A 72,089-nucleotide genomic window follows, 5' to 3' on the forward strand; every position below is an offset into this window, starting at 1 on the left:
TGTGTCGGCCATTTCGCAAGATTCGCACATGCATTATCAACACATGCGTGTCTCCCAGAGCCAGGGAACAGTTGCAGTTGGGACCGTGCTGGGAACCAGCAGGAAGCAATTATAATGTGTTTCAAGTATATTTTAAATGTAATTTTAAAGTCATCATCAGACCCAGCAAGTTCCATGCCAGACCCGTTAGCATCTCCCACCCCACCAGGAATACTTCACTCCAACAGGATTTAGAGTAGCCCCCCATTCCCACCCCATGTTTGGGAGCTAGCGGGAGACCCTGTTGGAGTGAAAGGTGGGCAATCAGGGCCCCCCCAGAGGGTTGAGCAGTGGGGGAGTGTGGTGCCACCTGGGCATGGGCACCCTACCAGTGTCAGATTGTGCCCTCGGCACTGCCCAAGGGGCAAGATGCCAAGCTGAGGGGTGACCTTGGCAATGCCCATTGGGCATCGAGCAGTGTCAATGACATGGAGCCTATTGTGGGCAGGGCCTAGGGGCAATTGGTGAGGTGCGGGTCCCTGCTGCCACACTGTATGGGGATCAGGTGGGGCTGGAGGGAGGCCAGCGATTGGAGCAGGCGGTGGGGGGGGGGGGGGGGGGGGGGGCGTAGGGAGCTGCTCTGCTGGGGAGGCCTGTCTTCCATTAAGGGGTCTGCCTCTGTGTGAGGGGAGTTGGTCTGCTGGGGAGGCTAGTGGTGGTGGTGGGGGTGGGGGATGGTTCCTGCTGTGGTGGGAGGGGTTGGGGGGTCGCCATTGTGTGGAGGACTGGGCTGGACATCAGGGCGCTCCGGGACAGTGTTGCAATCGGGGCTGGCCCAGGAGTTGTCGTGGAGGCTGTGATCAGGCCAAGGAAGTGGACAGGAGTGACAGCACCGCAGTTGGCCCAGTGATCGAGCTGGCCAGCAAACGGTGAGATTGATAGATTGCCATCAGTGCGCACGTGCAGAGTTCCAGAGCTGTCAGACTTCAGCGCAAATAGGCCTCGCGCCCCATATTTTTAATGTGATTCATGATTGTGACCTCTGCATTACACTGAGTGGAGACATTCAGGTCTGAAGATGCACTGAAAAAACTGTTGCGATCGAGAACATTTATCTGCCAATTCAGCACTTTTGGGAGAAGCGCCACCAGTGGCTTTGAGGCACACTGGAGCATTAATTCTGAAGGTTTTTATAGGGGAAACGCTCAATGTTCCTTCATCTTCTGCCATGGATTCTGATAATAAATAGCATTCACTTGGGAAATGCTCAATGCAATAAGCACAGCGCTGTGTCTTTATGTTGAATATTGATCCACATAGCACCAAGGCACTCTGCAATCTATCAATTTATCACCAGTTAGATAATATGCTTCTTTTTTCCTTCCTGCCAACATTTACTAATTGGGATTTTCCCATATTATTTCCATTTTCCATGTCTGTACCCAGTCACCTCAACTGCTTGTATTTGTTGGAAGCTCTGTGTGTGTGCTTCCCAGCTTCCCTTCTGACTTATCGTTGTCTCGTAAGCAGGTTTGAGGGGAAATGCCACACTAGAAGTGTCGCTCACATTTGCTGAGAAACAAATTCAGCTATTTCCAATGGCTTTCCGCTAATGTTAACATTTTGTTTAATTAGTTGCAGCTCTTCTGTCCATCTAACCTTCAGTTCTCCGTGTAAGCCTAGCTCCACCTGATTCCCCTGTCACGCAACCCGATCAGATCCTACTCTGCAAAACCCTGGGGAAAACAGCAGCACTGCATCAGTTCAGAGTGAAACCAATATTAAAGCAATTAGGAACAATTATGCTACTGTAGGAACAATAGAAGATGCCCATTACAGACCCAATGGCACCAGATAGAACAGACTGCTAAACAATCCTGCACAAGACATGTGACTCAAATACATTTCTGAAAGGCACAGTGTCATTACACCAAAGCCAGCTCCAAAGATGAATGGAAGGTCGGTGCTAGATAAATTTAATTCAACCTGCCCCCTTCCCTTTCCTACTGGTCAGGACTTCATGGGGACTCATCTAATCTTTGTCTCTAGATCTGCTTCTTAAGCAAAAAAGGTAAGAAAGGTTTTATTACTTAGTTACCATACAAAGCATTCTTTCTGGTTATATCACAGCTTGGTATGGCTCCTGCTCTGCCCAAGACCACAAGAAACTACAAAAGGTCATGACTGTAGCCCAGTCCATCACGCAAGCTAGTCTCCCATCCACTGACTCTGTCCACACTTTCCACTGCCTCGGCAAAGCAGCCAGCAGAATTAAGGACCCCATGCATCCTAGATATTCTGTCTTCCACCTTCTTCTGTCAGGAAAAAGATACAACAGTCATGTATCAACCGACTCAAGAACAGCTTCTTCCCTGCTGCCATCAGACTTTTGAATGGACCTGCCTTGCATTAAGTTGATCTTTCTCAGCATCCTAGCTATGACTGTAACACTGCATTCCGCTCTCTCTCTCTCATTTTCTTCTCTATGAATGATATGCTTTGTCAGTATAGTGTGCAAGAAACAATACTTTTCACTGTATGTTAATACATGTGACAATAATAAATCAAATCAAATCAAATTCTGCTTATTGACACTTTTTAATGGTCATTTTTATTAACTATTCATTTTTTAAAATGATTAGAAGTGATTAATTTATCGTTTTGACTTGGGCTTTGATGCTCAGCAAGTTGCTTTTTTTTTCTTTATTCCATTGCCGTTTTTTTGGGAGTCATGTTTAATGTTGTGACAAACCAGGTCTCAGGCAGTTGTTGCTGGGAGGCAATGAGAGGCTCACGAAATAATTGATTTTTGGAGAGCTGACAAAGAAGGTTACTCTTGCTCCAATGGAGAAAGGGAAGCATTGGAAATCCCCTGCCTACCTATGCAGAGAAAAACAGGGGTCAGTTGTGCAGATCATGCACCTGTTTCTCTCTCCACACATGCTGAACCTTTCTAGTACTTTCTGTTTTAAGATTTCCAGCATCGGCGACACTTCGGTCTCCTATTACATGCTCGCTGTTGGGCATTTGTAAGTATCAATTTAAAATGATGAAATATTTATCATTCGATGCAAAGTGTAAGTTTCCAGTTAACAAAGCCCACTAATGTGGATAGAAACAGCAGTTGATTGCAACTGAATAGGTTGGTTCGTGCTAATTAAGTGGAAAGTTTTGCCATTTTTGTTGGTGCCTAGATATTGTGAAGCTCTGGGTTCAAAGAAGCAGGGCTAGTTCAATAATATGAATGACCAGATTGTGCACAATTGTCTGACAAAGCTGTGTTTGTAAAGTGTGTACACAGTAAGAAGTCTCACAACACCAGGTTAAAGTCCAACAGGTTTATTTAACAGCAAAAGCCAATGGCTTTCGGAGCGTTTGCTGCTCCTTTGTCAAGTGAGTGGGAGTTCTGTTCACAAACAGGGCATATAAAGACACAAACTCAGTTCACAAGATAATGGTTGGAATGCGAGTCTTTACAGGTAATCAAGTCTTAAAGGTACAGACAATGTGAGCAGAGAGAGGATTAAGCACAGATTGAAGAGATGTGTATTGTCTCCAGGCAGGACAGTTAGCAAGATTTTGCAAGCCCAGGCAAGCCATGGGAGTTACAGATAGTGTGACATGAACCCAAGATCCCAGTTGAGGCCATTCTCATGTGTGCGGAACTTGGCTCTCAGTCTCCGTTCAGCGACTCTGTGCTGTCGTGTGTCGTGAAGGCCACCTTGGAGAACGCTTACCCGAAGATCAGAGGCCGACTGCTCATGACAGCTGAAGTGTTCCCCAACAGGAAGAGGACACTCTTGCCTGGTGATTGCCGAGCGGTGTTCATTCATCCGCTGTCGTAGGATCGGCATGGTATCAGAGTGCAAGGTGTATCAGACTGCAATCTGAGCTTTGGGTGGTTTATATAAATGGAGGCACAAAATACAAAAGCCATAAATTTGACTTCACTCTGATAGCGGTTCCAAATTCTGGGCATTTGAATGCTGTGAGGGGAAGGATTAAAGGAGGAGGGAAGAAAGCAAGGGCGGGGTGGTAACTAGAAAAACATTAGAGCCTCGGATTTCTCTTTGTGCCTCTAGGCATGTTTTCCTAGTGTGTTGTTGGCATCTTAGTGTACAGAAAATCCACCTAAGTGATTGTGCAATATTCATATGTAAATGAAAGACTTCAACTCAGCATCAATGCTTATAATGCTCTTGATAAATTGGATTTGATGTTTTCTGATCATTTATCCCTCTTAACAGTGGGACTCTCTGTGCCTGAGAAGGTAAGAGCTGAAACTTTGTTAGGGAAGGCAGTGATGTAGTGGTATTAGCACTGGGCTAGTATTCCCAAGACATAGGGATCCAGTTTTGAATGTTGCCGGGGCAGATGGTGAAATGTGAATTCAATAAAAATCTGGAATTTAAAAAGAAGTCAAATGCATGCAGAGATTGTCATAAAAGCCCATCTGGTTCACTCATGCCCAATTGGGAATTAAATCTGCCAACCTTACCTGTTTGGTCTACCTCTGAATCCAGACATACAGCAACATGTTAACTCTTAAAAAATGCCCTTTGAAATGGCCTAGCAGGTCATTCAGTTCAAGGGTAATTAGAGATGGGTCAGTTAGCTCCATTTCCTCGATGGCTTGTTCATGATGTGGAGGGACACCAACAACGTGGGTTTAATTCCCACACTGGCTGAGTTTTTTTAAGTTTATTTTTAAGTGTCACAAGCAGGGTTACGTTAACTACTGTGGAAATCTGCTGGGTGCCACACTCCGGCATCTTTTCAGGTACACTGAGCGAGAATTTAGCATGGCCAATGCATCAAACTAGCATATCTTTCAGACTGTGCGAGGAAGCTGAAACAGCCGGAGTAAACCCATGCAGACACAGGGAGAAGTTCAGACTCCGCGCAGTGACAAAGCTGAGAATTGAACCTGGGCACCTGGTGCTGTGAGGCAGCAGTGCTAACCATTGTGGCACTATGCCACCCCTGAGGTTACTCATGAAAGCCTCTCATTCGCAACCATACCCTTCACCTCCTCAGGCTAAAATTATCACCGGTCAACTCTCCGCCTCAAAGGGTAGAGCAGCCTATGATCATCTGAGTCTGCGGTGGCACTACTTTTGATTAGGGATGGATAATTAATGCTGGCCCAGCCTGTGATGCCCACATCCCCTGAATGAATTTTTTTAAAAAATCATTCACAAACCCAGGTTGCTAGTTGTGACGCATTCCACAAAGCTTGACCGAGAGCATTGGCCTCAGTATAATGATTTACTAAAGGAAGATCTAGCTTGGGCAGCACAGTGGTTAGCACATTGCTGTCTCACAGAGCCAGGGACCCAGTTCAATTCTGGTCTTGGGTGACTGTGTGGAGTCTGCATGTTGTTCCTGTGTCTGCGTGGGTTTCCTCTGGGTAGTCTGGCTTCCTCCCACAAAGATGTGCAGGTTAGGTTGATTGGCTATGCTAAAATTGGCCCTTAGTGTTGCAAGATGTGTAGGTTAGGTATATTAGCAGATTAAATATGTGGGGTTACAGGGATAGGAGCTGGGTGGGATTGTTGTCGGTGCAGGCTTGATGAGCGGAATGGCCTCCTTTTGCCTTGTAGGGATTCTATAATTCTGTTTGCATGAGGGAATCATTTGTACCAGCCTTCATTTTCAATACAGCCCCTGCTATTCCTGTCCTTGTTTGAGTAGGAAATTATGCATGAATGCTGAATGCCGACAAAGAAAGCAGCCTCGATTTTGTCGATGCATATGACAGTGAAACTGTCAAATGTTTACAGTTCTTAATGCCACTGAAACTGTTACCAAGTTTGGGTTTTGGACGGAAGTACAGAAGTAGTTGTACATATATTCAGACTCATTGAAAGGTTGCTCAGTAAAAGTTACCAAAATCTCCTCTGCAAAATCTCAAACTGACAAGAACTTCCATTCAAAAACTTTAAGCATAGCTGCAAAATCTCCGTTCGAAGCTAACTGGACTTTTCAGTTGCATTTTAATCTTGCAATTATGGGTTGCAAGTTTTTTAAATTTAAAGTTTCTATGTTAAAACCTCGATTTTGCTACCAGGAAAATTAAAATACTAGTGCAAAACTTTCTGGTTTTGCAATGTGGATATGTGTTAATCTGATTGGTTGCCCACCTGCTTAATGCATGCCAATATCACTGCAGAGCAAATCACCTGGTTGGACTATTGCCAAGTTAACGTCACAGCCTGAGAAAGCAAGAGCCAGCATTGTACAGTCTTGCCACAGCTCGAACAGCATCAGAGTGGGAGAAGGGAGATAGGGGGAGAAGATTAACTATGAGACGGGGATAATAAAAGTCAGCAGTCAAGACGGAGAACAGAGTGGAGGGAGATGAATGGAACGAATCAGCATAAAGTGATTGAGGTAAGCAACGGTCAAAGTGAAGTCAGCAAGTGCAAAAGTTTAGAACATGGGGAAAGAGAAAATAACTCCTGCAATTCGTTGGTGTTTCAGAAGGTAAAAATGAATAATAATACTTCGATCTCCAAAGTTAACGTTCTTAAGTTTGATTCATCTATATTTGGCTTTTCTTGAATTGAAGTATTATCCTTCACTATACCCAGCATCAAGTCTTGTTTTTTCATTCCACTTCACAACAATGATCTCCACCTTTACTCAGTGCATTTCTCCTTCCTGACTCATATGTGCTATGCCCTTTTACCTCCATAATTTCAGGTGACAAACCTTTGAAATGTTTCACCAGAGTTCAGAATATGTTAGCAAGGTACAACCTCTTGGCAGACATCATACTCAGGTGCTGTGAGTGACAATCTAGGGGACAGAATTCTCCCCTAAAAATTCTAAATCCGCTGGAAAACTGGAGTAATTCATAATGTTTTTCTTTCAGTGAGAGTTCAGACTTGAATCTCCGTGCCTACAGGGGCCACTGGTATGAATATCATTAACTTTCACAGGGTGGAGCCTATTCCCACTTATGAGGCTGAAGTCAGCAAGCTTCTGCACATGTGCAGTGGCCCCAGACTGTCTGCCCTGCTTCTTCTGGCCAGCCCAAGACCCCTCCAGTGCTGCCCCTCCCAAACCTCCCCTTCCTCCCCACCCATGCATCCCCCCACAGCCCGATCACACTCACCCCCCCGACCATACTTGAGTCACTCCCCTCCTGTACTGTGCCCAGATCTCCACCCAACCCCCACCGCCAGCAGCCACCACCCCCCCAAAACCCTCAGCAGACCAGCCACACCCCTCCCGGCAGATCTCCCACTCCCTCCTGGCATACCCCGCACCCCCCTCACTCCCTCAGCAAACCCCCAGCAGCCCTCCCTGATTGCTGACCTTCCTCCTGCACCCATCAATCCCAATGCAAACTGGCAGTGGGCTCCCCCCACCGATATCCCTCTAGGCCCTGACCCCCATATGCCTGCCCTGGTGGGCAGTGCCAAAGTATCCCCTGTGCATGGGCACTTTGCCCCCGGGATTGCCCATGTACCCATGCCCGGGGGCACATCCACCACTGCCTGACTCTGGGAGCCCCGATTGTTTTCCTTTCACTCCAGCAGGGTCAGGCCGCTTGTTCCCCAGAAATGGGGAATTACTATAAACCCCACTGGAGGGGTGGTGGGTGGGGTTAGCGGGCCCAGAGAATTCAGTTTTGGGCCCATGAATAGCATTTAAATGATAAGTAAAATATTTAAATGCTAACCCCGCCTCCCCTTCGATTTCTGGCACAGAGCTGACCATGACGGAAATCCAGCGGCGGGAGACAGTAATGGGATGCCAATGCTCGCGGCAATCCCACGAATCACCCTCTGTGTGGTTCTCCCGGCTCACTGCGCTAATGTTTTAGTGCAGTGGGATTGGAGAATCGCCCCCAGAGTTTCTGCATTTCTCATAAATTTATTTTTTCCTTAAATTAGTTGTTAAGAAAAGTTTGTTCAGAATTTTTCCTCAGCCAAATAGTAAATCTAAATATTTCTGCATTTATAAAAATTATGACATTAGACATTGTTTCCCAGGAAGGAGCTCCCTGAAAATGAAGACATCCCAAAATATCCATTGGCCCAACTCTAAAACAATGGGACAAATTTAACACTCTTGCTGGATTATTGGGAACAGTTAGAATTGGTTAGGATTGTTGGAATGGGTTTGGGCATGATGTGTGTCTGAGTCCCTGAATTGATTGTAATTTTAAATTACACATGACTCAGTTCTGGGATCAGTGATTAGTCATTGTTACATGCATTGGGACATAGTGAAAACTATTGTTTCTTGTGCGCGATACCAACAAAGCATACCGTTCATAGAGTACATGGGGAAGAGAGGGGAGGGTGCAGAATGTCGTGCTACCATCAAAGCCAGGGTGTAGAGAAAGATCAACTGAATATAAGGTAGGTCCATTCAAAGGTCTGATGGCAACAGGGGAGAAGCTGTTCTTGAGTTGGTTGGTACGTGATCTCACACTTTTATATCTTTTTCCCCATGGAAGAAGGTGAAAGAGAGAATATTTGGGCTATACGAGGTTCTTGATTATACTGGCTGCTTTTCCAAGGCAGCGGAAAGTGTGGACAGAGTCAATGGATGGGATTCTGGTTTGTGTGATAGACTGGACTACTTTCACAACACTTAGTAGTTTTTTGCAATCTTGGTCAGGAGCCATACCAAGTCGTGATACATCCAGAAAGGATGCTTTCTATGGTGCAGCTGCAAAATCCAATGAGGGATATAGTTGACATGCTGAATTTCTTTAGCCTCTTGAGAAAGTAGAAGCATTGGTGGGCTTTCCTAACTGTAACATGGTGTGGAAAGACCAGGGTAGATTGCTGGCGATCTGAACACCTAGAAACGTGAAGCTCTCAACCACTCCACTTCATCCCCATTAATATAGACAAGGGCATGTTCTCCACTACGCTTCCTGAAGTCGATGACTGCCTCCTTCATTGTACTGACATTGAAGAAGAGATTATTGTCATCACACCATTTCACCAGATCCTCTATCTCTTTCTTGTACTCTGCCTCATCATTGTTTGTGATCACACGCACTATGGTGATGTCATCAGCAAACTGTGGGAGGAAACCAGAACGCATGAAGGAAACCCATGCAGACACGAGGAGAGTGTACAAATGCCAAACAGGCAGTCACCCAAGACTGGGATTGAACCCAGGTTCCTGGTATTGTGAAGCAGCAATGCTAACTACTGTGCCATTGTGCCATCCTAACCTGCTGCCACACTTAACAACATAAGAACATAAGAAATAGGAGGAGGAGTAGGCCATCTAGCCCTTCCAGCCTGCCCCACCATTCAATAAGATTATGGCTGATCTGAAGTGGCTCAGTTCCACTTTCCCGCTTTCTCCCCATAACCCTTAATCCCCTTGCCTACAAAAAACCTATCTGCCCGCGTCTTAAATATATTTAGCGAGGTAGCCTCCACCACTTCAACGGGCAGAGAATTCCAGAGATTCACCACCCTTTGAGTGAAGAAGTTCCTCCTCAACTCTGTTCTAAACTGCCCCCCCCTTATTTTGAGGCTGTGCCCTCTAGTCCTGCTGTCCTTTCTGGGTGGGAAGAACCTCTCCACCTCTACCCTATCCATCCCTTTCATCAACTTCTACGTCTCAATGAGATCCCCCCTCATCCTTCTAAACTCTAACGAGTACAAGCCCAGACAATTCAGCCTCTCTTCATAGCTCAACCCCCTCAACTCCGGTGTCAGCCTAGTGAACCTCCTCTGCACTCCCTCCAAGGCCAAAATATCCTTGCGCAAGTGCGGCGACCAAAACTGCACACAGTACTCCAGCTGCAGCCTCACCAGTGCCCTGTACAGTTGCAGCAAGACCTCCCTACTTTTATATTCAATCCCCCTCGCTATGAAGGCCAGCATCCCATTTGCCTTCCTGACCACCTGCTGCACCTGTAGGCTGGGTTTTTGCGACTCATGCACAAGGACCCCAAAGTCCCTCTGTACCGTAGCATGCTGCAGCTTTTCACCCTGTAAGTAGTAGTCCTTCCTACTATTATTCCTACCAAAGTGGATAACCTCACACTTGCCAACATTGTATTCCGTCTGCCAGGTCCTCACCCACTCGCTCAGCCTATCTAGATCCCTTTGCAGACTTTCTACACCCTCCGCACAATTTGCTGTTCCACTTATCTTTGTGTCATCAGCAAATTTCGACACCTTACGCTCGGCTCCCTCCTCCAGATCATCTATATAAATGGTAAATAGCTGAGGCCCCAGCACCGATCCCTGGGGCACTCCAGTAGTCACCAACCGCCAATCCAAATAGCACCCATTGACACCCACTCTCTGCCTCCTATTTGACAGCCAATCCCCTATCCACGCTAACACCCTACCCCCAACTCCATGCCCCCTAACCTTCTATAACAACCTTTTGTGCGGCACCTTATCAAACGCCTTCTGAAAATCGAGAAACACCACATCCACCGGTTCCCCTCCATCCACCGCACTAGACACATCCTCATAGAATTCCAATAAATTCGTCAGACACAACTTCCCCTTAACGAACCCGTGCTGCGTCTGCTCTATCAAACAATTCTCCTCGAGATGCCTCGCTATTTCCTCTTTGATGACGGATTCAAGCATTTTATCTACAACAGACATTAAACTAACCAGCCTATAATTCCCTGCCTTTTGCCTGCTACCCTTTTTAAACAGCGGCGTAATATTAGCCGTTTTCCAATCTTCCGGCACTTCCCCAGAATCCAGTGAGATTTGGAAAATAATCACTAAGGCATCCACTATCACCTCTGCCATTTCCTTCAGAACCCTGGGATGCATTCCATCACATTCCATTCACATTTCAAGATGATATTGTCCAAGGTCTGCAGCTGATCCAGGGGGTGTATAAAGCCTCTTGCATTAATAGATGTCAGCTGTTCTACTTCCACTGGGGTCACAACAGGTCAGGTAAGGCCACCTGAAAGACTGGCACTCATCACAAGGGTGATGGATCTCTTTTTTTGTGTTATTTTTCTATGTTGTCGCGTTAAGCTTTTCGTTATTGTTTCATTGAGTGACGTAGGCTAAAAGGACATGGTCATAGGGAGTCTGACACGAACATACAACGTATTGTAATGAAATGGTGAATCCATACTGGGAGTGAGAATGTACCTTTTAGCAAAGCAAGGTGCTCCCACTGGTGCTGTATAGCAATGTACACGGTGCAAGTGGTCTCCCACACCTTTTTTCTTACTCCCAAAATAGCCTGAAAAATCCAAGGAGGTGGTGATTGAACAAGCTTATACAGGATGTAACATGCTCTCAAGCAGAGGGCCCGTATCAGGATCTGTGTTGGGGGAGCAAGATGGCTTCCTCTGTGGTTTTGCATGTGGCTTCATGTTTTTTTTGATATGTGGGCATCTCTGGCTAGGCCAGTATTTGTTGTCCGTCCCAAATTGCCCTACAGAATGTGGTGGTGAGCTGCCTTCTTGGACCACGAAGGTCCATATGGTGTAAGTGCATCCACAGTGCTGTTAGAAAGGGAAAGTTCCAGGATTTTGACTTGAAGGAATGGTGATATAATTCCAAGTCAGGATGGCGTATGGCTTGGGGAGGAACTTGGAGAGATGATGGTGTTCCCATGCATTTCATGCCCTTGTCCTTCGAGGTGGTAGAAGTTGTTGGTTTGGAAGATGCTGCCTAAGGAGCCTTTGTGAGCTTCTGCATCTTGTCCTGTACACCAGTGGTGAAGGGAGTGGGAAAGATGATGAATTGGGTGACCATTAGTGGGTTGTTTGGTCCAGGATGTTGTTGAGCTTCTTGAGTATTGCTGGAGCTACACTTATCTAGGCAAGTAGAGGCTATTCCATTGCATTCCTGTCTTGTGCCTTGTAGATGGTGGACAGGCTTCCAGGAGTCAGGAGATGATTTGCTTTCACCAGAATTCCCAGTCTCTGACCTGTTCTTGTAGCCATGGTATTTATGTGGCTAGTCTAATTCAATTTCTGGTCAATGGTAATGCTCAGAATGTTGATAGTGGGAAATTCAGTGATGATAATGCCATTGGATGTCAAAGGGAGATGATTGGGTTCTCTCTTGTTGGAGATGGTCATCGCCTGGCACTTGACTAGTGTGAATGTTACCCACCATTTAACCCAAGACTATCCAGGTCTTGTTCCATACGGACATGGACTGTTTCAATGTCTGAGGAGTTGTGAATGGTGCTGAACATTGTGCAGTTAACATTCAACATTCAGTTAACATTCCAGCTTCTGACCTGATGATGGAATGGGAGGTCTTTGAAACAACCGAAGATGGTTGGGCATAGGACTAAGGAGCCCCTATAGCAATGTCCTGGAACTGAGATTGTTGACCCCAACAATTACAAATCTTCCTTTGTGCCAAGTAGGACTGCAATCAGTGGAATGTTTTCCTCCTACTTCCCATTGACTTCAATTTTGCCAGGAGTCCTTGATGCCTCACTCAGTCAATTGCTGCCTTGATATCAAAGGCTCTCATTCCCACTTCACTTCTTGAGTTCAACTCTTTTTTTCCGTGTTTTTTCTATGGACCAAGCCTGTAATGAGGTAAGGGGCTGAGTGGACTTGGCGGAACTTGAACTAAGCATCAGTGAGCTGGTTATTACTTGATAACACAGTCACTTCAGTCCATGTGTGTTCAAAAGCCCTGCCTGCTGCCAATCAATGCTCAGTGGAGTGTAAAATGGCAGCTGGCCTGTCAGAATAGGTGAGGATCCGAATCTCAAACCACTGAGCACTTATCATTTTAAAATTCAGGTCCATGTCTATGGCTATACCTGGCTGCTGTTTGTCTAAACTGTGGGGCAACTCTCCTAATGTTAGCACAAGACCCCAGATGTTAGTAAGGAGGGGTTGCAGGATCAACAGAGTTGGTTTACTGTTGTTGTCTCCAATATCTAAGTCAATGTTTAATGATCTGTATGCTTTCATTCCTCTTTTGTAGACTTTGTAGCTGTTTGACACTCATTGAATGATTTGCTTGGCCATTTCCGAGGACACTTATGAGTCAACACATTGCTGTGAACCTTGATTTGCGTGCCAGGTCAGGTAAAGATTCTCTAAAGAACACCAGTGAATCAGATAGGTTTTTACGCCAATCGATAATGGTTTCATGATCACTATTAATAAGGTAGCAGCTAACGGAATTCAAACTTGTATTCCTGGAGTATTAGCCTGGCTCTCTGGATTAATAACCTGGAGACATTAAAGCTGTACAACCGTCTCTCCCTATGGTTCTTACTGAAGACCCTTTGTCCTTACAATCGGATGGGCACAAAAGAGTCATGAACATTGGTGGTGAGGATACATCTGTTCGTGAGCAGCCACCTGTTGCTGTGACTGGGATCCCGAAGGTGCTGGCTATTGCAGACTGTTGTAAGATAAAAGCATTGTGAGTGCTGTCAGCATAGCGGGCATTATCTAAGATGCATTTCTTGGTTTGGTCACTCATCAACTGCACATCAACAGAATGGGTAGCTCTTGCCATGGCAATATCAGTCCTGTTAACATGACAAGACCTTCAAAGGCACATGTGTGCACCATTAGGAAACCCAGTATAAGAACATAGAACATTGAACAGTACTGCACAGGAACTGGCCCTTCGGTCCACGATGTTGCGCCGAATGTGGTGCTAAATTAAACTAATCTCTTCTGTCTGCCTTTAGTCCATATCCCTCCATTCCTTGCATTTTCATGTGCTTATCTAAAAGCCCCTTAAACAGCCCTATCTCATTTTTCTGCACCACCAACCCTGGCAACGCATTTCAGACACCTACCACTCTTTGTAAAAAAACCTGTCCCTCACATCTCATTTGAGGTGGCATGGTGGTTAGCACTGCTGCCTCACAGTGCCAGCGACTTGGGTTCGATTCCTGGCTTGGGCTACTGTGCAGTCTGCACATTTTCCCTGTGTTTGCATGGCTTTTCCTCTGAGTGCTCCGATTTCCTCCCACAGTCTGAAAGACGTGCTGGGGTAGGTGGATTGGCCATGCTAATTTCTCCGTCAGTGTGCCCGAACAGGTGCCAAAGTGTGGCGACCTGGGGGACTTTCACAGTAACTTCCTTTGAGTGTTAACATAAGCCAGTTAGGACACTAATAAATAAACTATGAGGAGAGGCTGAACAGACTGGGCTTGTACTCGTTAAGAGTTTAGAAGGATGAGGGGAGATCTCATTGAGATATATAAGATGATGAAAGGGATGGATAGGGTAGAGGTGGAGAGATTCTTCCCACTCAGAAAGGACAGCAGGACTAGAGGGCACTGCCTCAAGATAAGGGGGGGGGAGCAGTTTAGAACAGAGTTGAGGAGGAACTTCTTCACTCAAAGGGTGGTGAATCTCTGGAATTCTCTGCCCGTTGAAGTGGTGGAGGCTACCTCGCTAAATATATTTAAGACGCGGATAGATAGGTTTTTGGTAGGCAAGGGGATTAAGGGTTATGGGGAGAAAGCGGGAAAGTGGAACTGAGCCACTTCAGTTCAGCCATGATCTTATTGAATGGCGGGGCAGGCTTGAAGGGCTAGATGGCCTACTCCTGCTCCTATTTCTTATGTTCTTATGTTCTTAAACTTTAAACTTGAACTCATCTTAAGTGCCGTAATATTAGACATTACAATTTTGGTGTGCCCTTGCATCCTGGTCTTCCTCCCTCAGGGAAAGAAGGTAAAGGCCCCTCTCCTACTTTAGAATGCCTCTGTTCCCAAACCTATCAGATCTGAAACTGCAAAGCTGTGTGATTCTGTTCATGTCTCATACTGAACACAATGACGAAATAGCTCTTGTAGGCAATGCCAATCGTGATGTTAAATATATATAAATATATAAATATTTTGCCTATCCTATTATTTTATTATTTTACTGTTTGTACTAAGCTGTTTCTGCCCTCAGTTTCGTCAAGAATGGGTCCGATGCATTTCTCAAGACTAGCTTTGCAAAAAGTAAATAATGCAGCAGCTAATTTTGAGGATTTATTCCATCCTTGTTTTTATAGCAATGAGCAATTTCTGGGCTTTCAGGAGCCTGAGCGGAATTGAGGAAATCAACCACAACGTGAAGGATCTGCGAGGATGATTCATTTCAACAAAGCTTTTGTTTGGCCCTGCAAGAGAAGGCTGCTGTTCTTTTTAATATTGTTTTCTGCAGTAACATTAATTGTGGTACAGTACGAAGATATCACACTAGACGGTTTTATTTATTTGTTTAAAAATGTACCCGCGGAATTGCAATGTGAAGCCCTCAAAGATCTTGAAAGGGGGAACACTTCCATAAAAGGGTTTTGCACATTTAAATCTGATGGGCGACTTGGCAACCAGATGGGGGAGTACGCAACATTGTACGCATTGGCAAAATTGAATGGGTACCAAGCGTATATCTTGCCTGCCATGGCCAATTATCTTTCTCCAATCTTCAATATTACCCTTCCAGTCCTCCATAGGAGTATGAAATATAAAGTATGTTGGAAAGAATATCATCTCAATGACTGGATGGAGGATCAGTACCGCAATATTCCGGAGCACTGTGTTATGTTGACAGGATACCCGTGTTCCTGGACCTTTTACCATCACATCCGAGAAGAAATTCTCCGCGAGTTCACCTTTCATGACTTCATCAAAGACCAGGCCAATGCATTCCTTAGACGCATTGGAGGGGAGCGAAAGAATGTGACATATGTCGGTGTGCATGTTCGAAGGGGAGATTACGTACATGTCATGCCAGATATGTGGAAAGGAGTCATAGCTGATAAAAAATATTTAGACACAGCAATGGCTTACTTCCGAAATAAATATAAAAATGTTGTCTTTGCAGTGACGAGTAACGGGATGGATTGGTGTAAGGAGAACATTGATAATTCCAAAGGAGATGTTTTCTTTTCAGATGATCCAAAGCTATCCAGTCCGGCCAATGACATTGCTATCCTTGCTCATTGTAACCACACTATAATGACAGTAGGGACATTTGGTTTTTGGGCTGGTTACCTGGCAGGTGGGGAGACAATTTACCTCGCAAACTACACTTTGCCAGAATCACCATTTCTAAAGTTATTTAAGTACAAAGCGGCTTTCTTACCTGAGTGGATTGGAATTCCTGCTGACCTCTCACCTCTTCTGAATTAAAGAGCCTCCAATTAGCCCAATACATGCCAGAAAATTTTCAAAGCTCCTGTATTCTACATTGTTTGTGTTTAAAACTCTTTTAAATCTCAGACGCATGCATCGAGCTTCTGGAGGGTAACTTTGGTTAAGCTCAGGAACCAATGTCCAGAGTACCCACTGGAAGTTATATTATATATTACAGCACTTGTTTTGTCAGTCATCGCGCATGTGTCATCAAAAACATTTGTATGTAAGGACGTTCTCTTCAAGGAAGGGGATGCAGATTTAACTTAATTGTCCATTTCATTTCATTTTTGCTATGTGCAAGAATATGAAGTTGTCAACTCTAAATACTCACCATCATTCACAACAATATGTTCAGCGGGATTTTACAGCCTCACTCGATCCGAAGCCAGAAAATCCCACCAAGGTTCCCAGTGTCCATCCCTCTCTCACTCTGATTCCCGTGGCAGGTAAGACAGTGGAATTCTGGCAATTATTTCTGGAAAACGGGTGGGAATCTCTGCCCTTCAAAAAAGCAAGAATGCTTTGGATCATACTTTATATTAATATGGAAGTAAAATTCTGCAGGTGCTCGAAATCTGAAATAAAAATGGACAAAGGGATGAGTTTTCCCACTTCGCCTGCAGTGGGATTTGTAGCAGGCAAGGGGCGGACCATGTAAAGGCCCATTGACCTCGGGTGGGATTTTCCGGTTTTAGGGTGAGCGCCACCAGAAAATCCCACCCGATGTTGCTAAACAGGTTTTTTTTCCGGTATTTTCTCTTTTTGTACTATTTAATACACTTTCATCTCATGTCCTGGATTACCCAACCCCCTACAGCTTGGTAATTATTCACTACTCAGAAAAGTATATCACCTGCGTCACTTGGGTGGAGGATGAGCAGAGCAGTTTTTTTGCCTAATTGGAATGGTGGTCTTCATGGGGGTAAGGGGATAGATCTTGGGTGTGATTGTTGTTGGCGCAGGCTCAATGGGTCAAATGGCTTCCTTCTGCACTGTAGGGATTCTATGATTCTATGAACATTGACCTTAATATCGAAAAAACTTTTTTAAATCTCAGAAACACTAATCAAGCTTCTAGAGGGTAAGCTTGATCAAGCTCAGAAACCAATGTCCAGAGTATCCACTGGGAATAATATTATATATTACAGCACTTGTTTTGTTAGTCGCTGCGCATGTGTCGTCAAAAACATCTGTAAAGGATGTACTCTTCAAGGAAGAAGATGTGAAATTATGCAAAGGTCACACAATGCCCTAGTTAGACCACACTTGGAACACTGGTTTTCTTCTGGGTATCGCACTTTATGAAGGACCTTGGAGGGAGTACAGAGTAGATTTCTAGAATGCTACTTGGGACTCTCAAGGGTTAAATTACAAGGAGAGACTGAACAAATGAAGATTGTATACCCTAGAATTTGAAAGATGCAGGGGTGATTTAATTGATTTTTTTGTCGAGATATTATGGGGAGATGACATGATAAAGAGAGAACCTAGTTCTGCTTTTTGCAGGACCATGAGGGGACATAACCTAAATTTTAGAACCAGACCTTTTTGGAGTGAAGTTAGGAAACACATCTCCATGTAAGGGGTGCAAGAGATTTGGAACTCTCTTCTGTAAATGGCAGTTGGCCCAACATTGGCTTTTAATCTGTTTCCTGTTATCAAAGCTGTTGAAGGATACGAGGCAAAGTCAATTACTTGGAATTGGTACATAGATCATTGAAGAGTGGAGCAAGTGAGTGGGGTTGATTTGATTACTCCTGTTTCTGCGGCTAGAATTTCAGGTAGTGAGGACTTCACCAAAGAGTCAGTGGTAAATGCATCTTCCCCTCCCCCGATATTGGAGTCAGCTGGGGAACCAATGTTGGAAGGAGGCCGTTGAGGCTGGAAGGTCTTCCCTTCCAGCTTGACACCTGAGCAGGGTGATTTTCCAGGTTCCCCTTCGCTCTTGAACTCTTACTGCCAGCCTCAAAATTGAAAGTTGAGCAGATAATGGCCCTTACGTAGTTTTTTTAAGTGCTCACTTAAGTCCTCAACTTAACATCACTTCGTCCCCAGTTTACAGCAGCAGAGTAGATGTCTCTGAGTTAACAGGCATGTATATAGGATTATTATCAAATAGAGAATCCGTGTTAATATTATACCAACCCCTGTCATGTGATTGGCACAGTTACTTTGTACTGAGGAACATAATGGAGCAATTTTGCTTTGACAAACCTGCTGACTTGTGATTATAAAATTCCGCTCTTTGTTCTGATTATCAAACAAAATACAGACTAATGTTAGGCTGTTTCTATGACGGGGAGGTGATTTTTGCTCCAAAAATGGGTCAAATGACTGTCTGCAAAATCAACAATATTTTCAAAGATCAAGGTGGGCCTGGGTGAGATGCTTCTTCAGAGAGCCAGTGACGACTCAATGAGCCAAACAGCCTCCTACTGCACTGTAAATTTCTGGCAGGATAAGAAAGGGCTTGCAATAGTTTGCATTCAGTAGCTTCTGATCAGACAAAATATATGAATCTTAGATTCTGTACACTGCAGAAGGAGGCCATTCAGTCCATCAAGTCTGCATCAACAACAATCCTACCCAGGCCCAATCCCTGTAACCCCATGTATTTACCCTGCCCCCTGACATTGAGGGGCAATTTAGCACGGCCAATCTTCCTAAGGAGGTTATTCTGAAAATTGCTTAGCTGCTACACTCCAGCACCTGTTTGGATACTCTGAGGAAGAATTTAGCATGGCCAATGCACCTAACCAGCTCACCTTTTGGACTGTAAGAAGAAACTGGAGCACCCGGAGGAAACACATGCAGACAAGAGGAGAACATACAAACTCCACACAGACAATCACCCGAGCCGGAATCGAACCTGGGTCCGTGGTGTTGTGAGGCAGCGGTGCTAATCACTGTGCAACCATGCTGTCCTTGGTGAAGCACAAAATTGCACTACAACAATGAAGTAAAATTCAAACTTGTCATTTGAAACTGATTTGTCATAGAGCTTTTTAAATATATGTAAATATGTGGGCTTGACTAGATGATGACAACCGTACAAGTAAAACTCCCCTCACACCAACACTGAAAAGAAAAGCTGAGATAGTGACCCACTGCTGTGTTTTAATGGCAACATTTTTATTATAATTTGACTTGGCAGAAATCACTCATTTAGATGTCAACCTACTCTTTTGGCATTTGCCTTTGTCAACTGCAGTTCAGTAATAAGATATTGTTCAACAATAAGATATTGGACACGACTGCTGACCGTTTACCAGTGTTTATTTCCTGTTACTATAATGTTGAGAATTATTGAGTGTACCTACTGCAATGATTCAGGTTTGAATGCAAAATTTGTTGTAATTGGATTTATGAATTATCAGTAATGTTTTAAATTATTGGCACATGTTCTGTGGAAATCATTTTCTATAAAGAAATAAATTTCTGATTGACTATTAATGGATGTTAATCATTTTTATCAAGTGTGTAACTATTGCTGTCGAGGTGCATGCACAGTTCTTGATTGACTTGAGAAGAATTCCTCACTGAATTCAGGAGGGTATCGTCACAGCGATTATGAATAGTGACAGTTTAACAGGAACATTGTGAAGTTTTTTGGTGAAAATGGCAACCTGGGAATCCATGTTACAATCCCCACATGTCAAAATAATTCTCCAATTCTCTTTCCAGCGGCCAATGGGAAAATATCAAGCTCTCGATATTGAAGAGGCTGTTTCTCTCCAAAGTATTTGTCAGCCTGGCTCCTGGATGAGTCATTGGGTGGGACACAATAAAAAAACTTTGCAGAACTTACTGCCAGACGAAAATCACCTCTTGTTCTTACATGCAAGTCAACTGCTGAACAGATACTCAGTGCTTGATTTTAACTTCCACCAACTTGTTCGGAGTTAAGTACTCAGCGGCAGTTAAAATCAGAAGAATCAATTACCCACACTGATTTGGCTGTCGATTATGCCAAAAATTCTAGCGGAGACAATATTTATACCCGTACGCAGATGGAGAACACGAGCCAAAAGAGGCAATAAATTGTAGGCCTTTATCTCAGAGTGACTGAAATACTGTTGTTACACAGAGACTCAGAATTGCGAAACATCATTTTTCATTCTGAAAGGCGAAATTGAGGTTTGTGGAATTTAACATTTTTCCTGTTCCCTAAGCCCATAGATTTTTAATTTTTGTGATAATAATGATATACAGCTTCCATTATAAGCCCATTGTGAGATAGAATCACAGAAACCCTACAGTGCAGAAGAAGGCCATTTGGCTCATCGTGTCTGCACCGACCACAATCCCATCCTGATCTTATCCCCACAACCCACATATTTACCCAGCTAATTCCCCCTGACACTACAGCCAATTTAGCATGGCCAGCCAACCTAACATGCACATCTTTGGGCTGTGGGAGGAAGCCGGAGTACCTGGAGGAAATCCATGCAGAAACATGGAAAATGTGCAAACTCCACTCAAACAGTGACTCGAGGCCGGAATTGATCCCAGATCCCTGGCACCGTGCTGCCCTTGTCTGTGAGAATTTGTCTATGTGCTTTACTGCTTTGCCTGTTTGATTGTATCAGTGCTGTAGAAAGCAGAGATCTGCTATGGCTACCACTAGAATTTGATTAGCACCAGGAAAGGCTGGGATTCCCTGGTCCCAGTTGTGGTGGACATTGTGACCAATTGTAATGCCCAAAGGGATGCTAAAGCTGACATAACACAGAGCTTTGATGTTCTTGGATTTTGCGTCTCAGTCACCTACTATATCCACTTACTGAGGCATCAATTTGTGACTGAGAACTTGTTCACCAGAAATTGCCTTTTGGGGTTGTAATAACTTCTATCACCAAGTTACTTTATTTACACCATACATCTGTACACAGCCAGCTCTCCAGTTGCTCCCTACCAAATGCAGGCTGGGAGTCTGACACACCTGTTTTAAATAGGGAGCATGAGGTTCCCTGATTTAACCATCGGTTAGAACTCATCAGGTAGTTCATACTCTAGCTAATCAACCTCATTAGCTTGGCTGAAGTCATCACAAGGGGACACCTCTTCCATGTGAATAGACGTGGAGGTTATCTTAAGGAATATTTTCCTAAAGCATTTGAAATAGACAAGTTGTATAAGGGTCAACATTGCATCAGGGAGACTCTGACAATTGGGATAAACACTTCTTAAAATATGTAGCAAAATCCAAATGAACTTCAGCTGAAATTTATTCCGAATACTAACTTTCACTGAGTTATATATAAGTGCATGTTTTTACTGGAACTAGTTGCGATGACAACGTTGTAACATTTTTAAAAATCTTTCTTTCACTCTCTGTCAATTACAGCTATGTTAAATATCTTAAGACAAAAAAATTTAACCTATCCAAAGAATGTCTGCTGCAGCTAGACCAAAATAAGTGTGCAAATAAATAAGACAAAATAACTTGCCTATCAGTGCAAGTGATAGAAGTTAGGGAGAGATTACAGTTCAGCACTTCAAACTGACAGCTTTCCAAACCTGAATCAGAGGTTCACACTTGGCGCACTTTCAACTCCAATATCATTGTACCATGAGATTACTAGGATTGCAAAGGGTAAATTAGATATGCCCTGGTCTTTTTATAATCCTTATGTTCCTCTGAATGTAAAACCAACTTGTTCAGATTGACAAAACATCCAAACGTAGCAAATAATGAGATTGTGACAAATCCACATGTCTGTGGATGGGGTACAGGAACTCTAGCTGTCTTCCCTATCCTCATCCTACAAAATCTAAGAGCACTGAGGCCAATTTTAATGTTCAGAAAGGTGCTGTGGCAGATATAACACAGGTCCTTGATGCTCCTGGGATTTATGTCTCAGTCAAAATCCCGGAACTCCCTCCCTAAAGCATTGTGGGTGTACGTATAGCACAAGGACTGCAGTGATTCAAGAAGGCAGCTCACCTCCACCTTCCCAAGGGCAATTAGGGATGGGCAGGAAGTTCTGGTATAGCCAACGATGCTCACATTTCATGAATGAATTAAACAATGTGTCACCCACTGAGGTATTTTTATGTCGTTGTGCTTTATATGCTCTGTCTGAGGCCAGAACTCTCCATTCACCTGACGAAGGGGCTAACCCCGAAAGCTTGTGAGTATATTATCAAATAAATAGGTTGGACTAAAACCTGGTGTTGTCAGACTTTTTACTGTATTTTTATGTGACATAGAATCTGTTCACAAGGTATTGCTGATGTGTCTTTGCCACACCTCGTGTGCTAAGAGTTGGGAGAAATCCACTTTTAAAATCATTTTGAAGAAAAACTTTCATCTTATCTAATCAGAAATGACAGAAAACAAATCCTTTGTTATTCTGCCCCCAATAAATTATTAACGTGTGTTTAAAGTCACTGCTGCTTATTTATTTTCTTTGGCAATTTAGTTTCAGCAGCTTTGTCAGTTCTCATATATTTGTGAATTTATTGTCTGTTCATATCAGTACACTCATCTTACTAAAATAGAAGGTGATAGAAGTGGCAAACAGACTGACATTCTCCTACCTCCCAGAATTTCCCCCTCACCCAATATCTCCAGTAGTTTCCCAAACTAACTTACATGTATCCTTTTAATCCCCTGTTCCTTGTTCTCCTTTCACCTCCAGATTCCCATAGCTATTCTTGCTCACACTAACTCTCTTGCTTTGACCCCTGCTTATTCTCCCTCCTAACCTGAGAATTACACATATTGTCACTGCCCAAGGGGAATCCTTCCCTTGCTCCTGATTTCCTGAGAGGGGCAGGGGGTGGCCCTCTGTCCCCACCAGTGGGGTGAGGATGCCTACTCTCCATTAGCGAAGAGCAGTTTATGTGTGAACCACTACCAGCAGGCTGGGAGTCGCCAACAAGCCCAGAGAATACCCTCCTGGGCCTGCTAATCCTATGGAAGTGTCAATGATGAGTAACTCCATGCCAATTAGAACATAGAACACTACAGCACAAACAGGCCCTTCGGCCCACGAGTTGCGCCGATCACATCAACACCTATCTATAACCCCCAATCCCATAAAACCCCATATACTCATCCAGAAGTCTTTTAAAAGACCCCAGCGAGTTCGCCTCCACCACCACTGACGGCAGCCGATTCCATTCACTCACCACCCTCTGAGTGAAAAACTTACCCCCAACATCACTTCTGTACTTTCCTCCCCGCACCTTAAACCTGTGTCCTCTCGTAGCGACCATTTCAACGCGGGGAAATAGCTTCTGAGAATCCACCCTATCTATTCCTCTCAACATTTTATAAACCTCTATCAGGTCGCCTCTCAACCTACGTCTCTCCAGGGAAAAGAGACCCAGTTCCCTCAACCTAACTTCATAAGGCATGCCTCCCAGTCCAGGCAACATCCTTGTAAATCTCCTCTGTACCCTTTCAATAGCTTCTACGTCTTTCCTATAGTGAGGCGACCAGAACTGCGCACAGTACTCCAAATGAGGCCTGACAAGGGTCTTATAAAGTTGCAGCATTACCTTCCGACTCCTAAACTCAATCCCTCGATTTATGAAGGCCAGTACACCATACGCCTTCTTGACCACCTCTTCCACCTGCGAGGCCGATTTAAGAGTCCTGTGGACCCGGACCCCAAGATCCTTCTGCTCCTCAACACTACCAAGACTCCTGCCCATGATAGTGTACTCGTTCATCCCGTTGGTTCTGCCAAAATGGACGACTACGCATTTATCCGCGTTGAAGTCCATCTGCCACTTCTCCGCCCAGTCCTGCATCCTATTTATGTCCTGCTGCAACTTTTGCCATCCTTCCAGACCATCCACAACACCACCGACCTTCGTGTCATCAGCGAACTTACTTACCCATCCTTCCACTTCCTCATCCAGGTCATTTATGAAAATGACAAACAGCAAGGGTCCTAGAACAGATCCCTGGGGCACTCCACTGGTGACTGACCTCCATTCAGAAAAAGACCCATCCACAACCACTCTCTGCCTTCTGCAGGCAAGCCAGTTCTTGATCCACAAGGCCAAAGGCCCTCGGATCCCATGCCCTCTCACCTTCTCAAGAAGTCTTGCATGGGGGACCTTATCAAACGCACTGAATTCCTGGCACCGAACTGATTACATTCAAAAAAAGCACCCGGGATACTCGTGACCGGCATCACAAAATGCCCCCTCCACTGACATCTCCTGGCCCATTGCGCGATTCGAACAGTGCAGTAGGCCAGGAAAATTCCAGCCTCTAGTTTTGATGTATTTTTATTTTGATGTATTAACTATGATAGTGTGGGACAATTTGAATGGGCTGGAAGATTTTTTGTGTCTTTTGGTTTATTTGTTAAATTCAGCCCTCACTTTGCTTGTTTTGAAGTGTAAAATACATAGAATCCCTACAGCAGAAGGAAGGCATTTAGCCCATCAAGACTGCATCGACCATCATCCCACCCCTATCCCCTGCTAGTCCCCCTGCCACTAAGTGGCAATTTAGCACAGGCAATCAACCTGACCCACATATCTCTGGAGTGTGGGAGGAAACTGGAGCACCCGGAGGAAACCCATGCAGGCATGGGGAGAATGTGCAAACTCCACACAGACAGTGATCCAAGCTGGGATTCAAACCCGGATCCCTGGCACTGTGAGGGAGCAGTGCGAACCACTGCGGGACCATACCACTCTGACGAAGCATCTTGCTTTGTTGCAACATGATTTTAACTGAAGAGTTTGTGATTGTACAAGAGCAATCTTTCAGTCTGATAACTTCTGATGGAGAAGATTGAATTTCCACTGAGGAGGGTTGACTCAGGTCCCTTTACAAACATGTTCCAACTGGGATTCCCAATCGCACTCCAGGGCTGCCTGATTTATGGGAGTTCCTTTAAACGGTGTGGGATGGTTTCTGTGCAAAGCGGGCATAACGCACTCTTGACCTGGCTACCTCCATTGCAGGGAAAGGTATATCCTACTCCTCCGATATTCAAAGAGTTCTTCATGATTCAAGGCACCTTAGAGGAGTTGTGAACTCTACATTGCATGAAGGGGGCTTTTATTAGGTTCATTCAACAGGTTCTTCTGATGCCCCTATATCAAGCTTCCTCACACCCCCACGGTGCTTCATACCCCCTTGCTAAGCTATGGCTCTTGTATGCTCGCTATTCACAGTTTAGAAACAAATGTGTAAAAAAAAACTTTTTAAAGAAGTCATTCATTCATTACTTTCCACTTGTTAAAAGGAGTAATTTACTTACAAGGCAATAAAAATTGGCAAGTCATCTTGCAGCTTTATAGAACCTTAATTAGGCCACACTTGGAATATAGTGTTCAATTCAGGCCGCCACACTACCAGAAGTATGTGGAGGCTTTGGAGAGGGTACAGAAAAGGTTTACCAGGATATTGCCTGGTATGGAGGGCATCAGAAATGAGGAGAGATTGGAGAAACTTGGGTTGTTCTCACTGGAATGACGGAGGTTGAGGGACAACCTGATAGAAGTCTACAAGATTATGAGAGGCACGGACAGAGTGGATAGTCAGAAGCTTTTTCTCAGGATGGAACAATCAATTACTAGGGGGTGTAGATTTAAGGTGCGAGGGGCAAGGTTTAAAGGAGATGTACGAGGCAGGCTTTTTACACAGAGGGTGGTGGGTGCCTGGAACTCGTTGCCGAGGGAGGTAATGGAAGCAGATACGATAGTGAGTTTCAAGGGGCATCTTGACAAATACATGAATAGGATGGGAATGGAGGGATATGGTCCCCGGAAGGGTCGGGGGTTTTAGTTAAGTCGGACACATGAGCGGTGCAGGCTTGGAGGGCCAAAGGGCCTGTTCCTGTGCTGTAATTAATTTTAAAAAAATCTAGACCCTTTGAAGTATCAATAACGGTAACCACAATGAAGTCACTTAACCAAATGTAAATGATCATTGTGAAACTGATTGTAGGGATCAGTGAGTCAGAGCTGTTGATTGTGCAATGTTTTCTCTGGGGCACAACTGCTTCAACAAGAATAATGGATGTCTGGCTCTCAGTTAAGCTTAGAAGGAGAAAATAGTGAATTTAACTCCTTGATTCAAAAAGAGAGGGAGGTAGAATGCAGGAAACTTCAAGCTAGATAGCTTATATACTAACAGGGCACTTGGGGAAATTCAGGTAGTCAGACAAATTCAACATGGATTTGTGAAAGGTTATACTTCAGTTACATGGGGGCCCTAATGAGATCAGACCTGGGGTACTGTGTACAGTATTGGTCACCTTAAGGAAGGATGTAAATGTGGAGAAGGTCCAAAGAAGGTTTACTACTCAAGTAGGCAAGTTGCCTTATGAGGAAATACTAGTTAGGCTAGGCTTCTATCACTGGAGTTAAGAAGAGTAAGGGCCAACTTGATTGAAACATAGAAGGTCTTGGAGGGGTTTTGACAGGGAGTATTTAATGAATGGCAGGACACTGGGAATTTCAAAGGAACAGAGGGGCCTTAGAGTAATTATTTGCAGATCCCTGAAGTCAGCAAAACACTTGAATAGGATAGTTAAGAAGGCATACAGGACATTTGTTTTCATCATGGTATAGAATACAAGAGCAAGAAGGTAATGTTGGAGTTGTATGGAGAGTTGGTTAGGTCACAGCTGGAGTCCTGTGCACAATTCTGGTCACCTCACTATAGGAAGGATATGGTAGCACGAGTGGGGGCATAGAGGAGGTTAACCAGGATGTTGCTTCGGCTAGAGCATTTGAGCTGGAAGGGGAGACAGAAAGGCTTGGATTGTTTTCTTTAGAGCAGAGAAGGCTGAAGGAAGACATGATTGATGTGTATAAGATTATGAGAGGTATGGACAGCGTGATCATGAAGCTGTTGTTCCCCTTGGATGATGGATCAACCATGAGGGGACATAGTTTTATTGCAAGGGGCAGGAGATTCAGAGGGGATTTGAGGAAAAAGCCTTTTCACTCAGAGGGTGTTGGGAATCTGCGATGCTACTGCCTGAGGAGGCAGTGGAGGCCGGAAACCTTACAACTTTAAAAATATTTGAATGAGCCCTTGAAATATCAATAAATTCAAGGATATGGGACAAGTTCAGGAAAATGGGATTAGCATGCTTTTAGTAGTAGATATTGTTGGTGCAGACCCAATGGGTGAAAGGTCTTTTCTATACTGTATGACTCTATGGGTCGATGTGGAAAGGATGTTGCCTCTTGTGGGAGAATCTTTTTCTAAGGGCCACTGTTTAAAAATAAGGGGGGGTGCCCATTGTTGCACTGATAGAGAAAACTTTGGAGTCATGTATGGAAATAATGGGCTGTAAAAGAACCTGAGTTGTATATTTCTTAAAATGGGCGTGAGATGTTGAAGAAACCTGCTGAATACCCCATTAGCCACTGACAGGACTGGCTGTAGTGGATCTCTAACAATGGGACATCTTTCTGTGCTTCCAGACAATTTAAGATGACTTGTAAAAAACATTCAAATATTGATTACTTTGGTTAACAAAGGGGTATAAAGACTATCTCTTCTCAAGGTCCTTGGCTGTAATGACCCAGACAGCTGTGTAGATACCAGCCCCTTGTAATACACATCTGGGGATTAAAAGCATGTGTGCGGACTGCCTGATAGCATTCTTCTGGAACTCCTCTTCTCTGTCGCTGTCTCATTCAACATGCTGAATTGAGGAACAGAGATCTAAAGTTACTACACATTATAATAGAAATACAATTGATGGAAAAAGGGCCTGAAACCTCTAAATTAAACTATAGAAAACTTAAATCACAGAGATCAACTATTCATCACCATATTACAACTTTACTGAAAGGAATAGCATCCACTCCAACTCACTATCATCTGCTTCTCTCAATTCAAGGACTTCCATATAATGCTTAATTTCTATTCCTTTCTAATCTGTCTGAACACACGTGCATGTATTTCACCAATCAACTGTAATATTTTTTAGTTGTTAACTTTCTCTTATCTCAAGAAAGGCTCGTTGAATTTGCTTCTTTTTAAACATAACTATAGGGTCTGCTACCCTAGGAGATAAGAGCCATGTTAGGTTAAACTTTGTAGCTGCCAGCAGAATGTTGAATAAAGATATGGTGTCAGTCGTCCCCTCCTTACTCACATACAAAAGAACTAAAGAACAAAAACAGCCCGGGAAACAGGCCCTTCCGCCCAACGAGCCCACGCCGCCATCTTAACTGCCATCTGTGACAATTTGGCATATCTCAGCCAGACAGTGACAAATTTGGGTCTTGTCCAGATCAACAACTTCTGATAAATCCACTGGAAGTTGGTCGTAACACTACTTGCAACAGGGATAAGAAGAAATTTCTTTTCCTCTCAGAGGGTTGTGGGTCTCTGGAAATCTTTCCTCAAATTGCAGTGGAAGCAGAGCTTTTTAAGGCGGAGTTGAATAGATTCTTGATAAGCAAGGGGGTGAAGAGGTAGGCGGGAATATGGAGTTGAGGATAAAATCAGATTAGCCATGGTCTTATCGAAAGCATCAAAGGACGGAATGACTGTACATGCCAAAATTCATGTACAAAGCTGTCAAAGTATAGGAAAGGTATAAAAATTAATTAGTAAGAATAATACAGTGCAAATTATAAGTTGATTTAAGCAAATGGTGTCCTTAAAGTCTAAAAGTCCCATTTATTTAAGTTGAATTATAATTGATAAGATATTATTGCTCATGGTTTTTTTTGTATCTTTCCTGTAATTTGATAGCATTGCAGATGAAACGTTTGGAAAGTACATCAGCTCATAGCTATGCTGGCAGCTGAACTTACCAATCTGGAGGTTGTTCATGGGCGGCACGCTAGCACAGTGTTAGCACTGCTGCTTCAAAACTCCAGGGACCTGGGTTCAATTCCTGGCTCGGGTCATTGTCTGTGTGGAGTTTGCACATTCTCCTCGTGTCTGCGTGGGTTTCCTCCAGGTGCTCCAGTCTCCTTCCACAGTCCAAAGATGTGTGGGTTAGATTGACTGGCCATGCTAAAAAAAAATTGCTCTTAGTGTTCTGAGATATGTAGGTTAGTGGGATTAGTGGGTAAATATGTAGGGATATGAGGGTAGGGCCTGGGTGGGATTGTGGTTGGTGCAGGCTTGATGGGCCGAATGGCCTCTTTCTGCACTATGTGATTCTATGATCATGAAAATTACAGTCTCTGCAACTTGTGAATATGTTAATATAAGAAAAATAACCTGTGAAAAAGACTTCCAAAAGCTATATTTTTTTAGAAATAGGCCCATATTTCTCCACCACTTGTTTTGTGAGTGTGGTAGCCAGCTACATCAACCAAGACAATCAATCTCAGTTTGAAAAAAAGACATTGCTGGAGCGTGGGGACTTCTTGTGAGCTGTCTCCAGCATACCCTCTGATTCTCCCTTTTACTCTCATTCTATGCTCTTCAAACTTAACTCTAACCTCTTTGCACAACATTCTGCACCCTCTTCTTTCCTTCTCCCCTATGTACTCTATGAACGGTATGTTTTGTCTGTATAGCGTGCAAGAAACAATACATTTCACTCTATCTCAGTCTCTGCCGGGTTAGATGGAAGTTAATCTCTCACAGCGGGCAACAACACCAGTGAGCCATTGAGGGATGATTAAAGTCTGGCATAGGTCCTGTAATTGACCTGTTACACCAACAGGAACAAGAAAGAAAAGGAGAAAAAACAGAATATTGGATTCCCGGGAGTTCCCACGGGATTAAATGTCAATTGTACAGTTTATCTAGATTCTAGATAATCTAGACTCCTGCACCTTTACAAAGAACGATGAATAAAGAAACATACAACACAGGAACAGCTTTTCAGCCCTCCAAGTCTGTGGTGACCATGATGTCCTAAATAAACGAAAAAAGAACCTTCAGCCCCTTACTCGGTCCCTATCCCTCTATTCCCTCCCTATCCAGATGCCTCTTAAAAGGTGAGGATGCTGTCTTCAAGAGCTGTTACTCAATCTCATGGCCTGGAAGTCTTCAGTCTCAGTAGTGTCACTAGGCGCTATTGCCAGTGAAGATGGCCAAAACAACAACTGGGGAAGAAGCTTCAGTAAGAAGTTTCACAATACCAGGTTAAAGTCCAACAGGTTTACTTAGACATCGAAAACACCATTTAATGAAATTGATTTACAATTGGCACTATTATTACTAATTAACTTTTTATTCTTTTCCTATACTTTGATATCTTTGTATGGGAAGTGTTTGGCACATACGGGAGTAAGCCATTCTGATATCTTTATATAGGAAGTGTTTGGCATATATGGGAGTAAGCCATTCTGTCCTTTGATGCATTCAATAAGGTCATGACTAATCTGATTTTAACCAAATGAACCTGTTGGACTTTAACCTGGTGTTGTGAGACTTCATACTGTGTTTACCTCAGTCCAACGCTGGCACCTCCACATGAAGAAGCTTCATACAGGGAGGTGAGTGGTTGTAACAGAGTGACCCTCAAGCAGACTCCACAGGGCAAGCTTTTCATTACTTCTGGCAGCTTGCCTGAAATTGTAAAGCTGAGGACCATCACTATGGGGATCACCATTTAAGTTTTGGGATTTCACCCTGCAATTCCTGACCCATAATGTCTTCCAAGTGTGTCCTGACAGGCATTTCTTCAATTTTCCAAAGAAGGCAAAGACTTTAGCAATAATGCTGCTTTATTATTTTCCTGGTCTCAATGCACCTACCACTGAAACCCTTATTCATTGCTTTGTTATATCCAGGCTATTTTTATTCATTCATGCGACCTGGCTGTTGCTGGCTAGCCAGCATTTATTGCCCATCCCTCATTGCCTGAGGGCAGTTGAGAATCAATCACATTGATGTGGATCTGGAGTCGCATGTAGGCCAGACCAGGTAAGGACGGCAGATTTCCTTCCCTAAAGGATATTAGTGAACCAGATGGGTTTTTCCAACAATCGACAATGGTTTCATGGTCAACAGTAAATTCTCAATTCCAGATATGTTTTCATTGAATTAATTAAATTCAAATTCCACCAGCTGCTGTGGCAGGATTCGAATCAGGTCTGTGGAACATTAGTTGAGTTTCTGGATTAATAGTCCTGTGATAATGTCACTAGGCCAGTGCAACACACTCCTGGCTGGTCTGTCACAACCTATCCTCCACAAGCCTTGCTGCTGTGCCTTTACTTGCACCAAATCCCATTTCCCTATCAGAGGAGATTGCTGAGATAGGAGAGGGGCTGAGGCCATGGAGGAATTTGAAATTCAAATTAAGAATGTTATTCGGTCAGGAGCCAATGGAGGTCAGTGAACACAGGGGTAATGGGAACACTTCGAAGACGTTATGGTCTAGGAATTGCAAGGTGAAATCTCAATGACTAAACGGCGAGCCCCAGAGTAATGGGCCATGTACTGATCCTGCTAATCCCTGACACTAAGGGGTAATGACAGTCACCCGGGGCTAGAATTAAAACCTGGGCCCTGGTGCTACGAGGCATCAGTGCTACTCACTGTGCCGCTTAGTGTCCAAAAGATATGTAGGTTAGGTGGTTCACCATTAGTACTGCAAGGTTATGGGGAGAGGACAGAGGGGAAGGTCTGGGTGGGATGCTCTTTCAGAGAGTCGGTGCAGACTCGATGGGTTGGCTGGCCACTTTCTGCACTGTAGGGATTTTATGGTTCTATGTTCATTAACATGATGGAGTTCGACTCATGGCCAGTATCTGCACTTTCCTATGGAGCCCAAGTTGTCCTTCCAGTCATGAAAAGTTTCTCTTGGCTGTAAACTTGCATGGTTCTCTTGCTGTTCTTTGGGGAATTTCTTCCCCAAACTGGTGGTATTTACGGGGAACTGCCTGGTAGCACAAGTTCACAAATGCAGCATTTCCAGCAAATACAGAAAGATACAAGTAGGAATTATGTTGCACATTTTGTTTTTGACCCAGAACATAATGATAGCAAAAGGGAAAGTTGAATTGCATCCAAATGCTCAGTCCCTTTAAGGAAGTGAAATGCACGAATATTGTTCTGCTTTTCAACTTGTTTTAAAGGAATCATTTAATCCCTTATCCGCCACATTTACACGGCTACATGTTTCCTTCACTATTCTCGTTGCCACCCACCACTCCACCACCGCACCCCGCTCCCCCCCGCCCCGCCCCCCCGCCCCACCAAATATTTATTTTGTGGTAATACATGCTTGCTTGTTTCAGCTGCTTAATTTTGTTTGCAGACAGACCAAAGCAGTTTGAGAAAACTGTTCACTGCCACCTTCTCAAGAGCAGCAAAGCCGGATCTACAAATGCTGCCCTTGCCAACCATTCCAATCAGAAAGATGATTGGACTTTAGCCTGGTGTTGTGAGACTTTTATGATTTTATATACCTCGATCAGATCCCCTCTCATCCTTCTAAACTCCAACGAGTACAAGCCCAAACTGTTTAATCTCTCCTCATATGTCAAACTTTTCATCCCCAGAATCAATCTGGTGAACCTCTCCTGAGCTGCCTCCAACGCCACCACATCCTTCCTCCAATAAGAAGACCAAAACTGGATGCCATATTCCAGATGTGGTCTCACCAACACCCTGTACAATTGCAACAATACTTGTCTACTTTTATACTCCAGTCCCTTGGCAATAAATGTCAACACCCTATCTGTCTTTTTTATTACATGCTGCACCTGCGCACCAACTTTCCGTGACAGTTTTCATCCCTTATGTTATCCTCTAAGCCAAACTAATGTTTAAATTTTTACTGTGTATGATTCATGAGTAGTTTATGTCAAACTGCAAAAAGCTTGAAATTCAAAAGGTACAATAACCTTCCATTGTTGTCACTGAACTCTTACCAGGATCAATCTTTTGATTTCAGATTCCAGCATCTACAGTAATTTGCTTTCATCCTTTGAGTTTATATATGTTGTGTATATAACATATACTCCTGCATAAGACCTGTGCACCCGGAGTTGATAAAAGTTTGTTTGCCTTAACTGTCTTGACTTCCCTCTCCTTTCCCAGCCATGCGCGTCTCTCAAACTGACGTTGTGTAACATGAATTTTAAGCATTGCACAACATCAAACAACCTTGCCCAGGTTATGCAACGCCTATGCCAGCACTGCCATCTCTTTTCACCTTTAACCTATTGTGTGTTTTCCTTCAGTTACAATCACTTGGCTTCGATGTAGGGTCCTATTTTACCATTACCTCGTGCCCGTTTTCTGGCGCGAAAACATGGTAAAATCAGGTGAGAGGCCATTATCGTGATCCGCACCCGTGTCTGCGCAGATCGCCACTTTACGAAACCCGTGAATGGCAGCGATCCGCTTCACACCCAAAACGGGCACAATGGTGATTTAAATGCATTTGCATGCATTTAAATTGAATGAATGAACTGCCCGCCCAACTTTATCAGCATTTCCCCCTTCACCACTGCATTTGCCAATCCGGGACTGCACCGTAATGGACCTGCTGAATAAAAGTCTGAATCAGGCCCTTCATCAGCGAGGAGGTAAGCGGATGGTATCCGGCAGCTCTCCGCTACTCACGGGTGTCCTGTTGTTGCGGCCAGTCCACTGTCCCAGGTCAGTGGCAGCTCTGTGAGTGTGTGTGTGTGTGTTGGGTGTGTGTGTGTGTGTTGGGGGGGGTGGGGTGGGGGGGGAGGTTTGTTGCTGTGCACAATCTCCGATGTTTGTTCTGCAGCACGGACCCGGGTCTCAGCACTGACTCGGGTCTTGCAGTGCTGCTGGATCCTAGCACTGCAGCTCACTTCAGGCTGAAGGATGTGCACAAAGCCCTTGCAGATGGCATTGCTGCAGCACCTCCCCACACCCCCCCCTCAACTTTACCAGGGGCTGTGATTGTGTGGAGCACGTGGCAGGGGGCATTGGGGGGCATGGGAGGGCTGTGATTGTCGATGAGCTAGGAGCAAGCAATGTTGCATGACTTCCACATTTGTTCACCTCCACCTCCCCCAACCCACCTCCCCTTCGCTCCCCTCCCCCCCACCCCCACCCCACCCTTTCAGAGTGACGAGATGGCATTTGCAATGCAACCTATCAATTTTGCTGTTCTCTTGGTTGCTGCTGGAGCTGAGGAGGACGACATTGAGGAAGAATTGCAGGTCCCACATATTGTCAGGGGTCCACATGTCTGCCACATGGATGGTATCTTGATTCATTAGTTAAGGAAATAGGAACATGATAACCAGGCCAGGGGGGGGTCTTACTCACACTGCAAGAGACTGGCTTGATACTCGATGACAAATGTAAGCTTTCTAGGCCCACATTAAAGTTCCTAGGGCGCTATTTACAGACAAATGCGATTACTAGAAATACACTATAAAACAAAGGCAATAAAGGAATTTAGAAATGTAACAGAAAGACAAAAATTTATAGATATGGTCGATCAACTAGGCAAATTCCTGCCTCTTTTGGTCAAGATAAACCAACTCCGCAGACATCTTTTATGATAAGAACAAGTGTGGTGCTGGACTAAACATCAGCAGCATTCATTCGAGAAGATGTTAAGGATGTCCCAGTCCATTATGACTAGCTGCCTGTGATTGTGGCAGCTGATGGATGCATCTACAACTGGATGGGGGCAGTGCTATTCCAGGCCCAGAGTAATGGCTAAAGAAGACTAACTTATGATGCATCCAGATCATTATCAGAGGCTGCACCACACAATGCTGTGATCGAAGACTCGGGTATGTGAGAAATTCTCTGATTACGTACTGGGCCTGCAGTTTAAGATCGAGACCGATCACCAGCTGTGAGAACTGTTGTTTAACAAAAAGGAAATGGCAAGGTGTCACGCAGGATTCAGCAATTCCAACAATGACTTTTGGCAGCATGGTGGTACAGTGGTTAGCACAGCTGCCTCACAGTACCAAGGACCTGGATCCAATTCCCAGCTTGGGTGACTGTCCGTGCAGAGTCTGCATGTTCTCCCCATGTCTGCTTGTGTTTCCTCCAGGTCATAGAGTCATAGCATCATAGAGGTTTACAGCATGGAAACAGGCCCTTCAGCCCAACTTGTCCATGCCGCCCTTTTTTTGTTAAAACCCCTAAGCTAATCCCAATTGCCCGCATTTGGCCCGTATCCCTCTATACTCAACTTACCTATGTAACTGTCTAAATGCTATTTAAAAGACAAAATTGTACTCATCTCTGCAATATCTCTGGCAGCTTGTTCCAGACACTAACCACCCTCTGTGTGAAAAAAATTGCCCCTCTGGACACTTTTGTTTCTCTCCCCTCTCACCTTAAACCTATGCCCTCTAGTTTTAGACTGCCCTTTGAGAAAATATATTGACTATCTACCTTGCTTGTGTCCCTCATTATTTTATAGACCTCGAAAAGATTACCCCTCAACCTCCTATGCTCCAGAGCTGCAGGTGCTCCAGTTTCCTCTCACAATCGAAAGACATGCTGGTTAGGTGCATTGGCCATGCTAAATTCTCCCTCAGTTTACCGAACAGGCACCGGAGTGTGGCAACTGGGGGTTTTTCACAGTAACTTCATTGCAGTGTTAATGTAAGCCTACCTGTGACACTAATAAATAAGCTTTAATGAAAATACTCTTACTTTTTAAGTTCAGAGTCTGGACTAGTCTGGGGAAGAGACACTCAAGTCGGATTTGTTCGTTTTCACTAAGCATGGGAACATTTATTGTGAATAACAGTTCATGGAAAAGACTACTTTTAATACCCCGATGTCCAGTCACTCAGTGCCATCCCGTCTCACCATAGAATATAGAACATTACAGCGCAGTACAGGCCCTTCAGCCCTCAATGTTGCGCCGACCAGTGGAACCAATCTAATGATCTTCTAACCTAAACCCTCTAGCCTAAACCTAAACAATCTCTGTGAGTAATTAAACAAATCATTCCTACCCAGCTGCAGTATCTGAGGCTGAACAATCTCCATCTTTTAAACTAATTTCTTGCTCTCATGTAACTCCTGGTGTCAATGTCTGCCAATAAAGTTTGTAAGATGAGTTGAGAAAGTTGTTTTCACATGTTCTACAGATTTGAATCAACTATTTGCATATCTATAGATGCTGCCATTATCTTGACCTCAAAGTAGCCGCCACACAGGCACAGTGGTTAGCTGGGGATTTTCACAGTAACTTCATGGCAGTGTTAATGTAAGCCTATTTGTGACTCTAATAAATAAACTTAAACTTAAACATGCAGAGTCAGTTATCAATTCAGTCACAAGAATTCAATTACTAAATGACTACAAACTGTACAATGCCAATGATTAGTCGAACAATCCCATCTAATTGAATCAAGAGGGAACAAAGAGTTCTCCTGCAAACATATATCAAAGTTCCCATTTATTTAGAAAACAAACAGAGTGCTGCCTTTGGTTGATCAATTGCTACACCTGAAACAAAGGAACATGAACCATGTTCCGCAAATACATTTCAATTCTGAAAGCTCATTAAACTATTTCCAATATTTCTTCTGTCTCCCCTCCCCCCACAAGGAACCAATTTCAGACAAACGCAATTATCACACTTCAGCAAAATTAGACAACAATTGTGATCAACAGTAGATTCATGGAGCAAGTAGTGCACCAGGATCATGCCCTAATTCAAACACTGTCCAATTTCCAGATTATATTTGATTAAATTCTCTGTACATAATACTATACTCACGCTGTGAGGCAGCAGTGTTAACCACTCTGCTACCATATGCCCTAACGATGGAGTCTCTAGCATATTTTTTTTTCAAGCCTGCATTTTGCAAATGCAAGTAGTTGTGCTCCAATATCTGATGAGGCATTTAGTCACTCTTTAAAATGGCTTCAGGAGATTTTGCATTACTCCATTAGTATGCAAGGTAACTATGACCTTAATCAGGGAGTTCATACTCCAAGGGGCCAACCTCATGGGTCTCATTGAGATCATTACAATAACAATAAAACATCTGTGAATCAGAATGTTGCTTGACTCACTAAACGGATACCCATCTACTGAACAACTTGAACATTTTGGACTTGGGAATATAGATCAGCCCACTCTCATGGCCTGCCTTAGGAATTCACTCTACTCTGTCTGCCCGTTTCCAATCTGCCAATGTTGGGGTACAACTTCAACTCTGCTCTCCTGTATCAATGAATATCGCAAACCAATCTCCAGAGTATTGATCAGATTTTGTTTCAAAAGGCTTTTGACCTCATCCACCCATCTTGCACACCCTAATTTGTCTTGCTCCCAAACCAATGTCTTCCCCAGTTGTGAATTCCTGGTTATGGAAACAAATAAAGATCTTCTTCAGTTGCTTGCTAGAGTTCTGTTGGCAGTCTTTCGTACCCAGTGGATTGTTAACTCCTTCCCTGAGGAGTAATCCTGATGGGCTACTGGACAAGTTGTCTCTCACCCCCTCACTCTCTAATTATGTTAACTTATTTGAAATATCTCTTCAGAGGCCGGTGTCCCTTTATCAGATGCCCTTTATATACAGATTCTATTCCACTTCTAGGGTACTTCAGGTACAAAGTCAGAATCCGGAGTGTCAGTGGATCTGACAATTCCATGTTTATATACAGATGAGATTCCCCAATTGGCAAGGCAATTATGGCCTCAATCAGGGAATTCATCCTCCAAGAGGCCAACCTCATGGGCCTCAAAGAGCAAAGAACAAAGAAAATTATGGCACAGGAACTGGCACTTGAGCCCTCCAAGCCTGCACCAACCATGCTCTCTGACTGAACTAAAACACCCTACCCTTCCTCCATTCTCATCCTATTCATGTATTTGTCCAGATGCCCCTTAAAAGCCACTACCATATCTGCTTCTACTATCTCCCCCAGCAGCAAGTTCCAGGCACTCATCACTGTGTGTAAAAAATCTGCCTTGTACATCTCCTTTAAATATTGCCCCTCACAACTTAAACCTATGCTCCAGAGTATTTAACTCATCCACCCTGGGAAAAAGCTTCTGACTATCCACTCTGTCCATGCCCCTCATAATCTTGTAGACTTCTATCGGATCACCCCTCAACCTCCTTTGTTCCAGTGAGAACAGACCAAGTTTCTCCAACTTGTCTTCATAGCTAATGCCCTCCATACCAGGCAGCACCCTGGTAAATCTTTTCTATACCTCTCCAAAGCCTCCACATTCTTCTGGTAGTGTGGCGACCAGAATTGAACACTATATTCCAAGTGTGGCCCAACCAAGGGCTGCAACATGACTTGCCAATTTTTAAACTCAATGCCCCGGACGATGAAGGCAAGCATGTTGTATGCCTTCTTGACTACCTTCTCCACCTGCGTTGCCACTTTCAGTGACCTGTGTACCTGTCCACCCAGACACTCCCTGTCAATACTCTGAAGGGCTCTGCCATTTATTGTGTTTTTCCTATCTTTATTAGACCTTCCAAAAGGCCTCACCTATGCCTCCTCCACTGCAGCCTATCCTCAGTCATGCATTCAATACTCTGATGTTCAATTATACAGGCAGAGTGGCAGCGGACACTTCTTCTCCCCACCAATCTTAAGCAGAGAGCCATTGGACCCACCTACACCCCCATACCCCCACCAAGCGCCGTTGGACACTTGGCACCTACCTTCTCACTAACCCCGAACATAGCCATGACACCATAGTTCAAAAGCAAGAGCAGCTGTGTCAACCCTGACGATTATAATTTAGGACAAGAAATTAAAGCGAGACAAATTAATGATGTTAAGTGATGAAATAAGAATCGGTTCTCTATAGTGCATCACAAGCATAGAAAATTGGGATTCAAAGTCCTCTTCATTCCTTATTTTGAACATCACTAGAGAGAGAGGATTATGGAGAAAAGCTCTGTACAAAACCAACAAAGATTTCATTATGTAACCCACATTTATTGACATTCTTGTTGATGAACAGTGTATGACATTGCTTGGCTTTTCGTAGTTGGTTGTCATTGATAAATGAGTCAAATTCATTGGAGCCTTTGAGGCATAAATCTCACCATGAAGTGAGATTATCAGATGTGAAGTAATCGCTGCAGGGACTTCTCAATACTGAATCACAGCTGTTGACATTTGATTTAGCTGAAGTATCAAACAAATCATTAGGGATCTTCAGACAGTGGAAAGGCATCAGTGGGAAGCAACACTTAAAATGCTATCAAGAGAAGCTGTGAAATATGACAAGGAATGAATAAGGTTTATTTAGCTAACCCCATTATAATTCAGATTTTCAGATCAAGCTTATCAATAGCGGACAATTCCATTTGTACTCTTCATAAGCATCCCAGAGACTTCCAGTAAAATAACTGAAGTTATTTTCAGTTTAAAAACACCTAAACTATTTTACTTATCCCAGTCTTGGTCACCATCGCGTTGTTTTGAAATTCAGTTTTAGTTCAAAAAACACAAATGGTTTGCCTATTTACTGTGGGCTCGATTTTACCATCAAGTTTTCAGGCGCGAAAACTTGGTAAAGTCGGGCATGAGGCGAATAGCAACACCTTCCCCCACCTCCTTGCCGATTCTCCCTTGAGCAAGGCCCAAAAATGGCCGTGATCGGGACCATGCCCAAAATGGGCGTGATGGCCATTTAAATGCTTTTGTATGCGTTGACATAATAGGCTGCATGCCCAACTTTACCAGCACTTCCCCCTTTACCACTGCGTTCACCCATCTGGAATCAGCGTGAAACAGATATGCTCCATATAAGTCCAATTCGGGGTTAGCGAGAAGGTAGGTGCCAAGCGCCCAATGGCTCTCTGCTTGAGATTGGTGGGGATGGGGAGGCGTGGGTGGGTCCAATGGCTCTCTGCTTGAGATTGGTGAGGAAAGGAGGTGTCCACTGCCACTCTGCCTGTGTTCCTCCAAGCCTGCATCAACCATGCGGCCCAACTGAACTAAAACCCCCTACCCTTCTGGGGACCATATCCCTCCATTCCTACCCTATTCATGTATTTGTCCAGATGCCCCTTAAAAGTCACTATCATATCCGTTTCACCACTTCCCCCATCACTCTCTGTGTAAAAAACTTACCTTGTAGACTTTTGCTCTGTGTTCAGTTGGGGAGAGGTGGGGGAAGGGAGTCAGCTGCCACTCTGCCTGAGATCAGTAGGGGGGAAAGGGGCCCACAATCAGTCTGGGTGGTGGGGGTGTGGGGGGAATAATGGGGTCAGTAATGTTGTGGGGATGGGGCAATGTCTGTGGGGGCCAGGGAGAGGCATTATCTAGCCTGGGAGGATTGTGGCAGGGGAGCAGCATCCCATCATGTTTTTTTCTGTGCATGCGCAGTTGGAGGCACCAATCGGAGCTGTAGGATTTTGGGCGTGTTAAGCCTAGCCCACAGGCTTGTGAAGCACTGATATTTTTTCAGGCAGAGTGCATATGTGGTCACCTCAGAACGGGTCTAAAAATCCCAGTTTTAAGTCCACTCAGCGCGTAGAATTAAAATGGTAGAATAGGAACTATGTGTCTGCTCAAACGTCTGTGAAAATGCTTCACCATCCTATGATGTCCATTGTTGATATTTATCTCCACATGTGCGCACCACTGATTGTGTACAAGACTGCTTCCTTGTTATCATCACATCAATCATGTTCCCTCATTTTAATCTCTTGTGCCATGCTTCCCTTACATGGCAGGACTGTAAGCCCAATCCATCATGCCTCCCATCCATTGACTCTATCTACACTTCCTGCAGCCTCAGATGAGCAGCCAGCATAATCAAGGACCCCATGTACCCCGGACATTCTGTCTTCAACTTTCCACCTTCTTCCATTGGGAAAAAGATCATGTACCAACCAAGACAAGAACAGCTTCTTCCCTGCTGCCTTCAGACTTTTGAATGGCCCAACTTATATAAAGTTGATCTTTCTCTATACCTTAGCTATGACTGTAATACTACATTCTGCACCTTCTCATTTCCTTTTCTGTGAATGGTATGTTTTGTCTGTATGGTGCGAGAGAAACAATACTTTTCACTGTATCCCAGTATGTGACAATAATAAATAAATCAAATCAAAAATGGTCTCAGTTCACCCAAACCTATCCTCTTTGAATCCTATCAAAGATTTTTCGGTATCAGAATGGGACGATTATCATGGAAAAAATCATAGAATCCCTACAATGCAGAAGGAGGCCATTCAGCCCATTGAACCTGCGCTGACAACAATCCCACCCAGGCCCTTTCCCTCTAATCCCACATACTTAACCTACCAATCCCCCTGACACTAGGGAGCAATTTAGCATGGCCAATCGACCTAACCGGCACATCTTTGGAGTGGGGGAGGAAACTGGAGAACCTGGAGGAAACCCAAACAGACATGGGGAGAATATGCAAACTCCACACAGACAGTGACCCACAGCTGGAATTGAACCTCAGTTCCTGGTGCTGTGAAGCAGCACTGCTAACTACTGTGCCAATGTACCACCCTTGATTGTCCTTATAATTTTATACAATGGCCGTGCTATTTACCAGGTAGTTGGGAGGCAAGGAGTGGGCTACATGTGATAAATTCGAGATGGGCAAATACAGAAATATTAGTTTATTGGGCATCGTTTTGGACATCTTTTCGATATTTTCTACACAGCTCCTATTTGATGACTTACTTGGTTGACATTAACAGCATTGGGATCATACCTGCGCGTTTAGAGTCATAGAGGTTTACAGCATGGAAACAAGCTCTTTGGCCCAGCTTGTCCATGCAGCTCCTTATTTTTGTTTAAACCTCTAAGCTAATCCCAATTGCCCGCATTTGGCCCATGTCCCTCTATACCCATCGTACCCATGTAACTATCTAAATGCTTTTTAAAAGATAAAATTGTACCTACCTCTACTACCACCTCTGGCAGCTTGTCCCAGACACTCACCACCCTCTGTGTGAAAAAATTGCCCCTCTGGACACTTTTGTACCTCTCCCCTCTCACCTTAAACCTCTGCTCTCTATAGTTTTAGACTCCCCTACCTTTGGGAAAAGAAGGACCACTCCAACTTTGGCTTGGGTCCTGCTCGCCCAATAACAAGAGGCAGTTAACATTCAGAGTAAAGATGAGAGCAAGTCAGAGTTCCACCAGGTGAGGTGGGAGGGAAGGGTAGTTAAAATCATGCCTCAGGAACCCTCACCATTCTACTGTATAATAGATCATGTGCACCTCAAATCCATTTGCTCCATGTGATCCCCATTAAAGCCATGGAATATTCATAAATTTTAAAATATGAACTTTACTCAATCTGTCATCATTTGGAATTTCTTTCAATTCATACAATGACTGCGGACATCGCTGGCTAGGCCAGCATTTGTTGTCCATTCCTAATTGCCCTTGAGAAGGTGGTGAGCCACCTTCTTAAACCATTGCATTCCCTGAGGTATAGATACAGCCACAGTGCTGTTAGGGAGGGAGTTCCAGGATTTTCAGCCAGCCACAGAGAAGGAACAGCGTTATATTTCCAAGTCATGATGGAGAGTGGCTTGGAGGGGAAATTACAGGTGGTGTTCTCATGCATCTGCTGCCCTTGTCCTTCTAGGTAGTAGCGATCATGAGTTTGGAAGGTGCTGTCTCAGGAAAATATGGCCACCAAAGGTCATGTGAAGTCAAAAACTTCCATGCTGTCTCGCAAAGAGAAAAGGATAGATTCCAGATTAAGAGGTGTCATTGACTCATATCCCGAGACCATCAAAAAGAAATTCCTCAATTGAATTGGTCTCTATGCTTGCCTCAAACCCTGAAAATGAATGTTCTCAAACTATAAAGCGGATTGTAGCTAATCAACTTCAGACCAACAATATTTGGAAAAGGGAGCTGTGAAAAGGCACATGGTTGGGCACAGGTGGCATGGTGGCACAGTGGTTAGCATTACTGCCTCACAGACCAAGGGACCTGAGTTCAATTTCAGCCTTGTGTCTGCGTGAGTTTCCGCCAGATGCTCCGGTTTCCCCCACGCTCCAAAGATGTGCAGGTTAGGTTGATTGGCCCTACTAAATTTCCCCGTTACTGTCAGGGGGACTAGTAGGGTAAATACATGGGGTTACAGGATAAGGTAAGATTATTGTTGGTGCAGGCTCAATGTGCTGAGTGGCCTCCTTCTGCACTGTAGGAATACTATGATTTCAATGATTTGAACAATGTTGGTCTCTTTTTAATCTTTAACTTGCAGAAACAAGTTGAAAAAATCCATGAAGTTCCATCTTAAAGTGTGGCCTCAGGTGGGAAATACAGAGGGCAGGAGCCACAACATCATGCTGGCAAGGTGGGCACATTCAGAGATTGCCCCACCAGCAACCTCGGCCTCTGGCAGATCAAGGGTACCCCAATCTTAAAATAATAAACAAAGGATCCTCCCAAAGGAATGGAAATACCCCTATCCCATGGACACAGGACGTCTTCCCCACCACAAACATCCCCAACAGAAGTCCCACCACCACCACCCCGCACCCTTCCTCCCACCCGACACTGGACCCGGCATTGCCCCCAGTGCTTCCAGGGGAAAGTGACAGGGAACTGCCCAGTGTAGACAAATGAGCCAGTTAAAATGGCGTTTTGTAAATCACTCTGGGACAATTGGGCAAGAAACTAAACCGACAGGCTGCAGTTTAAAGACAGACAAACAGGCTGCAACCCTGATGAGTGATTAAACAGGATACGGGCCATCTCCAGGATGAAAGAAACTTTCTGGTCACACTGGGTTATGTCCCAGACGTAAAGGCACCGTGAATCCTTATTTAGGAGGAAGGTATGTGACCTAGGTGCCTCCAATATCTACAGACATGGCCGCTGAGGACACACCCAGAGACCTGATTGGACTCTTATCGATCAGGGTGATCAAGTCCTGATCGATTGATTGGCAATGGCCAAAAAGGGGGCGTGAAACCAAACGGGGTATAAAGGGTACTGCACAACCAGGAATCTCTCTCTCTTTCTGACCCCACGAATGAGCTACAACAATGGTGAACATCGCCAGCAAGAGGACAGCCACCACACCCAAGAAGGAAGAAAGAAAGAAAGACTACTGCCAGGATGCCAGACCAGAGCAAAGGACCAAACTACACAGACAACTACCAAGACCAACACACAGATAAAGGCCAGTATCTGTTTGGGTACTTGTCAGTCACACAAAGTTAAGTCAAGGTCTTGTATTGTATTTGAATTCTAGTATTTTCTGTAAGATAACTTATTGTTGGTCGGGTGTGTGATTATTGATTGTGTGGGTTTAAATAAATATTGTTTGTACTGATAAGACGTCTACTCGTAGTTATTTGTCCACCGTATAAAGGTTAAAACAGACTGATTTTACAACACCAGTATAACTCTCTCCCCTGGGGACTGGTGCATCATGTACCAGGTTCCCATTGATCCAGATGTGTAAAGCCCACCAATGTGACAAGACACCAGTGGGAATGGCAGATGGAAGGATAATACAGTGGAAAAGCCCACAAACGCTATTTATGTGCTTGTTAATCTGGTTCCTGACTGTGCCAGGGGCGGGCCCTCTGGGAAGTCCCCAACCGACACCACCGCCCCCCCCGCCCCCACCAATTTTCTAAAATAACAATGTAGCTATTAGCTGGGATTGTTCATAAAATTAATCTGTTCCTTTTTAACGGCAGTCAGAGCTGAATCTTGCTGTTTCTCCACAACATATTGGGCTGAACTTACCCACCCTGCTTGTCAGGCGAATTAGCAGGCAGCACATGGACCATGTAAGGATCCATTGACCTCTGGAGGAATTTTCAGATCTTGTGGTGAGCGTGGCTGAAAAATCCTGCCCATTATATCATTCATGATTGTCCTGAAGCCCTGCTCCTCATCATCCCAATCATAAAAACAGAGTGTGAAAGATGTCTAGTTTATAGTTTACTGATATTTTTAGCCGCTGATCACAAAAGATGCCGGGCATGTTTGTGGTAACGAGTCTATTCCATTTTATTTTGCCTCTCGCTCTTCTCTATTCTTGTCCATGTGCCAGTCTATCTGCCACTGTAATGTGGCTTTTTGATTTCTCATTTCTATTTCTGAAACCCAGCTGATGGAAAACCAGAATAAAACTGCAGTGTCCAAGCACAGGCTTTGGCAGCTTGATACTCGATTTATTTTTATTGCACTATTGGAGAGGCAAGGACACACTTGTGTAATATTAGCTGGTCATCTCGAGGCAAAACTTTATTTCGATTGGTGAGGTGATATTTATTTTTGGATTGATTGGGTGACTGCCTGTGTGAAGTTTGCACATTCTCTGCATGTCTACGTGGACTTTCTCCCACACACACATCAAAGATGTGCAAGATAAGTGGATTGGTCATGTTAAATGTGCAGGGTTATGGGGATAGAGCAAAGCTGGCAGAAGGGATGTGGCCTGGTTAAGATGCTCTTTCGGAGAGTCACACAGACTCAATGGGCCGAATGGCCTCCTTTTGCACTGTCGGGATTCTATGGTTCTATTGCTATGACACTAGAATCATATGAGTAAAGGGAATACATCAAGTACAAACTATTCACTCCAGGAAGGACATAAAGGTGCTGAGAGAAATATGTATCTATTTTAAAGTTTATTTATTTCTGATTGTCACAAGTAGGCTTACATTAACACTGCAATGCAGCTACTGTGAAAATCCCTTAGTCGCCACATTCCGGCACCTGTTTGGGTACACTGAGGGAGAATTTAGCACAGCCACCGAGTCTGCACTGACCACAATCCCACCAAGGCCCAGCCTCCATACCCCCACACACCTACCCGCCAATCCCTCCAACCCCCGCATCCCAGAGGCAACTTCTTCCAGCATGGCCAATCAACCGCACATCTTAGGACTGTGGGAGGAAACCAGAGCACCCGGAGAAAACCCACGCAGAGAATGTACAAACTCCACACAGACAGTGACCCAAGCTGGGAATCGAACCCAGGTACCTGGAGCTGTGAAGCATCAGTGCTAACCATTGTGCCACCATGCCACCAAGCATTTCTCCAGCATTTTCTGTTTCTGTGCCAGCAGGACGGTTCCACTGAATTTATCCACCATCTACACATGTTCATTTCCATTCGTAACAATTGTAAATCACATGCTGTGGGAGACAGAGCTTACTTTAATGGAAATTGGGTTTGTTCAAACACAGAACTGAGTTCAAATGGCCCCGCTGGGTTCTGATTTCCCATATGTGAAAATCACATCCTGCTCCCTTCCCCCTTCCCTCAGAAAAAAAACTAGTATCTGTTCAAAATGGGGTGGGTTTCCAGATTTGGGGATCTGACGCCATTTTTGCTAAGCCAAAGAACCCTTCCATCTCCCACTGAGAAAGAGGCCATTTAGTCTATTGAGTCTATGCCATCTCTCTGTAGTGCAAGCCATTCGGTCCCATTCCCCTGGTCTATCCCCCTCAGTCCTGCAAGATTATTTTCTTCAAGTGTCCACCAAGTTTCCTTTTGAAATTATCGTTCATCTCTGCCTTCAGCAACCTTGTGCACAGACAGCCCCAGGACATTGCTACTTACGGCATCAAGTGTTCTTCATTTCACACTTGCATCACTTGCCTAAAACCTTAGTCCTGTGATTCTGTTCCCTCTGGCTGAGAATGTCAGGACTGTGCTCCAGAGATGTGGGCTGGAATTCTCCGACCTCGCCGGGATTCTCCAGTCCTGCTGCTCTGAATGGAGATCTAGCTGAGTACCAAATTCTCCATTCTCACTGGCAGCAGTGATAGGGTGAAAGGGATTGGAGAATCCCAGCCATTACCTCAGCTGACACTTCCAGGCAGTATTGTGATGTTGAGTTCGCTGAATTTCAAATGAGATATTAAACCGAGGTTCCATTTGTTCCCTGAGATGGATACAGACTATTGAAGAAGAACAGAAGGGCCCTCCTGGTGTCCTAGCCAACCAGTCTCACCAGAAATATTTAAATGGTTCATTTATCTCATTACTGTTGCGAGGCTACATTATGTACTTACTGGGTGTGTATTTTTTGTGCATTATAACAGCTATTACACAGCAAATGTTGTGAAATGTTCTGGCACATTGTGAAATGTAATGTTATGAGAGCTCTTTCTTCTCAAAGATTTGAGTCAGGGAGAATTGTTTAGGAACAGTATTATAAAATCTAAATTGGGGCTTAACTCCCATTTTCTTTTTATTGCATCCTTTTATTGTTACATTTGCTGAAATCCCCTTTCAGTATTATATTCTCTAGTAAAACATTTCACATTCCAATGATCTTCTATGGAAAAAGTGCTTTGTATTTTCCTTTCTGCTCTTCATATGATAATCCCCAGTCTATACCCCACTATTATCAAAGTGCAAAACCTGTGGAAATAATTGTTCCCCGTTAACCTTCTTAAATCATTCATACATTTGAAAATGGATGTTCAATCTCTTCATAATCTTCATTGTTCTGCAAAAAAAAGCCACTTCATAGAATCATAGAGTAGTCGGCATGGAGATAAGTCCTTCGGCCCAAACTGGTCTATGTCGACCAAAAAGCCTATTGAACTAAGCTAACCCCATCTGTGTGCATTTGGCCCATATCCCTCTAAACCTTTCCTATCCATGTATCTGTCTCAATGCCTTTTAAATGTTGCCAATGTCCTTGCCTCAGCCACTTCCTCTGGCAACTCATTCTACATACGTAACATCCTCTGAGTAAAAAAGTTGGTCCTCAGATTCCCATTAATTCTTTTCCCTCTTAACTTAAACCTATGCCCTCTAGTTCTCGATTCCCCAACCCTGGGAAAAATACGGAGTGCATTCACCCATTCCATGTCTGTCGTGATTTTGTACACCTCTATAAGATCTCCCCTCAGTCTCCTGTGCTCCAAAGAAAATAGTCCTAGACTGTCCAATCTCTCCCTATAATTCAGTCCCTTGATTCCTGGCAACATCTTATAAGTAAATCTCTTCTGGCTTCTCTCCAGTTTAATAACATCTTTCCTATAGAGAGGTGACCAAAACTGAACACAATATTCCAGGTGCGGTCTCACCAACATCCTGTGCACCTTCAACATAACTTCTCAACTTCTATACTCCATGCCCTGACTGATGAATGCCAGCATGCCGAAAGCTTTCTTCACTGTCCTATCTAGTGAAGAAAGCTTTTGCTTTTCTAATCCTTTTTGTAATAACTTTAGCAATCTATTTCTGCCACGTTCTTTCCGCTACTAGTACACCTTTCTTTGAAAGAGCCAAATATGCCAACATTTGCTGATCCCTTAGATTTTTCCTTGTCAACTTACTGGCATGAAGTGTACGTAGCAGATCTTCCTATGGGGCATCGTATCACATCTGATCCTACAGTCCATCAACCAGGATTAATAAATGACAGCAAAGTTGGATGCTAGTCAAATGCCTTTGAACTGGACAGAGACTGCGCTGCAAACTTTGACTTACCATGTCTTTGTGACAAAGATACATATCCTTACGGATAATTACAAAGTCCCATGTTACTTAATCATGGCCAGTGACAACCGCTTTGGTTAACTGGTGACAGATGTTTGTGCAGTGGTAACATCACTGATCTAGGGGCCAAGGCTAATGCCCTGGAGACAAGAGCTCAAATCTCACCATGGTTGCTGGTGGAATTTAAATTCGGTCAGGAACAAGCTTGAAATACAAAACTAGTCCAGTAATCGTGTCCATGAAGGTATCCTCGATTGTTGCAAAAACCTAATGCCCCTTTAGAGAAGCAGTTTGCCATCCTTATCTGGTACATGACTCTGTGACTATATATGACTTGATGACTATATATCATAATATTCAGGGATGTTGGGGCAAGTGCAGGAAAATGGGATTAGTGAGCCTTTAGTGGTACATTTTGTCAATGCAAACTTTTCTGCAGTGTCTAACTCTATGACATGTGACTCCAGATCCACTGCGAAGGCTAAAGGCCCTGACAATATTCCAGCTGTAAAGACTCTCCACTGGTTAAAGTCATATCTGACATAAAGGAAGGTGGTTGTGGTTGCTGGAGGTGTATGTTATCTCAGCTTCAGGACATCACTGTGGGTGTTCCCCAGGGTAGTAAGCCAGGCTCAACCATCATCAGCTGACCTTCCTTCCGTCATAAGGTCAGAAGTGTGGAAGTTTGCTGAGGATTTCACAATGTTTCAGCCCCACTTATGATTACTCAGATACTGGCTCCGCTCCAGCAGATCTCTGATAAAGGCTTGTCAACCTGAAGCTTTAGCCAAATTTTTGTCAACAGCCTATCACACCCAAAGTTGTAGGCAGAACTGAGTGCTGTACTTTCTTACCGTATGCCTTACCTAATTTGACATATACGTTCTTACTGTATGCCTTTTCCCACATAGCGATAATTAAAGTTCGAAGTGCCAGCAGTGTGCATGCAAAGCATGGGGGGTGCGGGGGGGGTGTGACCTCCCATCCTGCTGCACTGCTCATTTAGCGCAGAGAGCCAGGAGAGTCTAGTGGCAGCTAATTCACACAATTCGTGCTGGCTGTCCGGAACTCGACGCGGAGCTGCATAATATATGCAAAAAGTCATTTAAATATATTTTAAATAGCACTAGTGAGGCGGAGAGTGAAATCTCTGGGTCCGCGAGGCTGTCCCCACCAGCCTGAGTGGTTTACTCCAGCGGGGTTTACTATAACTCTCTGGCTGCGGGGAGCTGGAAACCCAACCCCGCGGAGTGCCAACCTGGTAGTGCCAGCCTGGGCCCCCTGGCTTGCCCAAGGGACAAAGTGCCAATTCCCTGGGGGCACCGTGGCACTACCTACCATGCAATGAGCAATTCCAAGGGGATGGGACCTGATGGGGCAGGGCGATCGGTAGAGGTGGGGGGGGTTCTATGCTGTCACTTTGGGCTGAGTGACAGAGAGTGGCAGGCCAGCTATTGGGGCTGGCCATCGGAGTGGGTTGGGCGGGTGCAACCTGCTGGGGTGTCAGTGCTGCAGGGAAAGGGTCAGGATTGCAGAGGGGCTGGATCGGGGCTGCCAGTGTGTGTGTGTGTGTGTGTTGAGGGGGTGGGGGGGATGGATGGAATTGGGATGACCAGGAGTTTGGGGCTACGGGAGGGGTTTGGGGAGAGTCGAGACTGACCCGGGCATGTTTGTAGGGCCAGCGATTGGGTCCTGGAGGGGGAGGGGGCAGTGATAGGAGGTGGTGGGGCTGGCCAGCTTGATCGCTGGTCGGCAAATCAGGAGGCTGCCAGATGGGGGCCAGTGCGCATGCGCCAATCTCAGCACTGTCAGATTGGCGTATGCACGGTGGCCTGCTCAGCGCTATGCTGCCAGTCTCTGCAGTGTGGATCGGCCCTGCCCCCAGCATTTTAATATGATTCGCGTTGGTGCACCCTGCAGTGTGGGAGATTCATTTTCAAAATCCCCCTGAAAAAAAGCAGTGGGATTTATTCCAGTTTTTACATGAATTTGACACTTGGAATTTTTTGGGAGAATCATCCCCATGCACATAACAGTGCGGGAGTTTTTCAGTGGTAAAACCAGCTGGCAGCTCACAATGTAACATCGATGGTGGCCTCGTCAAGAGCCTCACGATGTAACAGGGAGGCTGTACATCACTGCCAAAACCACTGGTTGAGAACAGCAAACTAGTCTCATTTTCAGTGACACCTCCCTGCATTTTTTACTCCAGGCTGTTTTCTTTACAAGATTTACAAGGCTGTTACCGGCACTGGAAGGTTTGAATTATAAGGAGAGGCTGGAAAGTCTGGAACTTCTTTCCCTGGAGAGTAAGAGGACGAAGGGGTGACCTTGTTAAGGTTTATAAAATCATGAGGGGCATAGGTAAGGTGAATAGCCTAGCTCTTTACCCCAGAGTAGGGGAGTCCAAAACTAAAGGGTATAGGTTTAAGGTGAGAGGGGAAAGATTTAAAAGGGATCTGAGTTCTAACTTTTTCACACAGAGGATGGTGCGTAAATAGAGCGAGCTGCCAGGAGAGGTGGTAGAGTTGGGTACAATTACAACATTTAAAAGATATTTGGACAGGAACATGGATAGGAAAGGTTTAGAGGTTTATGGGCCAGATGCAAACAAATGGGGCTATTTCAGTTTAAGAAATCTGGTCGGCAGGTTGGACCAAAGGGTCTGTTTCCGTGCTGTATATCTCTATGACTTTATTTTATTAATTTAAGGGATGTGGGGTCACTGGATTGGCCAGCATTTGTTGCCCACCCTTAATTACTAAGCCATTTGGAAGGATATTTAGAGTCAACTGCGTTGTTGTGGATCTGGTTTCACATGAAGGCCAGACTGGGTAAGGATGGTAGATTTCCTTCCCTAAAGAACATCAGTGAAACAGATTGGTTTTTATGACAATTGACAATGGTTTCATGGTCATTATGAGACATTTAATTCCAGATTTTTATTGAATTCAAATTGGTGACATTCGAACCCAGGTTTCCAGGGTAATGTTTCAGGATGACCAACCTTTTACCTACACCCATCTTCAGACTGAGAACGCACTCATATTTGCAGATCTCAGAAGGTCATTGAGTCATTTGTAGCACTGAAGACAGGTTTGTTGGAAGCCTCAAAGCTGATCGTGTCTGCTACAGCCCAGGCTGTTTTGGTCAGGCTGGGAGGTCTCCTCCTCCGGTCAGCATTAGGTCCTTTCACTGTCACTTACAGCCTGGACAAGGGCTCACAGGCACTCATCCTCAAACATTAGAAGTTCCTGTGCTGTAATTTTCTTTGTTCTTTAGAGGGATATGGTCCCTGGAAGGGGAGGGGGTTTTAGTTAAGTTGGGCATGGCTGGTGCAGGTTTGGAGGGCTGAAGGGTCTGTTCGTGTGCTGTAATTTTCTTTGTTCTTTGACTGCCCTTGATCTTCTGCCCATCACATCCCCCAGGCCCTTTTCTTGCTATCTACAGAGAGGCACGAAGGTTGACAGTGCAACGTTCCATAGAATCCCTACAGTGCAGAAGGAGACCATTCAACCCATCGAGTCTGCATCGACAACGATCCCACCCAGATCCTATCCCCGTAACCCCATGTATTGACCCTGCTGACACTAATGAACAATTTAGCATGGCCAATCCACCTAACAAGCACATCTTTGTACTGTGTGAGGAAACCAAAGCACTGGAGGAAACCCACACAGGCACAGGGAGAATGTGCAAACTTCACAGAGTGACCTGAGCTGGGAATTGAACCCAGGTCACAGAATCATAGAATCACAGAATACTACAATGCAGAATAGGCCCTTTGGCCCATCGAGTCTACACCAATGATGAAATGCCCTGACCTGCCCATCTAATCCCACTCGCCAGCACTTGGCCCAGAGTCTTGAATGTTATGGCATGCCAAGTACTCATTCAGGTACTTTTTAAAGGATGTGAGGTATCCACCATCCTCTCAGGCAACACATTCCAGACCATCACCACTCTGAGTAAAAACGTTTCTTCTCAAGTTCCCCCCTAAACCTCCCAACCCCTCACTTGTAACTTGTCTCCCCTCGTAACTGACCCTTCAACTAAGGAGAACACAGTTTCCCATCCACCCTGTCCATGTCCCTCATAATCTTATGCACCTTTGACGCTGTGAAGTGGCAGTGCTAACCACTGTGCCACCGTGCTGCCCTCACTGAATATTCTTCAGGGTAATGTTCTCACTGGAATGATGGAGGTTGAGGGGAGACCTGATAGAAGTTTACAAGATTATGAGAGGCATGAACAGATTGGATAGTCAGAAGCTTTTTCCCAGAGTGGAAGAGTCAACTATTAGGGGACATAAGTTTAAGGTGCAAGGGGCAAGGTTTAAAGGAGATGTACGAGGCAGATTTTTTACAGAGTAGTGGGTGCCTGAAACCCGTTGCCGGTGGAGATAGTGGAAGTGGATACGGTAGTGGTTTTTAAGGGGCGTCTTGACAAGTACACCAGAAGGATGGGAATAGAGGGATATGGTCTCCAGAAGGGTAGGGGGTTTTAGTTAAGTTGGGCAGCATGGTCAGTGCAGGGCTGAAGGGCCTGTTCCTGTGCTGTAATTTTCTTTGTTCTTCATAATGCGTCAGCAGCACTTCAATTATATTTCTTTCCTGACAAAGTCCCACCTGTAAGAATAGTCATACGTGTTTAAAATTACTGACTTACCCTTTGCAACAATTGAAATCAAAATTCAATTGAAATTAACAATTGAAATCAAATCAGATTCGTCAACACAATGTTCAGATTTGTCAGAACAGATTTTTCTGGTGCAGCTGCTGCAGTCTCTTGCTCGGGGCCCCTTTAAATGAATGGCCGTGACCTCCAACTCAGTCACACCCTTTTGTACAGGCTCATTTCTCCTTCATTGGCCATTTGGCACCCAGCTGCTGCTGCTGGCTGGCATCCCCGCTGGCTGCCCATTAATTGAACCATTTGAGCCAAACGGCCTGATTCTCAGCTGTAAATTCCTTGTAATTCATTGCAAGGATTTTGGATGCGATCTCATCGTTCACGCCACAGCGAAGATGGAGAATTTGGCAACAAGCTAAATCCCTGTTTGCTGCAGCAGGATGGGAAAATCCCGCTGGCGTGAGCGGTTGGAAAATTTCGGCCTTCATGTGAAATGAATGAGCGGACTCAGCGCAGTTCCCTTGTGATCACAGGCAACATAGTCTTGTGATTAAATGACCTCTCCGACTATGACCCATTAACCCCATGATAAAATCAGGGACTGGGCTGTTTATTTCAATGGTACATGCATCAACACAGCACAGGCCACATGGTGACACAGTGGTTAGCACTGCTGCTTCACAGTGTCAGGAATCCAGGTTCAATTCCAGCCTCAGTTTGCTCAATATTGAGCACCTTTCAAATATACTATTGAATTACACAGCCCAGTCCCACAGTTAGTGAATCACAGACCTGGCGCTCATCAGAGGTCTTTAAGATTACAACGGGTTCTGGTAGGGTAGGCACAGAGATGTTTCCAATTGTGGGCAGGACATCAAGTGATGGTTGTCAGTGAGCCAATCGCATCCAGAACAGACACCGCCATCACCAAAGTGTATCAAATTTACCTGTTAATGCTGTGGCTGGAAACTTTCAACCATTAACGCCAGTAGAATTTTCCCAACCTGCTGCAATGAACAGAGATTTGGCTTGCCGCCACATGTGTGAAAGGATGGTGAGATCGCATCCTATTTCTTTCCCCACCGTAACAAAGATAACATAGAATCTGGAAACAGGAGTAGACCATCTGACCCTTCGAGCTGCTCCGCCATTCATCATGATCATGGTTGATCATTAAAATCAATATCCTGATCCCACCTTACCCCCATATTCCTTGATCTCTTTAGCCCCAAGAGCTATATCAAATTTCTTCCTGCAATCACACAATGGTTTGGCCTCAATTATTTTCTGTGGTAATAAATTCCACACATTCAACACTCTCTAGGTGAAGAATTTTCTCCTCACCTCAGTTCTATCCTCAAACTATGAGCCCTAGTTCCAGACTTCCCTGCCGTTGGGAATATTCTCTCTGAATCTACTCTGTCTAACTCTGTTAGAATTTTATAAGTTTCTATGAGATCCCCTCTCATTCTCTTAAATTCCAGTGAATACAATTCGAACTGACTTGATCACTAATCATATGACGGTCCTGCCACGCCAGGAATCAAACTAGCAAACCTTTGGTGTACTCACTCTATAGCAAGACCATCCTTCCACAGATAAGAACACTAAAACTGCACACAATACTCCTGGTGTGGCCTCACCATTGCCTTATACAATTGCAGTAAAACATCTCTAACATGCTGAGTATTTGTGGCACTTTCTATTTTTATTTCAGATTTCCAGCATTTTGATTTTTCTTTTTGATTTTTCATTTGATTTCATTTGAATTGTTGATTTAAATTAGTGTAGTATCAAGTCGTGAAAAATGTGAAAACGTAGTTCCTTTTTAACAGCATTAATAACTGTACCAAGCTAAAGTGACAGAAGCCAACAGGACCAGTTCTGTATTTGCGTTGTAAATCATTAACGTTCCTTAAAGTTCCTGTTAAGCTTCAGACTGTAAGGGAGAATATATTGTGCCACCATAAAGGCAAAGTGAACAAATAAAGACAACCCTTTCTGCCTTCAAACTTAAAGAGTTATGAGGACATCCTTAATTTTCACGAGTAACTATTTTCCCAAAGAAATACTGCATGCGGCAAAATTAAGAACAGCAATCGCTTCTCGGCCTTTTGGCTAAGATCAAGTGTAGTATCGACATGCTGTACTTGATTGAAGTCATTAGGTTACATTTCAGCTTCATTTGAAGCAATTTTTTAAAGCGGCATCTGGGCCTTTTGGCTGAGATGCAAATTAGATCAAGCCTTGGAGGAGGAGCTACACCTACTCCAATCAGCTTGGATCATGTAGATCAAGCCCAAGACAGGAGGTGAGAGCCCTGTCTTGTCAGCTTGGATCGGGAATGTCTCAACTTGTTGGGACTCTGAATTGGCTTTAATTTGACTTGATTGGATTTGGAATAAAGTAAACAAAAAAAAAATACATTCATATCACATAAGCAACCTTTGCGCTGTCAAACAGATCTGGTGGGCCAAACGGCCTGATTCTCAGCTGTAAATTCCTTGTAATACATTGCAAGGATTTTAGATGCGATCTCATCGTTCACGCCACAGTGAAGATGAAGAATTTGGCAACAAGCTAAATCCCTGTTTGCTGCAGCGGGATGGGAAAATCCCGCTGGTGTGAGTGGTTGGAAAATTTCAGCCTTCACGTGAAATGAATGAATAGGCTCAGCGCAGTTCACAGGCAACGTAGTCTTGTGATTAAATGGCCTCTCCGACTAGTGCCCTGGCTATGATCCATTAACCCCATGATAAAATCAGGGACTGTTCTGTTTATTTCAATGGTATGTGCATCAACACAGCACAGGCCACACAGTGCCACAGTGGTTAGCACTGCTGCTTCACAGTGCTAGGGATCCGGTTTCAATTCCAGCCTCAGGTGACTGCCTGTGAGGAGTCTGCATATTCTCCCTGTGTCTGCATGTGCTTCTTCTGGCCGCTCCAGTTTCCTCCCACAATCCAAAAGACGCTAGGCGCATTGGCCATGCTAAGTTCTCCTTCAGTGTACCCGAACAGGCGCCGGAGTGTGGCGACTAAGGGATTTTCACAGTAATGATTGCAGTGCTGATGTAAGCTTGCTTGTGACACTAATAATTCATTTTCAATACTGGAATGGTACTGTCTCAAACTCTCCATATGATGCAAAACAAAGGGGGGAAATTTTCATGACCCATCTATCCTGTTATCTTATATCTGTCTACATTAAATTATCATGCTGTCAATTATATCTATACTGTGTCACATGCATCTTTCAAAACCAGTTTGTGCACAATGAAATGATCCATCAGCAAATCTTTAAGAATTGTTTAATTTCATCATGGAGTCCATGGAAATGATTTTTTGTGGTTTCTATACTTCAATTTTCCAGATTATCCTTCCTGAATTGAGGAAACGTAAAGTGACAATGTAAGGAGTCTGTGGAGATGGATCTTTTCAGTAATCTTTGTGTTCAGCAAAGCAAGCTGCTGACAACTTGTTTATTATTGTGCTGCGTAGGAGCTATCCTATACTGGGCATGGTTCAGATACGAAAATGCAGCAGCCAAATATCCCCGACCGTTTGAAAATGTAATCATGAAATTGGAAAATGGAACTGAGAAAGTCACTGGAATGGAACTAGTCCATCCCCTACTTAGGCCCTCTCCACTCTCAGATTCCCCACTCAGGACCCCTCCTTCCTCAGACTACCCACTCAGGCCCCTAGTCACCCTCATATCCACTACTCAGCCCCCAGAACCCTCAGACTTCCCACTCATTCACTCACATCAACAGCATGGAAAGTCGCTAATTGGAACTAAATCAAAAGGAATTTGCACATTTAAATCTGATGGGTGACTCGGCAACCAGATGGGGGAGTACGCAACATTGTACGCATTGGCAAAATTAAATGGGTGCCAAGCGTACATCTTGCCTGCCATGGCCAGTTATCTGTCCCCAGTCTTCAAAATTACCCGACCAACCCTCCGTGATGATGATAGATATATAATGTCATGGAAAGAATATCATCTCAATGACTGGATGGAGGATCAGTACCGCAGTATCCCAGGAGATTATGTTATGCTCTCAGGATACCCGTGTTCCTGGACCTTTTACCATCACATCCGAGAGGAAATTCTCCACGAGTTCACCTTTCATGCCTCCATCAAAGACCAGGCCAATGCATTCCTTAGACACATGAGAGGGGAGCGAAAGAATGTGACGTATGTCGGTGTGCATGTTCGAAGGGGAGATTACGTACATGTCATGCCAGATATATGGAAAGGAGTCATAGCTGATAAGAAATATTTAGACACAGCAATGGCTTACTCCCGAAATAAATATAAAAACGTTGTCTTTGCAGTGACGTGTACCGGGATGGATTGGAGTAAGCAGAACATCAATAGTTCCAAAGGAGATGTTTTCTTTTCAGATGATCCAAAGCTATCCAGTCCGGCCAATGACATTGCTATCCTTGCTCATTGTAACCACACTATAATGACAGTAGGGACATTTGGTTTTTGGGCTGGTTACCTGGCAGGTGGGGAGACAATTTACCTCACAAACTTCACTTTGCCAGAATCACCATTTCTAAAGATATTTAAGTACGAAGCAGCTTTCTTACCTCAGTGGATTGGAATTTCTGCCGACCTCTCACCTCTTCTGCCCAAAAAAACTTCAAATTAGCTCAAGAGCTACATATCCTATAGTCTTCAAAGCTCATCTTTATGCCATTTGTATTTGATTACTTTTTAAAAGCCTGAAACACCAAATTGTGGGAAGCAAATTCCATCAAAATCACTCAGAAATGTCCACAGAAAGTTCATAAAATTTTAAAGAATTTTGTCAAAGCTTAAGTCTAATATATTTCAATTAATCACAGTTGTGCTGTTGATATGAGTGGATGAGTCAGAAGTCGGTGAGTTCTGGGGGCTTGTGTGGGTGGTCTGAGGAAGGAGGGGTCCTGAGTGGAGAATCTGAGGGGGAAGAGGGCCTGAGTGGGGGATGGACGGGGGAAAGAGAGCTGAGTGAGGGATATGGGGGGTGGGGGTGGATTGGGGGAGAGGGCCTGAGGGGGGAGAGGGCCTGAGTGCGGATGGGGGTGGATTGGGGGAAGAGAGGCTGAGTGAGGGATATTAGGTGGTGAGGGGAGCCTGAGTGAGTGGTCTGAGAGTGCCTGAGTTGGGGGGGAGGGAGGAGGGGTGGATTGTCGGTGGGGGGGTGTTAGCTGAGTGGGGATATAAGGGGGAGGGGGTCCTGAGTGGGTGGTCTGAGGGGGAAAGGGGGCCTGAGTGGGGCACCTGAGGGGGAAAACCCCAATCATCAACTTCTGCAAGCTGAGGAATTCCCATTGACACAAATTTGACTTCATTACCTTTAGTATTTTCTTGATGCTGTTACATTTGTAAAAATGTGAAAGTGCAGAATCTAATTCTCTCAGCATCATTAGCAGCAATCCTATCTTGTGAAAATGGCAAAAAATGGAAGCCTTTGCCTGTTAACTCGAAAAAAGAGCTTCAATTCGTAACATTTATCAATCTTCCTTCAATCATTCAAAAGCTAGTCTCGTCACAATTCACTCCTAAAAATGTCATCTTTATCAATGCTGTCGAAAACTAGCAAAATGGGTTATTCATCCAATGCAAATGGAATACAGTACAAAAGGGTGAGAAGCCATTGCAGCTATTGTAGGGTAAGTAGCATGATGATAAAGCCATAAATCACATCGGTGATTTATTGAAGGGAAAATAAACTATCGATAAACAAACTCAACACAGAGAGAGGTCTAGTTCTGCCAACTCTCTCCTTGGCTAACACTCGAGGTTCCCTTCAACTAGAAACGGCACAGTCACACCGATAAGTGACTGTGCACTTCATCCTAGCAGGCCACAGGATGGTCATGTGACACACAAACACTCCCTCACCCTCTGCTTTAACATGTGCCACGCTTGCAAAGCAGCTATTATAAAGCCCTGGTTAGACAAACACCCGCCCCACACTGGGTGGCAACCTGATAATTATGCAAACACACTAACTTGGATTTTATCAGTGAGTTTGACAGGTTGTTTACCCAGCCCGCAGCAGGAACATAAGAACATAAGAAATAGGAGCAGGAGTAGGAGTAGGAGCAGTAGGACTAGGGGGCACAGCCTCAAGATAAAGGGGGGGCGGTTTAGAACGGAGTTGAGGAGGAACTTCTTCACTCAAAGGGTGGTGAATCTCTGGAATTCTCTGCCCGTTGAAGTGGTGGAGGCTGCCTCGCTAAATATTTTTAAGAAGCGGGTTGATGGGTTCTTGATAAGAGAGGGGATTAAGGGTTATGGGGAGAGGGCGGGAAAGTGGAACTGAGCCACGACAGATCAGCCATGATCTTATTGAATGGCGGGGCAGGCTCGAAGGGCTAGATGGCCTACTCCTGCTCCTATTTCTTATGTTCTTATGTTCTTATGAGTAGGCCATCTAGCCCTTCGAGCCTGCCCCGCCATTCAATAAGATCATGGCTGATCTGTTGTGGCTCAGTTCCACTTTCCCGCCCTCTCCCCATAACACTTAATCCCCTCTCTTATCAAAAACCCATCAGCCCACGTCTTAAAAATATTTAGCGAGGCAGCCTCCACCACTTCAACGGGCAGAGAATTCCAGAGATTCACCACCCTTTGAGTGAAGAAGTTCCTCCTCAACTCCGTTCTAAACCGCCCCCCCTTTATCTTGAGGCTGTGCCCCCTAGTCCGACTGTCCTTTCTGAGCGTGAAGAGTCTCTCCACCTCTATCCTATCCATCCCATTCATCATCTTATATGTCTCAATGAGATCTCCCTTCATTCTTCTAAACTCTAACGAGTACAAGCCTAGTTTATTCAGCCTCTCCTCATAGCTCAACCCCCTCAACTCCGGTATCAGCCTAGTAAACCTCCTCTGCACTCCCTCCAAGGCCAAAATATCTTTGCGCAGGTGCAGCGCCCAAAACTGCACACAGTACTCCAGTTGCGGCCTCACCAATGCCCTATACAGCTGCAGCAAGACCTCCCTACTTTTATATTCAATCCCCCTCGCTATGAAGGCCAGCATCCCATTCGCCTTCCTGACCACCTGCTGCACCTGCAAGCTGGGTTTTTGCGACTCATGCACAAGGACCCCGAGGTCCCTCTGCACCGTCGCCTGCTGCAGTTTTTCGCCCCGTAAGTAATAGTCCTTCCTACCATTCTTCCTACCAAAGTGGACCACCTCATACTTGCCAACATTAAATTCCATTTGCCATTTCCTGGCCCATTCGCCCAGCCTATCTAGATCCTTCTGCAGACTCTCCACACCCTCCGCACAATTTGCCGTTCCCCCAATCTTGGTGTCATCAGCAAATTTCGACACCCTGCACTCGGTTCCCTCCTCCAGATCATCTATATAAATGGTAAAAAGCTGAGGCCCCAGCACCGACCCCTGGGGCACTCCACTAGTCACCATCCGCCAATCCGAATAGCACCCGTTGACCCCCACTCTCTGCCTCCTATTTGACAACCAATCCTCTATCCACGCTAACACCCTACCACCAACTCCATGTCCCTCAACCTTCTGCAATAACCTCTTGTGAGGTACTTTGTCAAACACGTTCTGAAAATCCAGAAAGACCACATCCACCGGCTCTCCTCTATCCACCGCCCTAGACACATCCTCATAGAACTCCAGTAAATTTGTCAGACACGACTTCCCTTTAATGAAACCGTGCTGCGTCTGCTCTATCAAGCAATTCCCTTCAAGATGCCTCGCAATTTCCTCCTTAATGACGGATTCTAACATTTTACCTACCACAGACGTTAAACTAACCGGCCTATAATTCCCCGCCTTTTGCCTGGCACCCTTCTTAAACAACGGCGTAACATTAGCCGTTTTCCAATCTTCCGGCACTTCCCCGGAATCCAGCGACGTCTGGAAAATAACCACCAAGGCATCCACTATCACCTCCGCCATTTCTTTCAGCACCCTTGGATGCATTCCATCCGGTCCTGGGGACTTGTCCACAATCAGCCCCTCCAGTCTTTCGAGCACAGAGTGTGGGGCTTACATAGAACATAGAACATTGCAGCGCAGAACAGGCTCTTCGGTCCACGATGTTGCGCCGACCAATTAAAAAAGCAATGACCCTCTAACCTAAACCAATCCCTTTCCATCCATAAACCTATCCACGGATCTCTTAAACGCCCCCAAACTAGGCGCATCAACAACTGCAGCAGGCAGGGCATTCCAATCCCTCACCACCCTCTGGGTAAAGAACCTACCTCTGACATCCGTCCTATAACTACCACCCCTTAATTTAAAGCTATGGCCCCTCATGCTAGCTTTCTCTATCCGAGGAAAAAGGCTATCACTGTCCACCCTATCTAAACCTCTAATCATCTTATATGTTTCAATAAGGTCCCCTCTTAGCCGCCTTCTTTCTAACGAAAACAATCCCAAATCCCTCAGTCTCTCCTCATAGGACCTTCCCTCCATACCAGGCAACATCCTGGTAAACCTCCTCTGCACCCTCTCCAATGCCTCCACATCCTTCCTATAATGTGGGGACCAGAACTGCACACAATACTCCAAGTGCGGACGCACCAGAGTTTTGTACAGTTGCAACATGACGTTGCAGCTCCTAAATTCAATCCCCCTACCAATAAATGCCAAGACATCGTATGCCTTCCTAACTACCTTATCTACTTGATTCCCAACTTTCAGGGATCTATGTACACATACACCTAGATCCCTCTGTTCATCAGCACTATTCAGAGTCCTACCATTAGCCCTATACTCTACACATCTGTTAATCCCGCCAAAGTGAATTACCTCACACTTTTCCGCATTAAACTCCATCTGCCACCTCTCGGCCCAGCTCTGCAACTTGTCCAAGTCTCTCTGTGAACTATGACACCCCTCTTCACTATCTACCACTCCTCCAACTTTGGTGTCATCAGCAAATTTACTGATCCACCCAACTATACCCTCATCCAGATCATTTATAAAAATTACAAACAGCAGTGGCCCCAAAACAGATTCCTGAGGCACACCACTTGTAACCGAACTCCACGACGAATACTTTCCATCAACCACCACCCTCTATCTCCTATCTGCTAGCCAATTCCTGATCCAATTAACTAAATCACCCCCAATCCCATACATCTGCATTTTCTGCAGAAGCCTTCCATGGTGAACCTTATCAAACGCCTTACTAAAGTCCATATATACCATGTCAACTGCCTTACCCCCATCCACCTCTTTGGTCACTTTCTCAAAAAACTCAATAAGGTTAGTAAGGCACAACCTACCCTTCACAAAACCGTGCTGACTATCTCCAATCAATTCATTACTCTCTAAATAACTATAAATCCTATCCCGAATAATTTTTTCTAAAACCTTGCCCATAACAGAAGTAAGACTCACCGGTCTATAATTCCCGGGGAAGTCTCTGTTCCCCTTCTTAAACAATGGGACAACATTTGCTATCCTCCAATCCTCTGGCACTATACCTGTGACCAACGACGACCTGAAGATCAGAGCCAGAGGCTCTGCACTCGCCTCTCTTGCCTCCCAGAGAATCCTAGGGTAAATCCCGTCCGGCCCAGGGGACTTATCTATTTTCAAACCCTCAAGAATATCTAGCACATCCTCCTTATCAACTGCAATACTATCCAGTTTATAACCCTGTAACCCAGTGTTCTCCACAGCTACATTTATGTCTCCCTGCGTGAATACCGAAGAGAAATATTGGTTCAATGCCTCTCCAATCTCTTCCGGTTCCACACATAACTTCCCACTGCTGTCTCTAACTGGCCCTAATCTTGCCCTAACCAATCTTCTGTTCTTAACATATCTATAGAACGCCTGAGGATTCTCCTTAATCCTATCAGCCAAAGTCTTCTTGTGTCCTCTTTTAGCTCTTCTTAACTCACTCTTTAACTCCCTCCTAGCCAATCTAAAGCTTTCCAGTGCACTACCTGAGCCCTCAAGTCTCATCCTGACATAAGCCTTTTTCCTTTTAACCAGCGAAACAACTTTTTTAGCGCACCACAGTTCCCTAGCTCGACCATTTCCTCCTTGCCTGACAGGGACATACATATCAAGGACTCACAGTAGCTGCTCCTTGAAAAAACTCCACATTTCGGACGTTCCCAGCCCCTGTAGTCTCCTAGTCCAACCTATGCTTCCTAATTCTCTCCTAATAGCCTCATAATTACCCTTCCCCCAGCTAAAACTACTGTCCCAAGGTTCATGCCTATCCTTTTCCATCACTAAGGTGAACGTAACCGAATTGTGGTCACTATCACCAAAATGCACACCAACTTCCAAGTCTAACACCTGGTCTGGCTCATTTCCCAACACCAAATCCAATATAGCCTCACCTCTAGTCGGTCTATCTACATACTGAGTCAAAAAACCTTCCTGCACGCTTTGTGCAAAAACTGACCCCTCTAACGAGCTAGAGCTATAGCTATTCCAATCAATATTAGTAAAGTTAAAGTCCCCCATAACAATTACCCTATTACTTACACTCCTATCCAGGATTGTCTCCGCAATCCTTTCCTCAACCTCTTGTCGTGGTTCCCCAAGACGACAACTTATTTAACCCGATTGAAACAGAGAGTCTGAGTTGTAATCTTCCAAGCAGTAGACTTTATTTTCCAGTACAAGAGAATAAAGCTGGGAGGTCCGGAACACTCCACAGAGCCCTCGGCTTACAGTCTTTTTATGCACATTTCAGCTCCATATCTCAAGATTCTTATCTCGCTTTTACAATGCGACCTCGTTTAGCCACCATTGTTTCTGTACTGACCCCTTATTTACCTTGCTTGAGATTGGTCACCCATTGTTACGTCTCTTTTCCTCTCGAAACCATGGTAGTTACATCCTTTGCCCTTATCTTTACGACTCTGCTTGTACAACAATAGTGGTTTAGCTGACTTAGGCCGAATGTGAAGAAAAACATGCTCACTTTATTCTTTCTTGCTTGTTACAATCATATATTAAGCTGGACAGCTGTATAGTACCCATTGTCTCCCCAAGTGACTGCTGTTTGCATTTGCTAATAAGTAACTGCTATACTACTTCTCTGGGTCTCCTGCTCTGATCACATTTGCTACACTTGATTATGTTAGGTTACTTACTTATCAACTATACTTGATTACCCATCCCAATTCTACTTACCCATCCTAATTCTACTTCAAGGAAGACACTCTAATACTATCCGTGATTCCATATTTCATACCCAGTTTAGGTACAATTGTTCAGTACAAATTCTCTAAGTACTAACATGCTTACATATTGAGTACAAATTTCCTTACATATCCCCCCTTTGAGACTATCCCCTAGTCTCATCCCAATTACCAAGGCCAGCTCAGATAGTCCCCCTTGTTTGACCCTGTTCACATGCACATATTTAATCACACTTGTAGGCAACGTGGGGGAGCCAAGTACTTTGGTCAGGGATCAATGTCCCCATTCTAGTCTTATCATGGCTTGTCTAGCAAAAGTCCTGATTTTTAGGTTGCTCCCCCAGATTGCCTGCCCCTAACAGTCATCAGCCAAAAACCTTCCCACCCTTGTCTAGGGAAGGGAAAAAGACTGATTCCTGTGTACAGACTAAGTCTCTTGGTCTCCGTAGGCATCGGTGAGGTTGTAGAACGATCCTCCACTAGTGCAGCTATTTCGCAAACTGACAGGTTTCAATTTCGACCAGGGTCATTGTGAATTCATCCAGCGGGGGCAGTTCAATGTTTCCCCATTCCTTAGTTGTCCCTCCCAAACGTGGGTTGCTTGTCACTTGTGTCACCATTTGTCGCACTGCCAATCTAGCAAGGAGAGATCTCAGGACAGGTAAAAAAACAGCAAAATATTAATCCCAGGATGGTTATTGTCATGGCTGTCACAACTCCAGCTTTAGCAAACCAGGCCCCCCATCTTCCTAACATATTGTCCAGCCAATTCCATACCCCATTGTGACTGTGGCTGCCTTTTCGTATGCCCACCAAGCTGCTGCCAGACCTTGATAGCAAGGAGGATACCCCATTGCTACGTCGTCTAGCTTGGTGCTGTAATATGCTACAGCCTGCCTTCGTCTGCCCTTGCAATTCTCCTGCATTAACACTGCTGTAGCAAATCCTGCTTCTCTGTTACTCACAAATAAGTCAAAAGGTTTGTCATAGGTTGGTAAAGCCAATGCTGGTGCCTGTGCCATTTCCTTCTTTATATTCTCAAATGCGTCTGAAGCATCTTTATCCCATCTTAGTTTGGCTTTTAACTCTTCACATCCCGCCTCTTTCATTATTTTCCGTAGTGCCTGTGTCTTTTCTGCATAACTTTCAACCCATTCCGAACTGAATCCCGTCATTCCCAAAAGTGTCATCATCTGCCCTACTGTCTGTGGTTTTGAAACCTTTAATACCGCTTCTATCTGCTGTAAAGCTATTCTTTTTTGTCCTTCCGATATTTCCCTCAATTGCTTCTGCCTTAATCGGATACTGTGGTCTGTAAGGTCCTTGTCGTCCGGTCTTTAGTCTAACCTCCACTGGACTAGCGTTTTTGACCCTTCCCACATCCGTGTCCTGTCTGGACCATAGCTCCTGTGGGATGGAATTCAAATCTCTTTCTAGACCTTCTCTCCACTCCTGTTCTTGCTCTCCGGTTTCTAACTCTATCTTTACCTGCTTTGGTTTCCCAAGTATCTTATCATCCAAAATTATTTTTATCATTTGTCCATTAGTGGATATCCAAACATCTACGTTGTCTGTCTGAACAAATTCTAATTCCCGTGCCCTCAGTACCATTGGTCCTAGGTCTTTTGATCTGTGTCCCGGATTCACTTTTAATGTAACATGTGGTTCCGACCCAGACACAGAGAACCATTTGTTAACCCATTCATCCCTCACGACCGTGAGGGCCGCTCCCTCTGGCCCAACTAAAATACTCTCTGACCTTATCTCCTGTTCTCGTCCTGCCTCCTTTTCCCATTTCTCCTGTATCTCAGATTTCTGTTCCTTATCAAATATCATTGTGCTATGCCATTCTGTTCTTGGCCATTCAGCTTGTGGAGCCCAAGTGTCTATCAGCTCCCCCCAAACTTCCCATACCTGTTTTTTAACTTGCTCCTCTATGTCTCCCAACCAGTACACATTAACCCCTTCCTTTCCTGGTACTCCAAGTAAATACACTCCCGTCAAATCAATTCCTTGTTCTGTACATTCTAATCTTAGTCCTAAACCTAGGATTGCATCTCTTCCTAATAAATTTAATGGCATTCTATCACACACTAATATAGGTACATGAGTAGTTTTGCTTCCAATGGTGACAGGTACCGGCGTTGTCATCTGAGTTAACGTTACTTTCCCCGAGAACCCCACAGTTTTCACAAACTGGTTTGATAATGGTAGGTGATTCGCATATTTTGTTTGTATGCACGTACACGTGGCGCCGGTGTCTATCATCATGGGGACCTCAACCCCTCCTACTCTAACCCCAATTATGGGTTCCTGATCTGCTGTATCTGTTATTTGTACGTACTGTCCTACCATTTCAGGGTTCTCAGGGCCCCCCTATAGGGAGCTCTGAAAATTCACAGGTCCCTGCAGCACGGGAGTGTTATTCAACGGCATTTGCTGGCCTATCTGCTGCTGGTTTTCTCCCTGCCTGTAAGAGTTCTGTGGGCAGTTTCTTTTTATATGTCCTGCTTCCCCGCACCCCCAGCATACGCCTGGAGGGCCAGGCGGCGGTCCCTGCCTTAGAAGCTGCTGATTTCCCTGTCCCTGTCCTCTCTGGTTCTGATAGGGTGGCCTACCACCTCCTTGTCCTTTCCCATTTCTATTCCAGTCAGTCTGATTTTGTGGAGCATAAGGGTTTTGATAATTTAAGCCATAGCCTCCTGGGTTCATGGACAGCGGGAAGGCAGAAATGTTGTAGGTTATGATGGGCTGGCCTCCATCTCCGTTTCTCCCTAGCATCGGTGCAGGTATTTCCTCTGTCTTTTGGTTCACCACCATCGGTGCTATTTTCTTGGGTGTGGGGTCTTCTTTCACTTTCAGCTTTTCCTTACTTTTAATTTCTTCCAGCTGGGCTTGCAGGAGTTTGCGTTGTATCTCCTTCAACTGTTTGTCTGCATTTTTTTCCTCCCTGCGGTGTCTCTCCACTGCATGGGCAACATAATCCACAAACTCTCGGTAGTTTTTCGAATCCAGGCCCACCACTTCTTCCAGTCTTGCCTTAGCTGAAGTCGGCAGGCCTTCTAGGATTGCGGCTCGGAACAGGGAGTTGGTTAGTGGATCTGTTAGAATGTCCCTCTCCGTGTCCCTTCTCCACCTTCTTAATTGGTTTTCTATGTACACGGCCGCATTCTCTTCCTCACCCAACGGTTCCCCTCTCAGAGTTTTTATATCCATCCGATTGGGGTACATATCCCTTAGTGCTTGCCAAATGTCGTGGCGGTATGGATCCATTAGTGTTCCATCCACATCCGGGTCATAGGCTGCGGTTGGGATGGCTGCACGTCTCATCACCTCAGCCATTTGGTCCATTCCCAGCACCTTTGTCAAGAGGGCTTTGATGTCACCCAGCGCCATCCTCTTTCCCACCATTCCAGCCTCCAGCTGTCCAATCCACCTTCCGGCTCCGTCCAAAATATTGGGTAATTCGTTAATTAAATTAGGCAGGTCCTGACCTGACCAAGGGATATATTGCAGTCTGCCACCCTTCAGAATCACCGGGAACACCCCTTTCTCTCTTTGATCCACTGCTGGATATTTTACAGGTTGGTGTCTTTTCCGCATTGATTTTCTTCGTCCCCCTAACACTGACTGTCTCTCCTCCTCTTCACTACTTTCTTCTGTCCCTCCTTCCATCCCTTCCTCTATTCTTTCTCTCTCTGGGTGCTTCCATGTCCATGCTCTCCCAAACTTTCGTCTGTCACCCCCTCTTTGTACTTCCCAGCATTTTTCCTCTGTGTTTCTTTCTTTCTCTTTTTCCTCTTTCCTCACTCCGACTCTCTTTCCTTCTATCTTTTCTTGTGATATCTCACTTTCACATTCGTGGAGATCCTCTCTCATTTTCTGCTCGCATTCTTTCCTGGCCCCAGTCCCTCTTCTTTCGTGCCTCTTGTCTCCTTCTCCTTCTATTACCTTTTTTGCCCATTCAAAAAGATCTACCACGTTTACTTCTGCCTCTAACTGCTTCCTCCTTTGAATTAACCCATCCAGGTTTTCTTCCATCCTCTTAGTCTCTTCCTCAATACCTTGTCTCCTTTCTTCCTCCTTCTGTGCCCACTGTTCCTTTGTCATTTGCTTCACGTCAAACTCTTCCTCAAAATTCATTGTACCTGATATAACTGGGTACAATCCTACGGGATTTGACCCTTCCAGGTATGGGGGTGGGGCTACGTTTGGGTCTTCCAGCTCCTTCTTTTCCTGAGTCTGGACTGGCATTAGCATCCTACCCCTCCCCCATGCCCTTCTTCTCTCTCTCCCTTCTTCTTCAAATAACGCTAATATCTCTAACTCTTTTTCTCGCTTCTCCCTTCTTTTGCTCGATCTATCCTTGATTTTATAGTTCTTTATCATTCCCTTCTGATCCTCACACCTCTCTATGCACCAGGTGCCTTCCTCCGGCCACTGTGTATTTGTCTTACTTGTTCTTTTAGCCCATTTTTTAGAGATATGTGCTATATCCCCTCTGAGGGCTGGGAACTTATCCCCTAGTATTTCCACTGGTGTTTTAGCTTTGCTTGCCATTATTTGTACTCTCGTCTCGCTGCCGTGATCTTTATTGCTTAATTCGTCAGAGTTTGGTATTATAGTTATTATCACTCGGTGTACTGTTTTTCCAGGCTCGGTCCCCCGTTCACTTATCCCTTGCGACTCCCCTGCCAGTATTTGTAACTCTAACCGGGGTTCCGATATCCACTTCCCCGTAGCCCCCTGTCCTGGCACTATCTTTCTTTCCCGGGCTAGAGGATAGTAGGTTTTCACCTGCTCATCTATATGTATAAATACCCTATACCGATCAGATCCCTTTACTAGTTTTTCTAAGGTTTCCAATTTTATTTTGTCTATCCAATTCCTACCTGCTATTCCTTCCCAGTTTACATATGGCCACTCACTTTTTACCTCTTCTAAGTTAGTTATATGTGTGATCTTTTCCCAATCCAGTGTCGCTTCCGTTTTTGTTCGTTTTCTCACTCCCCTAACTGTCCCTCCCTTTTTAAGTGAGTACACCGATTTCACCACTAGGAGGCACCGATTTCACCACTAGGAGGCTTTGTTAACGTCGTTTCCCGAATTGTCAATTCTTACTCCTAGTGTGTTCCGAGTCCCCCTTTATTTCTACTCTCCCTGCTGCTGTTTTAAACTAATCCGTCTTTCACTCCCTTTACTCCAACCGCTCGCCTTCTCCCCTTAGTTTTAACTACCGTATTAGGTAAGAGAGCAATCTCTCACAGATCTCTCTCCCTCTCGGTTGACGTCTTTTCCCCGAGGTCCTGGGTAGGTTCGGACTGGCAGGCCTTCCTACACTTACTCTCCTTGGGCAAGTCGTAACCTGGAATCCCGCTCCAAACCGCTTGACTTAACCTAGTTGCATCAATTAGCGTTCGGTTCTTTTTGCGTCGCGCTTTTTACCCATTCACAGACAATACAGTATTCGCAGCGCGCTTTGCATGCAAAACTCTACCCTTCAGATCAGACTCAGTCTCTCAAAATGTTTTTCCCAATTTAGCTTTACCTATGCAGGATGTTCTTTGGGTTGGGGAGATCCAGGACCAGCAGAGAGCCGGGTGCGCAGGGCCTCGAGATCCCTTTTTCCGACAACAAGGATTTACATGCAATATAAGTCTGCTCACCTTGCTGTCAGAATGCCGGCTTTGGGATGTCCAGCCCCAGTCGGACCACCGTCTCTGCTACTCCTTCCAGATGCTATTTTCCGGGCGGTCTCCCACAACACCCTGCTCGCAGCGCCAATTTTGTCGTGGTTCCCCAAGACGACAACTTATTTAACCCGATTGAAACAGAGAGTCTGAGTTGTAATCTTCCAAGCAGTAGACTTTATTTTCCAGTACAAGAGAATAAAGCTGGGAGGTCCGGAACACTCCACAGAGCCCTCGGCTTACAGTCTTTTTATGCACATTTCAGCTCCATATCTCAAGATTCTTATCTCGCTTTTACAATGCGACCTCGTTTAGCCACCATTGTTTCTGTACTGACCCCTTATTTACCTTGCTTGAGATTGGTCACCCATTGTTACGTCTCTTTTCCTCTCGAAACCATGGTAGTTACATCCTTTGCCCTTATCTTTACGACTCTGCTTGTACAACAATAGTGGTTTAGCTGACTTAGGCCGAATGTGAAGAAAAACATGCTCACTTTATTCTTTCTTGCTTGTTACAATCATATATTAAGCTGGACAGCTGTATAGTACCCATTGTCTCCCCAAGTGACTGCTGTTTGCATTTGCTAATAAGTAACTGCTATACTACTTCTCTGGGTCTCCTGCTCTGATCACATTTGCTACACTTGATTATGTTAGGTTACTTACTTATCAACTATACTTGATTACCCATCCCAATTCTACTTACCCATCCTAATTCTACTTCAAGGAAGACACTCTAATACTATCCGTGATTCCATATTTCATACCCAGTTTAGGTACAATTGTTCAGTACAAATTCTCTAAGTACTAACATGCTTACATATTGAGTACAAATTTCCTTACACTCTCTAGAACTTTTAGGAGGTCTATAAAAGACTCCCAACAGGATGACCTCTCCTCTCCTATTTCTAATCTCAGCCCATACTACCTCAACAGACAAGTCCTCATCAAACTTCCTCTCTGACACTGTGATACAATCCTTGACTAATAATGCTACCCCTCCCCCCCTTCTACCTCCTTCTCTACTCCGACTGAAGCATTTGAACCCCGGAATCTGCAACAACCATTCCTGACCCTGCTCTATCCATGTCTCTGAAATGGCCACAACATCAAAGTTCCAGGTACTGATCCACGCTGCAAGTTCATCCACCTTATTGCGAATACTCCTCGTGTTAAAGTATACATGTGCTCCGCATAAGCGGGGGCCAATGGTGTGCTGGACTCAGAAGGTCCAGGGAGTACTACCAACCCTTTAGAAGATAGGGAAGCCTCCCCCCACCACTCATATCGTGGGACATCCCCTCCCCCCGCCTTTACCCCCGTCCTCCACACTGCAGTTCAGGCATGAGGGTAACCCAACCTCACTCAGCCTGCCTCCCCTCCTCTCAGGCATCCCGGTGAGAGTCCCTCCCCCCCTCATGCACCCCACTGAGGGCCCCTCCCCCCTCAGGCACCCACTCAGGCCCACTCCATTCCCCGATAGCCTTCCCCTCCTTAGCACCCTCTCCCCCACCCCCATTCACCAACAGAATCGACAAAAATATAGATGTGTTGTCAATGTGGGGGACAGCATCAGCTTCCAATCCTCTTGCATAACCTTTGTGGGCGGCACAGTGGTTAGCACTGCTGCCCCACAGTACCAGGGATCTGAGTTCAATCCTGGCCTTGGGTGACTCTGTGTGGAGTTTGCATGTTCTCCCCGTGTCTGCATGAGTTTCCTCTAGGTGCTCCAGTTTCCTCCCACACTCCCAAAAATGTGTGGGTTGGGTAGATTGGCCATGCTGAATTGCCCCTTAGTGCCAGCGGGATTAGCAGAGTTACAGGCCTTGGTGGGATTGTTCTCAGTGCAGGCTCGATGGGTTGAATGGCCTCCTGCACTGTGGGGATTCTATTTTACTTTATTCTATTCTACCCTAACCTACTTTATTACTGGACTGCAGTTGAACGCTCCGATGGGTTAGAGTGTTGAGATGAGTGAAGCCTGTATCCAGTTGCACTTTCAGCTTGTCCACAAAGAGGAGATAGTTGCACCAGCATAGCTCCAATCATTCATCCTCCCACTCCAGTGAAGAGGGTGCTATTAATGAACAAACACTGAGACACTCACAACTATGAATAAGAACAACTTGGAAACAATAGTATTGAATACAAATTAACAACTAAATTCGCCTTGTCTGAGATACAAGTTATTCATCTAACACTTACACCAATGTTATAGACAATTTAACACTCAGT

The 72,089-nt window shown here is 44.7% G+C and overlaps 2 protein-coding genes and 1 non-coding gene across 6 annotated transcripts; all 3 read left to right on the forward strand.

The window, feature by feature from the left end:
- The first annotated feature begins 2,893 nt into the window (after nt 1-2,893).
- On the forward strand, nt 2,894-19,539 carry LOC145359158 (galactoside alpha-(1,2)-fucosyltransferase 2-like). 4 transcript variants are annotated; one of them, XM_080213583.1, is made up of 4 exons: nt 2,894-3,008; nt 6,152-6,372; nt 12,912-13,358; nt 14,958-19,539. In XM_080213583.1, the coding sequence occupies exon 4, from the start codon at nt 15,034-15,036 to the stop codon at nt 16,078-16,080; it is 1,047 nt and encodes a 348-aa protein (XP_080069709.1). In that variant the 5' UTR covers nt 2,894-3,008; nt 6,152-6,372; nt 12,912-13,358; nt 14,958-15,033; the 3' UTR covers nt 16,081-19,539. The 4 variants fall into 4 exon arrangements, with proteins under 4 accessions (XP_080069709.1, XP_080069707.1, XP_080069710.1 ...); XM_080213581.1 differs by having other exon boundaries at nt 12,912-13,015; XM_080213584.1 differs by having other exon boundaries at nt 12,912-13,010.
- Nucleotides 19,540-55,098: 35,559 nt separating this feature from the next.
- Nucleotides 55,099-55,290, forward strand: LOC145359354 (U2 spliceosomal RNA). Its single transcript, XR_013889568.1, has one exon. It is a non-coding gene; the product is annotated as a U2 spliceosomal RNA (small nuclear RNA).
- Nucleotides 55,291-56,577: 1,287 nt separating this feature from the next.
- On the forward strand, nt 56,578-57,666 carry LOC145359016 (galactoside alpha-(1,2)-fucosyltransferase 2-like). Its single transcript, XM_080213370.1, is given in 1 exon segment — nt 56,578-57,666. A coding segment is annotated over 1 exon segment (1,089 nt).
- Nucleotides 57,667-72,089: the final 14,423 nt, after the last annotated feature.

The sequence above is a fragment of the Carcharhinus amblyrhynchos genome, chromosome 27, assembly GCF_965287045.1.
Source record: "Carcharhinus amblyrhynchos chromosome 27, sCarAmb.v2.hapA, whole genome shotgun sequence".
Lineage (NCBI taxonomy): Eukaryota > Metazoa > Chordata > Chondrichthyes > Carcharhiniformes > Carcharhinidae > Carcharhinus > Carcharhinus amblyrhynchos.

Bases quoted from the DNA above. Each gene is read 5' to 3' on its own strand.
- LOC145359158 (XM_080213583.1), top strand. From the start codon at position 15,034: ATGATTCATTTCAACAAAGCTTTTGTTTGGCCCTGCAAGAGAAGGCTG.